Below are 72089 nucleotides of genomic sequence, written 5' to 3'. Positions count from 1 at the left end.
TGGTACTGACCAGTGCTGACATACTATCCTGTAATAACAATGATGGTTGTCAGCACCGGCTGGTACTGACCAGTGCTAACATACTATCCTGTAATAACAATGATTGTTGTCAGCACCGGCTGGTACTGACCAGTGCTGACATACTATCCTGTAATAACAATGATGGTTGTCAGCACCGGCTGGTACTGACCAGTTCTGACATACTATCCTGTAATAACAATGAGGGTTGTCAGCACCGGCTGGTACTGACCAGTGTTGACATATTATCCTGTAATAACAATGATGGTTGTCAGCACCGGCTGGTACTGACCAGTGCTGACATACTATCCTGTAATAACAATGATGGTTGTCAGCACCGGCTGGTACTGACCAGTGCTGACATACTATCCTGTAATAACAATGATGGTTGTCAGCACCGGCTGGTACTGACCAGTGCTGACATACTATCCTGTAATAACAATGATGGTTGTCAGCACCGGCTGGTACTGACCAGTGCTGACATACTATCCTGTAATAACAATGATGGTTGTCAGCACCGGCTGGTACTGACCAGTGCTGATATACTATCCTGTAATAACAATGATGGTTGTCAGCACCGGCTGGTACTGACCAGTTCTGACATACTATCCTGTAATAACAATGATTGTTGTCAGCACCGGCTGGTACTGACCAGTGTTGACATACTATCCTGTAATAACAATGATGGTTGTCAGCACCGGCTGGTACTGACCAGTGCTGACATACTATCCTGTAATAACAATGATGGTTGTCAGCACCGGCTGGTACTGACCAGTGCTGACATACTATCCTGTAATAACAATGATAGTTGTCAGCACCGGCTGGTACTGACCAGTGCTGACATACTATCCTGTAATAACAATGATGGTTGTCAGCACTGGCTGGTACTGACCAGTGCTGACATACTATCCTGTAATAACAATGATGGTTGTCAGCACCGGCTTGTACTGACCAGTGCTGACATACTATCCTGTAATAACAATGATGGTTGTCAGCACCGGCTGGTACTGACCAGTGCTGACATACTATCCTGTAATAACAATGATGGTTGTCAGCACCGGCTGGTACTGACCAGTGCTGACATACTATCCTGTAATAGCAATGATGGTTGTCAGCACCGGCTGGTACTGACCAGTGCTGACATACTATCCTGTAATAACAATGATGGTTGTCAGCACCGGCTGGTACTGACCAGTGCTGACATACTATCCTGTAATAACAATGATGGTTGTCAGCACCGGCTTGTACTGACCAGTGCTGACATACTATCCTGTAATAACAATGATGGTTGTCAGCACCGGCTGGTACTGACCAGTGCTGACATACTATCCTGTAATAACAATGATGGTTGTCTCATCTTTCATAATTTTTGTTTGTGTTGTGTCTATTATATTTTGCACTATTATGTCTCAGTTTGTTGTGTTGTGACGGACGTTATCACACTCCATTTGCAGCGGCAGCGGCAACCTTGTCCTCTATTTTTACTTCTACCTGAGGTTCCCAGCAGCCCAGTGATGACCTAATCAAGATCCACATAACACTAACATGTGTGGATAACCAGAATGATATAAATCAACTGCAGAAATCACCCAAAAAGTTCACAAATTACCAACTAATAGGACTCATACTACCACCTCCTACCCCGCTGCCACTGAAGTGATACTCCACAACATTCACCCATCACCCATCGCCTACTATTCACCCGAAGCCACAGCCAATGGACAAGGGTCAGAGCAATAAAAGAAGATCCAGTAACCAGCTAAGGACTCCTAACATCAAAGGTGAGAGCAGTAATAACACGAGGAAAACTTGTGGTACTGCCAGCCAGGACACAACCCTCATCACCCACCGGCATCACCACAACACACGGCAGACAACAACAAACATGGCTGCCGTCACAGTCCAAGATAACTCCTTCCCAGTATTTGATGTCAAGAAGATCACCGACCCAGAAATAGCTAAACTCTTTATGATTCAGAACCAAACGATCACCAAACTAACTCACGAAATGCAAGAACTAAAAGCTAGCAATGCAGATTACCTCAACAAGATCACTGCTCTTGAACATAAACTAGACACTCTGGAACAACAAAGCAACACCCACACCCAGTCCCTAGACACCATCAACACTCTAAAAGACCAAGTCACCCTACTTACTACCAACATTACAGAGGAAAGATCAAGAGTGGACCAACAACTTGCCAATGTCATAACCAACTTCCAAGACCATAATGACCAACAGCAGCTATCTGATGCTGTTGTAGTTAACAGCAAACATCTCCCACCCACAGTCACCCAAGAGACCTGCATGGAGACCACCCTACAGCTTATCAAGGACCACCTTCGCCTTAACATACGTAGTGATGACCTAAAGGATTGCAAACTGATTGGCTACCAAGCAGGTAAAAAAACAGTGCTGTTAAAATTCCAAACTAGCCTACAAAGAAACAACCTACTAAAAACAACTATTTCTATGAAAACTGATGTTTACGTCAATGAGTGCCTTACCAAAACAAGACAAAACCTTCTTTATCGGCTAAGAAAATTACGCTATGCCCAAAAAATCCACCAGTGCTTTGTGAGGGATGGAAAAATCTCAGTTAGGAAACAGCCCACTGGGAAGAGATACTTCATCTCTACAGAACATGACCTGAAAACATTCCTAAGTGAGGCTGGACTAACAGAATCAGAGTAAAGTGCAGATAATACCCACAGTCCACAGTTAGTGTTATATTTTATATATATATATATATATTTTATTTAAAACCAACAAATAGACAATAGACAAATGGAAAAAACATAAAGATGATAATATATGAACAGTAACTGAAAAAACGTTACATTAGATATTGAAACAGTAACGAATAACATAACAATATAACAAATATGACCACTATAACCTACATATAAAATCAGATACCGAAGCTTAAAACTGTCCTATACTAGCTACATGAGGATAAGTTAACTTTCGTAAAAACATGCAAACCTATATTAACTCTTCCTCAAATTAATTATCCTTGCTCTTAATTTACTCTAGAATAATAAAATACAATTATACTTTCATTATTTCGTTACAGACTAAATTCCTTCTGCTCTGAACACGGAAAGAAATATAGGATAATTAAACCAATGATGTCGAGAACACATCCAAGCGAAACCTACACCGACCATACAGGTCCATGAGAACTGCACCGACCATACAGGTCCATGAGAACTGCACCGACCATACAGGTCCATGAGAACTGCACCGACCATACAGGTCCATGAGAACTGCACCGACCATACAGGTCCATGAGAACTGCACCGACCATACAGGTCCATGAGAACTGCACCGACCATACAGGTCCATGAGAACTGCACCGACCATACAGGTCCATGAGAACTGCACGGTCCGCGCAGCTGCTCGCCCAGGTGTGCACATGTACATTACACATCGTACTTACAATTATATTTAGCTCAACATTTTTCAATAATGCCATACGTAGAAACATTCTACCCAATTTGCATAATAAAGAGCAATTTGAATCAAAGAACATTCCACAATTATCATAAATTTACCCTAACCTAAGCCTAGTATTTCATCTGTATTATAAATGTCTAATCAACACGAAAATTTTACCACATCCCCCTAACCATATTTGTTGGTGTACATGTTACAACCTTGTATTACCATAAAGAAAAAAAGAACAATGAAAAAGGAAAACCCACTCTTCACCTTTAAAAATCAGACTTCAATTTACCATTCAGGTACATACATATAAATAATTATATAAAGTATATTGTCACATTGATCACAATCACTTCCAACGTCAGTTATAATATTACGTCGACTCAACCACGAATAACTTCATCCATTCTTACAACTTCAAGGTTCGTAAAACTCTTAAACTACATACATAGTATTGCCACCATCTAGACAAATTAAAAAGAAAAACAATACTCAAATATATCAAAACACACTATACTTCTATTGGCACCAAATCAATTGTGCTTACAAAAATACATTGTAAATTAAACTGAAACATAAAAAGCCATTTTGACATTTACACATTGTATCAAAATCATAAATGCGCATAGAAAATATGTATTGAATATCATTGAAAATGTTCATGAGAAAAACCATTAATGGTATATACAAGAAAGTAAACATACATACAATACATACATATATATATATGTATATATATACATACACATATATATATATATATATATATATATATATATATATATATATATATATATATATACATATATATATATATATATATTTATATTTATATATATATACATATATATACATACATATACACATAAATACACATGCATATATATACACATATACACACATACATACATATACATACACAGTTATAAGTCGACAATTCCAAATATAACTGTATTGTACTTGAAATACTCAGAACAAATAATGTTAAAATTGCACCCCGGACATACCTCATATAACATTCATCAAACAAACTCACCATGCTACCGCCCATTCTAGGAAACCAGCCCATTTCATCCCCCTTACCTGCCTTTCAACTCCCGTAAATCCTGTAATGTGAAATTCCTATAACCTCTCCCATCTCCCCCCATACACCTCCTTATTCCTACACTTTGTCCTATAAAAAGTTGCTGTTAACGCATTAATTCTTTCACACACGTTCGCTCCTCTCATAGCCCAAGACATATAAATATAATCCGTAATTATATACCCTACCGCATTCTCGACCATTTGATTCACCCCACCTATGTCTAAGCTTAAAACCCTCAACACCTGCAAATCCCCCCTCCCACTAACCTTATTACCTTACCCAACCAAACCCTTATTAGTTCAATACATTCGCAAAAATACACTATATGAAAAACAGTCTCCAATCCACCACAAGCCTTGCATATCCCATCCTCCCGTATTCTCTTATGGAATAAAACCATTCCAGACGGTAAGATCCCATGTAAAAATCTATACATAACTTCTCGTACTTTAGGTTTTAAACGCAATTTGTTCAAACGCCCCCAAATATTACGCCAATCATACATCGGATAAACCCCTTCTACCACTGCTACCACTGCCTTACCTTCCACCCCATCAAGGTTTCCCAATTTGATATGTGAAGGATCGCTCATGTTTATGATGACCCGTAACATTGCCTCACGTATTATGAACTCCCTACCCACCCACCACCGTTGCATATCCTGACGTATCTTATGAAGTCCGCCTTCCCTCGCCCCCCCCTCCCGCTTATAACTACGTTTCAAATACACACTCATAATCCTCTTTTCAACAGCTACAAGACCCAGTCCTCCTCGGCCAACCGGGAGTGTGACAACCGCTCTACCTAACCATTCGCTTCCAGTACCCCAAATGAATCTAAAAACGCGCTTTTGTAACCTTTGTATCTCACTACGAAGTATCGGATATATTGCTGCTACATGCCAAAGTTTACTATATAATAGGACATTCGTTGTAATCACTCTTTGATGCAAAGTTAAGTGTGCAGCTCGTAAACCACTGAGGCGCTTCAGTACACCATCTACAATGAACATCAAAATGGTAAAAAATACCGACAGGTTGTTGGGTAAGACAGATATGCAACAGTTAGGTATCTTTATTTCGAAACGTTTCGCCTACACAGTAGGCTTCTTCAGTCGAGTGCAGAAAAGCTGAAAGAAGCAGAAGAGACTTGAAGACGATGTAATCAGTCCATCACCCTTAAAGTTTTGAGGTGGTCAGTCCCTCAGTCTGGAGAAGAGCATTGTTCCGTAGTCTGAAACAATATGGAGTTAAAGTGACAGGATGGAGCCTTATATAGCGCCAGGAGGTGAGACGTAGGTCACTTTGGGAGGTCAGGTCCCTCTCAAATCCAGCCGTTCTCACTAGTAGAGGTTGTCGAAGGTACCCTTGTGTTGCGGTGATACCTAACTGTTGCATGTGTCTTACCCAGCAACCTGTCGGTATTTTATACCATTTTGATGTTCAATCTGTCAGACACTGCAACACAAGGGTATCATGGTACAAACCTGAAATCAGCTTCGACAACCTCTACTAGTGAGAACGGCTGGATTTGAGAGGGACCTGACCTCCCAAAGTGACCTACGTCTCACCTCCTGGCGCTATATAAGGCTCCATCCTGTCACTTCAACTCCATATTGTTTCAAACTACGGAACAATGCTCTTCTCCAGACTGAGGGACTGACCACCTCAAAACTTTAAGGGTGATGGACTGATTACATCGTCTTCAAGTCTCTTCTGCTTCTATCAACTTTTCTGTACTCGACTGAAGAAGCCTACTGTGTAGGCGAAACGTTTCGGAATAAAGATACCTAACTGTTGCATATGTGTCTTACCCAACAACCTGTCGGTATTTTATACCATTTTGATGTTCAATCTGTCAGACACTGCAACACAAGGGTATCTTGGTACAGACCTGAAATCAACTTCGACAACCTCTACTAGTGAGAACGGCTGGATTTGAGAGGGACCTGACCTCCCAAAGTGACCTACGTCTCACCTCCTGGCGCTATATAAGGCTCCATCCTGTCACTTCAACTCCATATTGTTTCAGACTACGGAACAATGCTCTTCTCCAGACTGAGGGACTGACCACCTCAAAACTTTAAGGGTGATGGACTGATTACATCGTCTTCAAGTCTCTTCTGCTTCTATCAACTTTTCTGTACTCGACTGAAGAAGCCTACTGTGTAGGCGAAACGTTTCGAAATAAAGATACCTAACTGTTGCATATGTGTCTTACCCAACAACCATCTACAATACGCACTGAATTTATTTGTTGTGCTAACTTGATATCACTCACATAAACGATCCCACATATCAGTAATTGGTCCACCTTCTTCCACCTTTCAACTACTTCACATTTCTCACTTAACCCATCCCCAAGATTCATATACTTCGTTTTCTCCTTATTAATTGACATGCCAGAAGCCTTTTCAAAAACGTTTACTAACTTTTCCACCCGATGCAAATCCCTGTTACCACTTACTAAAATCGTTGTTTCATCAACATATCCAACAATGCCAGCCCCCCCCCCCCACCCCTTTCGTCACCAACCCCATTTGCTGCCAATAAGACCCTAATTCCTCTATAAAAGGGATCCTGTAAACACGCAAAAAATATTTGTGAAAGGGGACAACCTTGACGTAGACCCCTTCTCATCTGAATTTATTCTCCTAACCTTCCATTTACCTGCACCCACAAGGATGCATCTTGATACATTAATTTGGCCCATGATATAATTTCCTCTCCAAACCGCTGCCATCTCATAATTTTCCATAATGCTTCCCTTTCTACACTGTCATATGCCGCCTCCCAATCTATAGCCAACACCCCTCCCCCTCCCAATTTTACTCTTTCTTCAATAAAACTTCTAATCAACCCATGCCCGTCATACATAGATCTTCCCGGTACCCCATATTGTCCCTTATCTATCATTTTACCCAGGACCTTTTTTATTCTGTTAGCTAAAATTCTTGCAAAAATCTTATAATCACCACACAATAACGAAATAGCACGATAGTCTTTGACTGTTAATGGCTCACCTTTAGGCACTAGAACGACCACAGCCATCCGTTGCTGTGCCCCTAAAACCCGATCCCGCTTAAGGATATTGAATTATCTTACCAAAAACCCTTTTAAAACGCTCCAATTTTGAAGATAAAAGTCACTGGGCAACCCATCAATTCCTGGTGCCTTACCTAATTGCGCCCCGGATAAAGCTTCCCATGTCTCACACTCCGTTATCGGCCCTTCTAAAACGAATCGATCATGCTCTGTTAACTCACACTGCACAAACCTTCCAATTGACTGTAATGCTATTTCACTTATTCCCACACTTTGCGTTTTCAACTTAACCCAAGCATCAATATACCCACTCATACCCTCAGTCGTCGTCAACACCTGATCCACTTTATACCCTTGCATACCTACCTGAACATTCAACCCCATTAACTCCATTGCCTTGCGACATCTGTGTTGACTCCGCAACACACACGCCGACGGCCGATCTCCCCACAAAACCTCCTCAATCCCGCCCTTAAGCCTTTCCCCATCAAACCTCTCATTTTGTAAATTCCGGATATTTTCCTTCAAACTTTCAATTTCAATAACAGGATAATTAGCATTAATTTGTGCATAACATTCGCGCAACTGCCCCTCTAAATATTTTTGAAAACCATATTGTAACTGATTATATCTCGTCCCTCGATTAATATAATATTCCTTAATACGTTTTTTAGCTATCATTTCCCACCAATTGACCATGGCAACATCCCCTGGTGCTTCTACCACTAAACGATCCCACATATGTCCAAAAGACAAAAGACTATCCTCTTCCTTTAATAACTTTACATTCAATTTCCAAAATGATGGACCCCTCCGAGGCACACCCTCAATATCCACATCTATTACAACTCCTCTATGATCCAAAAAAACCACATCTATCGCATTCACCCTCCGCACAGTAACCGCACAAGGCACGTACATTCGGTCCAACCTCGCCGCATAACCTCGTTTAATGAAGGTATGCTCTACCATCCCTCCCCCCCCACACACATCCTTTAACCCCACCCCAGTCAATATATCCCCCAATATACCCAAACAACACCCCGCACCTCTAGGCTCCACATCTTTACGACGTATCACGCAATTCCAATCTCCGCCTATTATTGCAACATTCGGTAAACCATGTAAAAAATAGACCAGTACGTCCTGAACAAATTTAGTTTTAATACTCACGTCACCCTCAGCCGGGCCATATACACATACTAAACTAATGGGAACCCTACCCCAGGTTCCATCCACTCTAATTACCCTCCCCTCCCCCCCTTCACTATGCCTTACTATAAATGGGCTAGTTTCCTTTACCAAAATGGCAGCCCCACCTTTCAAACGTGTCGCATGTTCCATGTACACATTATAACCACTCATATCCAACTCATAACCAGGCCTAAAATTATGTTCCTGTAAGAATACCACATCCACACCAAGTCGCACCAAATACTCATTAAACCACTTAAGCTTCCTCTCAGCTCTCAACCCGTTAATATTTATAGTAAAACACTTGAATTCAACAAATGGGTTTTCCTTTTGTCCCTGGCATTGATTTTACCCCAGTTCGTTTTGCAACACCTCTGTCCCTCCCCCCTTTATTGGGAATCACCTTTGCAATCCCTTGATCCTTGGGTTCACCATTCCCTCTCTGCTGTGCCTCCACCCAAGACTTTTTCCCAGGGCATTGGGCAGGAGTGAGCACATCATCAGAATCCGATGATGCTGCAGTCCTCTTTCGTGTCCCGCCATCCACCTGCATTTTGACATCTGAAGCACCGTCCTGATGCACCTCCACCTCTACTGCATGCACCTTCAATCCTTTAGACTCTCTCGTCGACAAACCGTCATCTTCTGCCATACCATCATTCACAGCCGTCCCCAGAACTAAGCCTGGGTCTTCCACCTGATCTAGGACCGATTCCTCTAACAAGACATCCAACGCCTTTACCAAAGACGCCGCCACTTCTTCACCCATATTAGGTAGTCTCTCCTCAAAAACCTGATGCATGTCCAAAGACTGAGATTCTCCTTGTAGCGTTACAACTGGCGATTCGAGCTCCCTTTCTTTGTCCACCTCCTCACTCCATGACAACCGTTATTGGGGCGGTGTAGCAAGAGACTGTTCTCGCTCTTCTCCTACCTCACCCACTGGCTGCTGTTGCCGTTGCTGCGCGGCGATGTGGTCATATGACCCACATAGCCGACACGTACGTTGTTGCCCCGCATACGTTACATAGACTTGAGTCCATAATTCCTTCAACACAACATATGAAGGAATAGGGTGTCGAAGAGTCATTTTAACATTATATGTACCTTCCAGCGCACCTGCATATGGTCCAGTTGCCCATCTCCCTGCTGTGGCTACGTGAACCGTCCCATAAGTACGCAGTTCACTGCAAATATCAAAATCAGTCGCCTCAAAAGGCACATTCCTGATTTTCACCCATGTGTAATGTCGAGATACATCATGGAGTCGCACCGACACAGCTGTATTAACCGGTATGATGGTCTCCTGATACTTGTCGACCACCGCCTCGTAGACTTGTACAGACGTCATTTTTACGAAGATTCTTGTCGTTCCATTGAGTGCAACACCACTTATCTCCTCATTTGCTATACCATAGGTATCGCGAATGATCGCTGGTAACAATAAATCCATGTTGGATCCCGTGACACCACCACGGTTCATCTCAATGCAGACAGAGTTGATTCTTCTTCTGCTATTCAGCGCCATGTTGGAGAAAATAAAGTTTCCACCAACCAACGCTAGGGGCAGCTCAATCAGGTAAACTGCGCAAAAACAAACTCAAACAGGAGCGTCTGCGCAGCTCGTCCACACGGCTCGGAGGCGATGAGGACAATCTTTTAGTGTTATATTGTCATAAATTTGTGCCCCCCTAAAATTCTAATACCCCAACTACTTTTGATTGTCATTGTTGTATTCAACGACCATTCTACCTCATAGTCTTAATTGTGTTTAATATCTACAGAATCTATCTCCTTTTTTACAACTTACTGCATCACTGTTCTATCTTATTTTATTATAAACTAGCCATAACTTGTCCTCAATAATTCTACCTCACTTTAAGAAAGACTCAATTGCCCAATTTTATTCTAAAATCCCTATTATTGCCCAATTTTGCTTTAAACTATATTGATCAAACTTATTGTAAACTTCTTTTATTGACCATTTTTATTCTATACTTTTTTAAACTAGTATTTTCAACTACAACTTTTATATTATCCTGTCTACCATCTTACTAGCATATTATAACCTAGTCATTGCCATTTTTATTTTTATCATTTTTTTTTATTATTATTCTTTTGCTACCTTAACTTGTGTATTTTATCCTGTCAATTTAAATCTAGTTATACTCTAATTCTTGTAAACAACTTATATAAGACCTTAGTGCAATTACAATTGAGAGTCTTGTGCCTTTTTTATATTATTAGATTAAACTCAGTTGTACTATAGCTCATTGTAGCTCAATACATAGTCAATACCAAATTCATTATATTAGACCATAGTGCAATTACTAGTGAGAGACTGGTGCTATTTTTAATTTGTATTTTTATATTATTAGATTAAACCTAGTTGTACTATAGCTCATTCTAGCTCAAAACATAGACTCCACAAAAGTCATTATATTAGACCTTAGTGCAATTACAAGTGAGAGTCTTGTTCTATTTTTAATTTGTATTTTTATATTACTAGTTTATACCTAGTTGTACTTTAGTTCATTCCAGCACAACACATTATGTGTAGTAGTGACTATACTCTATATGACCAAAATACTTTAGCTATATACTTTTCCAAACTTCCCACCACTTCAGATATCAGTACTAGAACTCAACACACAACTCATGATATAAATTGCCATAATTTAAACCTAGAAGATGATTGATCACATTCACCCTGATCTAAACCTCCATAATCTGACACCCAATCAAAATCGATTGGAAAGTAACTGCCTTTATTACACAGCATCACGAGCCAGCACTATCCTAAACAATGCTAAAAGTCTATCAGTACTTAACTACAACATCAGGTCCTTAAGCAAACACTATGATGACCTCCTGGCACTCCTTGAATAACTAAAGACACCCTTCTCCTGCATTATTCTTACTGAGACCTGGCTTAAGCAGGACACAATAGATATCTACCCTCTACCAGGATACACAGCAATTCACAACTGCAGACCAAACCAAGTTGGGGGTGGTATTGCAATCTATTACTCTAACCAATTATCTTGTATTAGCACCACTTGCTTTAGTGATGAATATGGGGAATACATTTTTGCTAATTTTACTGTAAAAAGCCTTAAGACACCTATAACAATCGGTGCCATTTACCGGATACCTCACACAAACATCCCAAATTTCAGTGAGAAATTAAAGTCACTAATAACAAACAGACAAATGAATAAGCACCACCTTCTCTTAGCTGGAGACTTCAACATCAACCTTGGCTTACTAGATGATCAGCCTTACTAGATGAACAACACACTTCTCATACCAACAATAACTAAACCAACCAGGCTCACTGAGACAAGTGCAACCATAATAGACCACATATGGACCAATATACTAGCCCCCCTTAAATCAGGGATAATCACAGATAGCACTACAGACCACTACCCTACCTTCCTCCTGACAAACATTAGTGAACCACCACTTGAATACAACAAAGTCTCATTTAGACTCCATGACGAGGCCTCAATAAGGAAGTTCACAGATGACCTAGAGAATGTTGACTGGCCTACAGAATTCTCCAAGGCCAATGGTATTGATGACTGGACAGATATTTTTCTTAACAAATTACTTAGACTATACAACAAACATTGTCCTATAAAAACGAAACAGATCACAAACAAACGGCTTGGTTGCCCATGGCTAACCAGCACCATTCTGAAATCCATTGACAAGAAACACTAATATGAAAAGCAATATAGACAGGGCATAATACACAAAGATATTCTTAAACACTATTCATCAGTTCTCACCAAAGTAATAAAGAAAGCCAAACAACTATACTACTCCAGTAGATTCACAGACACTAGAGGAGATATAAAAAAGACCTGGAAAACACTCAGATTCTAGGGACCCACAAACTGAAAAAAAACAAGAATATTGTCCTAACTAAACCTAATGAAACACCACTACATCCCACTAACACAGCTAACAAGATAAACGACTTCTTCTCAACCATAGGATCTAATCTCGCCAATAAAATCCCACATACCAATGCCCATGCCGGGGACTACCTAGATGGGAATTTCCCAAATTCCTTCTATCTTGCACCAACTGAGCCCACGGAAGTCACCAAGATTATAAAGTCACTTAAAAATAACTCAGGGAATCTGTCTCATGTCCCACCATTACTGTACAAGCGAGCGGCCCATGTCCTTTCGCATGCTATTTCATTACTTTTTAACAAGTCACTAGAAACTAGCACCTTCCCGAAACTACTCAAGATAGCAAGGGTTACACCAATACATAAAGGTGGTGACCCTACAGACTTAAACAACTATAGGCCAATATCAAACTTACCATTGCTATCCAAAATCTATGAGAAACTTGTGCACAGGAGACTATATTCATTTATAACGGCACAAAACATAATCAACCCCTGCCAATTTGGATTCAGGAAAAATAAAAGCACTAACGATGCAATCATAAAAATGCTAGATCTGCTTTACACAGTATTGGAAAATAAGGAATATCCACTAGGAATTTTTATTGACCTAAGAAAACCTTTTGACACAGTAGACCACGACATCCTACTCCACAAACTTGACCATTACGGTATAAGAGGCCATGCGCTTGCTTATTTCAAATCTTACCTTACTAATAGGTATCAATATGTCACCATTAAAGACACAGCATCAACAACACGGCCACTTGATACTGGAGTTCTGCAGGGAAGTGTCCTTGGTCCCCTGCTCTTCCTCATATACATCAATGATCTTCCAAACGTATCCCAACACCTGAAACCCATTCTCTTTGCTGACGACACGACTTATGTCATCTCTCACCCTAATCTTGCCACCCTCAACACCATTGTTAACGAGGAGCTGATCAAAATATCGACTTGGATGACAGCCAATAAACTTACGCTTAACACTGACAAAACCTACTATATTATGTTTGGTAGCAGAGCAGAAGATGCACAAATTAACATTAAGATCGACAACACTCTAATTACCAGACATAATGAGGGCAAATTCCTAGGCCTATACCTTGACAACAACCTGAATTTCAGCACCCATATCCAACACATAACCAAAAAAGTATCCAAAACGGTTGGGATCCTCTCCAAGATACGATACTACGTGCCGCAAAATGCCCTTCTCACACTATACCACTCACTTATTTATCCATACCTCACCTATGCTATTTGTGCTTGGGGATCAACTGCAGCAACACACCTAAAGCCAATAATAACCCAACAAAAAGCTGCAGTAAGAATAATCACTAAATCCCATCCCTGGCAACACACCCCCCCACTCTTCATAGATCTAAACTTACTCCCTGTTCAGTACATCCACACTTACTACTGTGCAATCTACATCTACAGAACCTTAAACTCTAATATCAACCTTGACCTAAAACGGTTTCTTGATAGTTGTGACAGAACCCACAGGCATAACACCAGACACAAACATCTCTACGACATTCCCCGTGTCCGACTAAACCTTTACAAAAACTCAATGTATGTCAAAGGCCCTAAAATCTGGAACACCCTACCTGAGAACTCTAGAACTGCAGACACATTCATCACCTTCAAAACTACCATTAGAAAACATCTTATCTCCCTGATACACCCCGTCAACTAACTACACGAATACCACCTGGTGGTTCACACTTTCACTCGTTCACCCATTTGACCATAAACAGAAATGTTAATTTCAATCTTAAAATAATGAATCCTGTGATACTCCAATACTGAAACTATGTACTGTGCCAAAACAAAAGCATTCACATTGCTAAACTCTCAAACTAGTATTTAGTCACTTAGCCATAATACCAACTTACCTCATAATTTGTAATATTTTAAAATAAAGAATTAAACTAAGTCTGCCCGAAATGCCTAGCCATGCTAGGCGTTCTAGTGGTACACTCAATAATCATTATTTAACTACATGTAAACCCCACAATAACCAAATTCTGTAAATTCAACATTGTAATCCTTATAGAGAATAAACTTTGAATTTGAATTTGAACTGTGTTGCAGGAGAGTGTGACGGACGTTATCACACTCAATTATGTTGCAGGAGTGTGACGGACGTTATCACACTCAACTGTGTTGCATGAGAGTGTGACTGACGTTATCACACTCAACTGTGTTGCAGGAGAGTGTGACGGTCGTTATCACACTCAACTGTGTTGCAGGAGAGTGTGACGGACGTTATCACACTCAACTGTGTTGCAGGAGAGTGTGACTGACGTTATCACACTCAACTGTGTTGTAGGAGAGCGTGACGAACGTTATCACACTCAACTGTGTTGCAGGAGAGTGTGACGGACGTTATCACACTCAACTGTGTTGTAGGAGAGTGTGACTGACGTTATCACACTCAACCGTGTTGCAGGAGAGTGTGACGGAAGTTATCACACTCAACTGTGTTGTAGGAGAGTGTGACGGACGTTATCACACTCAACTGTGTTGCAGGAGAGTGTGACGGACGTTATCACACTCAACTGTGCTGCAGGAGAGTGTGACGGACGTTATCACACTCAACTGTGTTGCAGGAGAGTGTGACTGACGTTATCACACTCAACTGTGTTGCTGTCTTCACTTATAATCTTTTTATGGAAAGCTGCAGTGGCCAGGAATAGATGATCAGGAAAAGCAGACCACTGAGCGCAGGGGCATCAGGCAGGGAAGAGTTTGAAGGAAGGAATGCTTCCATGGTAGGAACCAAATCGCCTCAGAGGATGCAAAGGGAGACACAGTGGGAGGATGAAAAGGAGAAGTCAGTTTTTGTCTACGGGTTCCAGGAGGTTGAAAGGGAAACCTATGATGTAAGAAAACAGGAAGTGAAAAAAGCGATTGAAAGTATCATGAAAGCAATAGGGAAAGAAGACGTGACCTAACTGACAAATTTTCCGAGAGTTGGGTGGTTTGCAAGAGGAAAAAAACGGCCAGTCAGAGTGATTTTCAAGGCAGAATCAGCCCAAAACAGGATCCTGCAGGAGAAGGCACAACTAAGGGACAAACTGGAGTACCAGAGATTGTACCTCAATTGAGACAGAACACAAGAAGAAAGGATGATACTGAAAGAGAGGGTACAAAGATGAAAGGAGGAACGGGAGGCAATGAGCAGGAGAACCCAAACTCAGATGGAAGAGCAAACACACCCTCCTCTAGAAACACTCATGGAGGGAATCCAAAAATGACAACCCCAATGCAACTCAGCAATCTAAACCAAAATTCACACATTGTTCCCTCTGTCCCCATCCCCCACATCACAAACCCCACCCCTACAGCAACCCTTCATAGGCACTCTGCCCCCACCCCCTCATCACAAACCCTGCCCCCACTGCAACCCCCCCTAGGCCCCTGCCAGGGCTCCCACTCCCCCATCTCAATCATTCTCCCTGGACCACAGTTTTAGAAAAGAAGTTGAAGGTTTGGTATATGAACGTAGATGGAATAACAAATAAATGTGAGGAGTGGCATGAAAGAATCAATGAGACGTCCCCAGACATCATAGCAATCACAGAAACAAAACTCACTGAGACAATAACAGACACAATTTTCCCATCCAGATATCAGATCCTGAGGGAAGACAGAAAGAGTAGAGGGGGAGGAGGAGTTGCACTGCTCATTAAAAACCAATGAGGATTTGAGGAAATGGAAGGAATGGACGAGATTGGAGAAAGGGATTACATAGGTACAGTTGAGTCTGGGGAGCATAAGGTAGTCATTGCAGTGATGTATAACCCACCACAAGAGAGGAATATGAAAAGAGCAACAGAGCAATGGTGGACACACCAGCTGAGGTGGCCAGAAGAGCTCACTAGAGTAGAGCAGTTACTGGTTATGGGTGATTTCAACCACACGAACATTGATTGGGAAAGCCTGGAGCCAAATGGGGGTCCCAAAACATGGAGAGCCAAGATATGGATGTGGTGCTGGAAAACCTCATGCACCAACATGTTAGGGACACTACCAGAGAGAGAGAGGAGGGCGAACCAGTGAGATTGGACCTCGTGCTCACCTTGAGCAGCTTGGACATTGAGGACATCACATATGAGAGCTAGTAATCATGTAGTTCTAAGCTTTGATTACACAGTAGAGTTACAAGTAGAGAGGGTGATAGGAGCTGAATGGGAAAAGCCAAACTATAAAAAGGGGGGACTACACGGGTATGAGAACTTCCTGCAGGAGGTTCAGTGGAGCAGAGAACTGGTAGGAAAGTCGATAACTGAAAAGATGGACTATGTAAGAACAAAATGCAAGGTGGCAGAGGAAAGGTTTGTTCCCAAGGGCAACAGAAATAATGGGAAAACCAGAACGAGCTCTTGGTTTATCCAAAGGTTTAGGGAGGCAATAACTAAGTGCACTGGAGAATGGAAAAAGTACAGAAGGCAAAGGACCCAGGGAAACAAAGAGATTAGTCAAAGAGCCAGAAACGAGTATGCACAGATAAGGAGGGAGGCCCAGCGACAGTACACAAACAACATAGCATCGAAAGTCAAGTCTGACCTGAAACTGCTGTATAGCCACATTAGGAGGAAGACAACAATCAAAGAGCAAGTAATCTGGCTGACAAAAGAAGGTGGGGAGCTCACAAGAAACGATCAAGAGGCATGTGAGGAGCTCAACAGGAGATTTAAAGAAGTATTTACAGTAGAGATAGGGAGGACTCTGGAAAGACAGAACAGAGGGGGACACCAACAAGGGTTATACCAACAAGTGTTGGATGAAATACACATAACTGAGAAGGAGGTGAAGAAGCTTCTAACTAGCCTTGATACCTCAAAGGTGATGGGACTGGACATCTCACCATGGGTCCTTAGAGAAAGAGCAGAGATGCTGTGTGCACCAGTAACCACAATTTTCAACACATCCCTTGAAACTGGGCAACTACCTGAGGTATAGAAGATGGCAAATGTAGTCCCCATTTTTAAGAAAGGAGACAGAAAGAAGGCACTAAACTACAGACCAGTGTCACTGACGTGTATAGTATGCAAAGTCATGGAGAAGATTATCAGGAGGAGAGTGGTGGAGCACCTGAAATGGAACAAAATTATGAATGACAACCAGCACTGATTCATGGAAGGCAAATCCTGTGTCACAAACCTCCTGGAGTTTTATGACAAGGTAACAGAAGTGAGACATGAGAAAGGGGGTGGGTTGATTGCATCTTCTTGGACTGCAAGAAGGCCTTCAACACAGTTCTTCACAAGACATTAGTGCAGAAGCTAGAGGATCAGGTGCATATAACAGGAAGGGAACTGCAGTGGATCAGAGAATACCTAACGGGGAGGCAACAATGAGTCATGGTAAGTGATGAGGTATCACAGTGGGCGCCTGTGATGAGCGGGGTCCCACAGGGGTCAGTCCTAGGACCAGTGCTATTTTTGGTACATGTTTACCTGGAGTTTACCTGGAGAGAGTTCCGGGGGTCAACGCCCCAGCGGCCCGGTCTGTGACCAGGCCTCCTGGTGGATCAGAGCCTGATCAACCAGGCTGTTGCTGCTGGCTGCATGCAAACCAACGTACGAGCCACAGCCCGGCTGGTCAGGAACCGACTTTAGGTGCTTGTCCAGTGCCAGCTTGAAGACTGCCAGGGGTCTGTTGGTAATCCCCCTTATGTATGCTGGGAGGCAGTTGAACAGTCTCGGGCCCCTGACACTTATTGTATGGTCTCTTAACGTGCTAGTGACACCCCTGCTTTTCATTGGGGGGATGTTGCATCGTCTGCCAAGTCTTTTGCTTTCGTAGTGAGTGATTTTCGTGTGCAAGTTCGGTACTAGTCCCTCTAGGATTTTCCAGGTGTATATAATCATGTATCTCTCCCGCCTGCATTCCAAGGAATACAGGTTTAGGAACCTCAAGCGCTCCCAATAATTGAGGTGTTTTATCTCCGTTATGCGCGCCGTGAAGGTTCTCTGTACATTTTCTAGGTCAGCAATTTCACCTGCCTTGAAAGGTGCTGTTAGTGTGCAGCAATATTCCAGCCTAGATAGAACAAGTGACCTGAAGAGTGTCATCATGGGCTTGGCCTCCCTAGTTTTGAAGGTTCTCATTATCCATCCTGTCATTTTTCTAGCAGGTGCGATTGATACAATGTTATGGTCCTTGAAGGTGAGATCCTCCGACATGATCACTCCCAGGTCTTTGACGTTGATGTTTCGCTCTATTTTGTGGCCAGAATTTGTTTTGTAGTCTAATGAAGATTTAATTTCCTCGTGTTTACCATATCTGAGTAATTGAAATTTCTCATCGTTGAAGTTCATATTGTTTTCTGCAGCCCACTGAAAGATTTGGTTGATGTCCGCCTGGAGCCTTGCAGTGTCTGCAATGGAAGACACTGTCATGCAGATTCGGGTGTCATCTGCAAAGGAAGACACGGTGCTGTGGCTGACATCCTTGTCTATGTCGGATAAGAGGATGAGGAACAAGATGGGAGCGAGTACTGTGCCTTGTGGAACAGAGCTTTTCAACGTAGCTGCCTCGGACTTTACTCTGTTGACGACTACTCTCTGTGTTCTGTTAGTGAGGAAATTATAGATCCATCGACCGACTTTTCCTGTTATTCCTTTAGCACACATTTTGTGCGCTATTACGCCATGGTCACACTTGTCGAAGGCTTTTGCAAAGTCTGTATATATTACATCTGCATTCTTTTTAACTTCTAGTGCATTTAGGACCTTGTCGTAGTGATCCAATAGTTGAGACAGACAGGAGCGACTTGTTCTAAACCCATGTTGCCCTGGGTTGTGTAACTGATGGGTTTCTAGATGGGTGGTGATCTTGCTTCTTAGGACCCTTTCAAAGATTTTTATGATATGGGATGTTAGTGCTATCGGTCTGTAGTTCTTTGCTGCTGCTTTACTGCCCCCTTTGTAGAGTGGGGCTATGTCTGTTGTTTTTAGTAACTGTGGGACGACCCCCGTGTCCATGCTCCCTCTCCATAGGATGGAAAAGGCTCGTGATAGGGGCTTCTTGCAGTTCTTGATGAACACGGAGTTCCATGAGTCTGGCCCTGGGGCAGAGTGCATGGGCATGTCATTTATCGCCTGTTCGAAGTCATTTGGCGTCAGGATAACATCGGATAGGCTTGTGTTAACCAAATTTTGTGGCTCTCTCGTAAAAAATTCATTTTGATCTTCGACTCTCAGTCTGGTTAGCGGCTTGCTAAAAACTGAGTCATATTGGGACTTGAGTAGCTCACTCATTTCCTTGCTGTCATCTGTGTAGGACCCATCTTGTTTAAGTAGGAGCCCAATACTGGACGTTGTTCTCGACTTTGATTTGGCATAGGAGAAGAAATACTTTGGGTTTCTTTCGATTTCATTTATGGCTTTTAGTTCTTCCCGCGATTCCTGACTCCTATAAGATTCCTTTAGCTTAAGTTCGATGCTTGCTATTTCTCTGACCAGTGTCTCCCTATGCATTTCAGATATATTGACCTCTTTTAGCCGCCCTGTTATTCTTTTCCGTCGCCTGTAAAGGGAGCGCCTGTCTCTTTCTATTTTACATCTACTCCTTCTTTTTCTTAGAGGAATAAGCCTTGTGCATACATCGAGTGCCACCAAGTTAATCTGTTCTAGGCATAAGTTGGGGTCTGTGTTGCTTAGTATATCTTCCCAGCTTATATAGGTTAGGACTTGGTTTACTTGGTCCCACTTTATGTTTTTGTTATTGAAGTTGAATTTGGTGAATGCTTCCTCGTGACTAGTCTCATTATGTCGGTCTGGGGCTCCACGCATACATGTCTGAACCTCAATTATGTTGTGATCTGAGTATATTGTTTTTGATTTGGTGACATTTCTTATCAGATCAACATTGATAGTGAAGATGAGGCCTAGTGTATTCTCCATTCTAGTAGGCTCTATTATTTGCTGGTTTAAATTGAATTTTGTGCAGAGATTTAAAAGCTCGTGTGAGTGTGAGTTTTCATCAGAGCTGCCTCCTGGTGTTATTACTGCAACAACATTATTTGTTATATTCCTCCATTTTAGGTGCCTTAAGTTGAAATCCCCCAGGAGCAAGATGTTGGGTGCAGGAGCTGGAAGATTTTTCAGACAGTGGTCAATTTTTAACAGCTGTTCCTGGAATTGCTGGGATGTTGCATCCGGAGGCTTTTAGAGATTTAGATTTTGCCACCGAAGTGGCTAGTTTATTGTGCACCCCATATCCATCCCGTGGACGGTAGCGCGAGAGCATATGGATACACAAAAGGCCTAGGAACTAGGCCCCAAAGGGTTAACAGGAATACATATGGATTTATATCTACATATCTATAGTTTACTTATCTGTTACAAGCAAATTTAGGAAATTTGCTTAGTATATCTGGTATCTTATTTTCATTAATAAGATATCTTGACATGTCACATAGGTTATTATACTGTCTGTCTCTGTATTCCTCAATGAGTAAACAATTAAGCACATAGTGTTCAAGAGAGTGACCATATGCCTGATCACATAATTTACATTTAGTTTGATCATCATCTGTGTGTCTCCCAAACTGCCAGAAGTACTTGTAACCAAGCCTAAGCCTGGCCGCTACAACATCAGTCAGTCTGTTCACATTGCAAGTTGCTCCATAAACATACTTATCTACGTTCATGTTATCATAGTGGGTTATAGATCTACTCAGGCTTCTAACTGCATTCCTATAACAATCATCTTCATTATTTACTTCTCTCCTAATATTATTCCTAATGCTAGACACAGTTATACCAAAGTTATATTCTACGTTCTCCTTCTGGATACTCTTCTTGGCTAACATATCAACTTTATCATGAAGGAGTAATCCAATGTGTGATGGGATCCATAGCAATTGTACATTAATTCCTTTGTTCCTAATTTTGAGTATCTATACCTGGCTTCCCCAATGAGCATGTTGTTGGAGTCATTATATGGGCCAAGAGCCTTCAATGATGACATAGAATCAGTAATGATGATAGAGTCAAGCTCAGTGTCATAGGTTAGCTTTAGCGCCATTAGGATTGCAAACAATTCAGTTTGCAGTGTAGACGCCCAGTTGTTAATTCTTATGCCTAACTCAACAAATTTATTATCGTTCTTAACTAGGGAGGTGGCAACAAGAGCAGATGCAGCCCTGCCAGAAGACTCCTGTTTAGATCCATCAGTGTATATAACTTGTGATAACTTATTACTACCAGCTAGGCGAAAAATTTCTTCTTGAGCAGTTGCTCTAACAAGAGATTTAAGGAAGGGATTACTAGCAATGAGCTTCTTGGGAGGGACTTGTAGGTATGTGATATTAAATGAATACATCTTCCATGGAGGGGTGAAATGCTCTTGTTGCCTACAGTGATACAGTTCATGCAGGTTATAAGATTTTTTTTTAGATTTTGCCACCGAAGTGGCTAGTTTATTGTGCACCCCATATCCATCCTGTGGACGGTAGCGCGAGAGCATGTGGATACACAAAAGGTCTAGGAACTAGGCCCCAAAGGGTTAACAGCAATACATATGGATTTATATCTACATATCTATAGTTCACTTATCTGTTACAAGCAAATTTAGGAAATTTGCTTAGTATATCTGGTATCTTATTTTCATTAATAAGATATCTTGACATGTCACATAGGTTATTATACTGTCTCTCTCTGTATTCCTCAATAAGTGGACAATTAAGCACATAGTGTTCAAGAGAGTGACCATATGCCTGATTACATAATTTACATTTAGTTTGATCATCATCTGTGTGTCTCCCAAACTGCCAGAAGTACTTGTAACCAAGCCTAAGCCTGGCCACTACAACATCAGTCAGTCTGTTCACATTGCAAGTTGCTCCATAAACATACTTATCTACGTTCATGTTATCATAGTGGGTTATAGATCTACTCAGGCTTCTAACTGCATTCCTATAACAATCATCTTCATTATTTACTTCTCTCCTAATATTATTCCTAATGCTAGACACAGTTATACCAAAGTTATATTCTACGTTCTCCTTCTGGATACTCTTCTTGGCTAACATATCAACTTTATCATGAAGGAGTAATCCAATGTGTGATGGGATCCATAGCAATTGTACATTAATTCCTTTGTCCCTAATTTTTGAGTATCTATACCTGGCTTCCCCAATGAGCATGTTGTTGGAGTCATTATATGAGCCAAGAGCCTTCAATGATGACATAGAATCAGTAATGATGATAGAGTCAAGCTCAGTGTCATAGGTTAGCTTTAGCGCCATTAGGATTGCAAACAATTCAGTTTGCAGTGTAGACGCCCAGTTGTTAATTCTTATGCCTAACTCAACAAATTTATTATCGTTCTTAACTAGGGAGGTGGCAACAAGAGCAGATGCAGCCCTGCCAGAAGACTCCTGTTTAGATCCATCAGTGTATATAACTTGTGATAACTTATTACTACCAGCTAGGCGAAAAAATTCTTCTTGAGCAGTTGCTCTAACAAGAGATTTAAGGAAGGGATTACTAGCAATGAGCTTCTTGGGAGGGACTTGTAGGTATGTGATATTAAATGAACACATCTTCCATGGAGGGGTGAAATGCTCTTGTTGCCTACAGTGATACAGTTCATGCAGGTTATAAAACTTAATGCAATTGCACGTTTTCACAATCCATTTAGATCTGTGTGTATTTACCTCTAGACACTTGGTAAGATTCACTGTGACAGTGTCTGGTTCGTTTCTCAACATTCTAATACCGAGTACAGTGTTAATTTTAACAATCCTATCACTGATACTAGAAATACCAAGCTCCTTCCTCATGTTAAGAACTTTTGTAGATCTGGGACAGCCAAGAATAGTCCTGAGAGCTTCATTTTGCATTAACTCCAAGGGTCGGAGTGAACTTTCTCTAGCTAATATCAACATGGGAGCAGCATAATCAATTAAGGACCTAACATAGGCTATGTACATCATTCTCACGATTCTCACATTAGCACCATAGTTGGGATTGTAGCCAGCAACAGCTTTGAGAGCATTTAGCCTAGCTTTACATTTCTTGTTTAGTTGTGGTATAGTGGATTTGTTAAAGGGTACATCTACACCAAGATATCTGTAAGTTTTAACGTAGCTAATGATTTCACCCTGCAAATAGATGGGTGGGGGATGTCGTTTGCTTGTTAATATCTTTGTTTTAGAGGAAGATATTATGAGGCCTAGTCGATTACAAATTGCTTGAACTTCATTAAGAATGGTATTCATCTTCTTATGCCCTGTTGTATGGATCATGATATCATCAGCATAGCTTATAGCTATATGTTTAGGTGAGGCAGGTAGAGCATTTAGGAGAGCATTAATCAGAATATTAAATAGCATGGGACTAAGAACTCCTCCCTGCGGTGTACCTAAAGACATTTCTTTAGAATCACTTCTGAAGCCTTGGTAAAGGACAGAGGATACTCTATTTGACAGGTATCCTATTATCCAGCAGAGTAAGCTACCACCAATATTCATTTTGGCTAGTTCATGTAGTATAACGGTTCTGTTTGCAATATCAAATGCAGATTTTAGATCAAGAAAAGTGGTAAAACTAGTAGAGGTGTGTGCAGTGAGAAAGGTGGAAATACAGTTCTGCACACTTTTACCTTTCGTGAACCCATAGAGGTAGGGGGAAAGTTGATGTCTGATTCTGTAGTACAATCTGTTAAGCATCATTCTTTCAAAAGTTTTGCAAAGACAACTAGTTAAGGAGATCGACCTAAATGTATCAGGCTGTTGGGGCTTACGGATAGGCACAATGAGACTATTGGTCCAGGAAGTAGGAAGAACGCCCTCAATGTAACTGAGATTATACAGTGCCAACAAAGGGTTATCAGGCACGTGCCTTAGAGTTCTGAGAATATCATAGGTTATACCATCCTCTCCAGGAGCAGTTGATCGACCTTTGGTTAATGCATTATCTAATTCATACTCGGTAAAGAGGCAATCACTCTCATCAATATTTTGGCTCATAAAATTAATCAGTTTCAACATTTCTTCAGAAGTACTCTCTAATTTTTTTCTAATATGAGATGGAAGACTTTCATGCCTGGATGTTTTGGACCAGTCATTTATGAGGTCATTTGCTTTTTCAAGAGGAAAGGGATGAGCAACATTGCCAGTCTTTTTCCTGGTTATTTTATTTATACCTTTCCAAGCCAAACTCAAAGGGGTGGACCTATTTAATCCACTAACAAACTGTTCCCATTCCTGTTGCCTAAGTTCTTCCTTTCTATTCCTTGCATTTGTTAGTGCAGCTTGGAACGTTCTGAGCAGGTCTGGGGTTCTACATTCACGGTATGCTTTACCAATCCTCCTAGCTGCATGTGTTAGATTGCACAGCTGTGGATCATTATAGTATTTACATTGGTTTTTATTGTTATTTATAGTGGAGGGTCTTTGTTTCCTATTCCTGCCCACTTGATCTGTGAGAACACTCTCAATAGTGGTAATTAAATCATCATTAAATTTTTGTGTGCCAGTGGGCTCGTAATTCTTATACCATTGATCCAAGTGGTTAATAAAGTTGTCTCTGTGTTCTGGTTTGAGAATAAGTTTCCTCCTTCTGTATTTAGCTCCTTGATTGCTGGAGATGTGATCAAGATTGACAGTTGTTAGTCTTGGGAAGTGATCAGATAGAAGATCATCAACTATGACAGAGTCATGCATCGTATATGATGTATTAAATCCAAGACACAGATCTAGTATGCCACCATATATGTGAGTAGGCTCAGTAGTGCCCACAATTCGAACATTATCATGCTCATTTAGCAATCTCACTAGTTTAGTTCCATTGGTGTTTGTTATAGACCCACCAATATTCTTATGTCTGGCATTAAAATCTCCAAGAATGATGGTAGGTTCACTATTGATGCGATCTGGTAAAGCATCAGGTCGAAGCTGGTTCGCTGGGGCATAGAGATTAAAAATGTTTATGGAAAAATCGCCTGCATATACTTGTAGTGATACTGGTCCTGTGGGGAGCAGCAGCAGGATAATACTGCACCACCTCTAGGGGCCCTTAACAACAACAACAGTTTGGTGTGTGTCATGGGCACCAACACATGGTGTGTGATTCTCTCCTACTTTATCCATTTATCAGCGATGCAGATTACATGGTGAGTTTAAATATGTGGCCTGTAGTTATAACTTTTCTCTTGACATATGCAAGACATCACCATCCCTGTAGAAGCCATTATTAGATGTACTAGTCATTATATTTTGTTGTTGCAGAAGTACTATGAAGATTCTATGTTCAATAAAGCCTAGAGATAAGGCCTGTGTTTCTATCACAACAATTTATTGAACATAGAATCCTGGGCTACCTGGTGGTGATCCTGCGCTAGACTACATCACAACATGGAGCGTTTACTGAAACCTGAGAGGCTAGACTGTGACCCCAGCTTATCAACGGCTGCTCAGGAATGGAAGCACTGGTTTAAGACTTTCGAAAACTTCTTGGGAGCCCTTCCTAAAGAAGATCTAGATAAACTAAGTCTGCTCATCAATTTTGTGTCACCTAAGATATATGAGGCTATTTCTGAGTGTAATACCTACGAGGATGCTATCAAAACCCTCAAGTCTCAGTATATTAAACCTACAAATGAAATCTTTGCACGCTATCGCCTTGCAACTCGCCGCCAGCAGATTGATGAGTCCTTAGAGGAATACTTTCAAGCACTGAAAATTTTAGGTAAGGACTGTCACTTCCAAGCAGTGACAGCTGCTCAGTATTGTGAAGAGTCCATCAGGGATGCTTTTATCAGTGGCCTGCAATCACCAATAATAAGGCAGCGTTTATTGGAGAATAAAACTCTCGACTTAGCCGCTGCCTTTGACCAGGCAAGAGCTCTAGATTCAGCCCAGAAGAATTCTGAAGTATACAGTACCACTCAGCCTTCTCGAGTGGTAAGTGCTGCAATTCCTGACCAAGACTCTTGCAATGAAGTTACTGTGGAACCTGCCTCAGTGACAGCAGCAGCAGGTACGGTGTGTTTCTTTTGTGGTTTTTCAAGACATCCACGTCCAAAGTGTCCTGCTCGTGAAGCAATGTGCCATAAATGCCACAAGAAAGGTCACTTTGCTAAAGTATGTCGTGCTAATGCATCAACAAGAGCTAGTGCCTCCACACATTCCAGTGATCATGCGACTCTAGCAACAGTGACTTCTGCGGCTACTCCAAATTCACTGTCAAAGGCAGTTGTGAAAGTATTCATCAAAGGAACAGAAGTAGATGGTCTTATTGATAGTGGCAGCTCAGAGAGTTTCATCAACCTTGACTTAGTTAAACGGCTCTCCTTGACTCTACATCACTCATCAGGTACCGTTTCCATGGCATCAACATCTCTCTCTATTCAGACCTTAGGGTTTTGTAAGGTAAATCTCAGAGTTAATGGAAAGGATTATCAAGATGTACATTTAGCTATTCTGCCACAACTGTGCTCTGATGTTATCCTTGGTCAGGACTTTCAGAAGCTGCATGGTAGTGTCACCTTAACATATGGAGGTGAACTGCCTCCTCTTGTTGTCTGTGGACTTAGCACTTTAAGGGTAGACCCACCAAAGCTGTTTGCAAATCTTACCGCGGATTGCCATCCTATATCAGCTAAGTCACGCCGCTATTCTTATGAGGATCGGATGTTCATTGAGAAAGAAACTCAGAGGCTGCTGAAGGAGGGTATTATAGAACCGAGTGATTCCCCTTGGCGTGCACAGGTTGTTGTTGTTAAAGATGGTTATAGGAAACGGAGACTGGCTATCGATTACTCTGAGACAATCAACAAATTTACACTTCTTGATGGGTACCCTCTACCTCGAATTGACGATACAGTGAACAAAATTGCTCAGTACTACGTGTTTAGCACAATTGATCTGCAGAGTGCCTATCATCAAGTCCCTATAAGGAATGAAGATAAACCATACACAGCGTTTCAGGCTAGTGATGGCCTGTATCAGTTTACCAGAGTCCCTTTTGGAGTCACCAATGGGGTAGCCTGCTTCCAACGAATTATGGATTCACTCATTCAGGAAGAGCAACTCATGGGAACCTACGCGTATTTAGATAATGTTACCATTTGTGGCAAGACCCAGGAGGAACATGATGCAAACCTTGATAAGTTTTTGGAAGCCGCCAAGAAGAAAAATATCAGTTACAATGAGGAAAAGTGCACTTTTTCAACTAAAAGGCTTAGCATCCTTGGTTATGTAGTGGAAGGAGGTTCAATATTCCCAGACCCTGAACGACTACGACCTCTACGGGAACTTCCAATGCCTCAAGACAAAAAGTCACTCCGAAGAACTCTTGGTCTCTTTGCTTATTACTCACAATGGATCTACAACTATTCAAGTAAAGTCCGCCCATTGAGTGCTACCACATTCCCTGTGACAAAGGAAGCCGAAGCCGCTTTCCATACTCTCAAACAGGACATTGAAAACTCAGTAGTTCAAGCCATTGATGAGTCCCTACCATTCGAAGTGGAAACGGATGCATCTGACATTGCCATTGCTGCAGTCTTATCTCAGGCAGGACGACCAGTAGCCTTCTTTTCGAGAACTTTTCAAGGATCAGAGAAATGTTATGCTGCTGTAGAAAAGGAAGCCCAGGCCATCATAGAAGCAGTTCGCCACTGGAGGCATTATTTAACTGGTAGACATTTCACCATAAGGACTGACCAACGGTCCGTGATGTATATGTTCGACAAGAGGCACAAAAGTAGGATAAAGAATGACAAGATATTACGCTGGAGGATGGAACTATCGTGTTATGACTTTGATATTCTGTACCGACCGGGTCAAGAGAACATCTCACCTGATGCATTCTCTAGGTCCCACTGTGGAGCAGCATGTCATGATTTGCAATCACTCTCAGCTCTCCACAAGGCTTTGTGTCACCCAGGAGTTACACGCCTGTACCATTTTGTCAAATCAAAGAACATGCCCTACTCAGTGGAAGATGTGCGACAAGTGATCAGAGCATGCAGAGTATGTGCAGAGTGCAAGCCAAACTTTCATCAGCCAGAGAAGACTCATCTCATAAAATCCACCCAGCCTTTCGAAAGATTGAATATAGATTTCAAAGGACCTCTACCAAGCACAAATCAGAATAGGTATTTCCTTAACATAGTAGATGAATATTCAAGGTTTCCCTTTGTATTCCCCTGTGCAAATATGGCTGCTTCAACTGTTATTAGTTGTCTTTCACAGTTGTTCTCTATTTTTGGTATGCCAGCTTATATCCATTCAGACAGGGGATCCTCGTTCATGAGTAACGAACTTCAGGAGTTTTTGGCTAGCAAAGGTATTGCCTGCAGCAGAACAACAAGCTACAACCCTCAAGGCAATGGTCAAGTGGAGCGGTTCAATGGTACTATATGGAAGGCAGTTACAATGACATTAAAGTCGCGCAATCTACCTGTTCAACACTGGCAAACTGTCCTACCTGATGCTCTTCACTCTATTAGATCACTGCTGTGCACAGCTACTAATGCAACCCCTCATGAAAGACTCCTCAACTATTCACGTCGTTCCTCTACGGGAGCCTCCGTGCCCACTTGGTTATGTCATCCTGGACCCGTTCTCCTGAAGAGTCACCGTAGGATGAACAAGACGGATCCTTTAGTGGAAGAGGTAGAGCTCCTGCAAGCTAATCCACATTACGCCCACATTCGCTACCAAAATGGTGAAGAGACTACAGTATCTACAAGACATTTAGCCCCAGTTGAAATCCCTATTAGTGTGGAATCTCAAGATACACCAATAGATGTGAAAGATGCTTCGTTTTCTCCTGGAAAGCCCCTTGAGACTACCCCTATGGAAATAGAGGATTCTGCTCCAGCAGTTAATCAAACCCCGCTGGAAAATATCGAACCTGGTGAAGAGGCTCAAGGGCTACGAAGGTCGGGACGTGTACGTCGCCCACCTAACAGTTTGGGAGATTACTGTCTCTGATATTTTAGAAGGGGGAGATTGTAGTGATACTGGTCCTGTGGGGAGCAGCAGCAGGATAATACTGCACCACCTCTAGGGGCCCTTAACAACAACAACAGTTTGGTGTGTGTCATGGGCACCAACACATGGTGTGTGATTCTCTCCTACTTTATCCATTTATCAGCGATGCAGATTACATGGTGAGTTTAAATATGTGGCCTGTAGTTATAACTTTTCTCTTGACATATGCAAGACATCACCATCCCTGTAGAAGCCATTATTAGATGTACTAGTCATTATATTTTGTTGTTGCAGAAGTACTATGAAGATTCTATGTTCAATAAAGCCTAGAGATAAGGCCTGTGTTTCTATCACAACAGGAAGGTCAGGCGAATCCAATGCCTCTCCGGAGGATGGCACTTCTGGGTTAGTGCTTTCTTTAACACCTATCACCTTAACAGGTACCATGGTTACATTAGTGTTCTCTGTTTCATCATTCATTGCAGGTAGGTCCTGTGCATCTGACTCATCTCCAATTTCCATGGGGGTTACCTGTGTGGTGTCCGTCTGACTGTTGTAGTTGTGTGTATTGGGAGAAATGACAAACTCATCCCCATATTCAGGTGTAGCCATAGGTATCTGTAGTGGCAGACCAGTAGTTCCATATGTGCTAGCAGGGATGGCTAGCTCCTCCACAGCTGGTGTGTGTGATGGCATTCTGGTATCACCAGAATTGTTTGCAGTGAGGTGGGGTTCTTGCACACTTTGCAGAGGTTCAGTCTCAGATCTGGCTGTGGTAGACTGGATGGCCCCATCCTCAGTTACCATTAAAGGACTGTTATCAGGTTTACATCGAAGGTTGTTTGGGTTCTGACTGCAGTCCTTGTGGGAAACTGTAACCCCAACTTCTTTACAGTTAATACACTTAAATTTTTGGCTGTCAGGGCCTACTGTGCATTCTCTAGTGGAATGTTTCCCAGCACACTTACCACACCAAGAATGTAGTATTCCACAGTCTACTGCAACATGGCCATAGTGCTGGCATTTGTAACACCTACGTTTAGGGGGTAGGTACACTTCGATGTTTAGGAAACGTAAACCATGCACCCAGATATTCCGGGGGAGGGGCACAGGACCCACCCAACTGGCAATAATTTGGGATTTTCCTTTAAGTCTTTTAGGCTTGATGATATGCTCACTTAGAGTCAGATGGGATGGGTCCATGCAGAGAGGGTATCCAAAGATTATGATACTGACCCATTTTTTAAAGTGGTGAGTGTCTGATTGAGGTCGGAGCAGCTTAATATCCCCATAAGGTGTACTAAGTAGATCATTGATCAGCTCTTTATTCTGTTCCACAAACACAAAGTTGTGTGTGTTTTTCCTAAATTGGATCCTTGAGTTAGGATGCTTGTTTACAGCTTCCATTAGCCATGCACACTTAGCAGGCAGCGGGGTGTTGTCAGGGAAGTTCAGCTTAACACATTCTTCCTTTGAAGAAAGACTTCTTGCAGCCTCTGTGCACCAAGGACGTTTAGTATCACATTGTGTACGAGTCAAGTGAGTCTGACTACGTCGACGCTCTAGCCCTTTCTCACTTTTTCTCTTTTGTTTACTTTTAAAGGTCTGGAAGCTATCATCATTTCCATCACCTGCAGAAATAGGTTCCTCTATGACAGTTGCCATGTTTGCCAGTGATGATATCTGGTGTAAGACTCACAACACAAGAATTCCTCGCTTATCTTTCCCTTATAGCTTATGCAAGAGCAAATATTCACTACAAAGTCAGAAGTCCAAAATAGATCACAAGACACAAGTGCTCAAGTTCAATGAACACCTCCAACCATACTCAACCCAGACCACCACCACTCAATACGACACACACCCCACCAAAAACACACTCAGAGACCTCTTGTATGTGTGTTAATAATATGGTACATATAATATAATGGATGGTACAGGCGAGGTCTTACACCATATCACAGATTACAAAGATGAACAGAGAGAGAGAGAGAAAGTAGGTAATATTGAGCATAAAATTAGAATTCTGACATACATCACATTAAACATGAGGTTCAAATGATAACTTCCACTTGAGATAGTTCAGGCTACTGCCACCTAATGTACCTCACTGAAATAATAATATAGCAGACATCACAATGAACGCTGAAGACAACCTCTTATCCCAACCATAGATTGTAAACAGAATTACTAAAAAAGAAAAAAAAAAAAAAAAAAAAAAGGTAATGTTACAATGACAATGAGATAAATCACTCTGGTTGACTTCCTTGGTCCATCCTGGGTAACTCACACATTACTATGTTGGAAGCTTGTAGACTACCACAATGACTAGGTTTTGGTTCTCGACCTTTACTGCTAAAACTTCCACTACATCATTTGAGGCATTTAGCAGTTCTGTGCAAACAAGTGACTCTGCAATGTACAGGCCAACCCCCCCCCCCTTTTGCCTGTTCACTCTGTCACATCTGTATAGGTTGTAACCTGGGATCCATATTTCGTTGTCTAAGTGATCCTTTATGTGGGTCTCAGTGAAAGCCGCGAATATTGCCTTTGCCTCTGCAAGCAGTCCACAGATGAAAGGTATTTTGTTGTTTGTTGCTGGCTTTAGACCCTGTATATTTGCAAAGAAGAATGTCATCGGACTGGTGGTATTGTTGGTACTGGGGGGGGGGAATTTTTTTCTGGCATTAGTATCTGTATCTGTTGGTTTGGAGTGGAGGCCATCGACTGTGGTTCCACTCCAGGAATGACTGGATTTGGTGTACGATTTCTGCCATTTCCTGCCAGTTTTTTTTCCTTCCTGGCACTAAAAAACCTCTCCCTCTTGAGTGGCTGTGGCTACCCAGGTTTTCCCATGGCCTGGATGTTTGTATCTTTTTGTACCCTTTAGATGGTGTGCCTGGCAATGTGAATGACATGATGGAAGGGATGGACTCAGAAGTGTTCCTGTTTGCAGATGATGTGAAGTTAATGAGGAGACTTAAATCAGATGAGGATCAGGCAGGTCTACAAAGAGACCTGGACAGGCTGGACGCCTGGTCCAGCAGCTGGCTCCTCGAACTTAACCCAGCCTAATGCAAAGTCATGAAGATTCAGGAAAGGCAAAGAAGACCGTAGACAGAGTATAGGCTAGGTGGCCAAAGACTGCAAACCTTGCTCAAGGAGAAAGATCTTGGAGTGAGTATACCACCGAGCACGTCTCTGGAAGCAAGCACACATCAACCAGATAACTGCTGCAGCATATGGGCGCCTCGCAAACCTGAGAATAGCGTTCCGATACCTTAGTAAAGAATCGTTCAGGACACTGTACACCGTGTACGTCAGGCTCCACCAGTTTGAAACCCACATCTGCTCATCCAAGTCAAGAAATTAGTGAAAGTGCAAAGGTATGCAACAAAGCTAGTTCCAGAGCTCAGGGGAATGTCCTACGAAGAAAGGCTAAGGGAAATCGGCCTGACAACACTGGAGGACAGGAGGGTTAGGGAAGACATGATAACGACATCCAAAATACTGCGTGGAATAGATAAGGTGGACAGACACAGGATGTTCCAGAGAGGCGTCACAGAAACATGGGATCACAATTGGAAGTTAAAGACTCAGATGAGTCAAAAGAATGTTAGGAAATATTTCTTCAGTCATAGAGTTGTCAGGAAGTGGAATAGTCTAGCAAGTGGTGTAGTGGAGGCAGGAACCATACATAGTTTTAAGACGAGGTATAATAAAGATCATGGAGCAGGGAGAGAGAGGACCTAGCAGCGTTCAGTGAAGAGGCGGGCCAGGAGCTGAGTCTCGACTCCTGCAACCACAATTAGGTAAGTAACTAGGTGAGTACATACATACATACGTATATACATACATCATGCATACATACATACATACATACATACATACATACATACATACATACATACATACATACATACATCTAGCCATTCACGTAAAGAAACTAGAAAAAGGGCAAAGGTTTGCAACAAGACTATTCCCAGAGCTAAGGGGTATGTCCTACGAGGAAAGGTTAAGGGAAATCGACCTGACGGCACTGGAGGACAGGAGAGATAGGGGAGGACATGATAACGACATATAAAATGCTGAGAGGAATTGACAAGGTGGACAGAGACAGAATGTTCAAGAAATGGGACACAGTTGGAAAAGTTGAAGACACAGATGAATCACAGGGATGTCAGGAAGTATTTCTTCAGTCACAGAGTAGTCAGGAAGTGGAACAGTTTGGGAAGCGATGTAATGGAGGCAGGATCTATTCATAGTTTCAAGCAGAGGTATGATAAAACTCATGGTGCAGGGAGAGTGACCCAGTAGCGGCCAGTGAAGAGACGGAGCCAGGAGCTATGACTCTGCCCCTGAAACCACAACTAGGTGAGTACAACTAGGTGAGTACATATATATATATATATATATATATATATATATATATATATATATATATATATATATATATATATATATATATATATATATATATATATACTACATAGATACATACATACACATTTGATCAAGCACGTCAAGAAATTAGAAAAAGTGCAAAGGTTTGCGACAAGGTTAGTTCCAGAGCTAAGGGGAATGTCCTACGAAGAAAGGCTAAGGGAAATCGGCCTGACGACACTGGAGGACAGGAGGGTTAGGGGAGACATGATAACAACATACAAAATACTGCGTGGAATAGACAAGGTGGACAGAGACAGGATGTTCCAGAGAGGGGACACAGAAACAAGGGGCCGCAATTGGAAGTTGAAGACCCAGATGAGTCAAAGGGATGTTAGGAAGTATTTCCTCAGTCATAGAGTAGTCAGGAAGTGGAAGAGCCTAGCAAGTGAGGTTGTGGAGGCAGGAACCATACATAGCTCTAAGATGAGGTAAGATAAAGCTCATGGAGCAGGGAGAGAGTGGACCTAGTAGCACTCGGTGAAGAGGCGGAGCCAGGGGCTGAGTATCGACCCCTGCAAGCACAATTAGGTGAGTACATACATATATACATACATACATACATACATACATACATACATACATACATACATACATACATACATACATACATACATACATACATACATACATACATATATACATACATACATACATATATACATACATACATACATATATACATACATACATACATACATACATACCTATCGTGTAATACACGTGAATAATGCGATTATATATATATTTAACTAAGCAGTTACACCTTGTCCATTAACATGTGTTGTCTCTAAATTCCCGGGAAACGTTTGGGTGATCTGGCGTCTGACACGTCGTCGTCTGCAGGGGTGGCCGTGCACCTTCTCAAACCTCTCCTGTGATTCATTCACATTTCTTGAGCTTTAACTCAATTATTTACAGTTATTACATATACGATAATATCTAAAATATATTATTGAAAATAGTTGTACGTTTTATCGCTGAAAAGGAGAATCATAGTAAGTGGATTATTGTGAAGGATTTCCCCGTGAGGCTGGCACCGAGAGTGATAGTGGAGCAGCGATGGCGGACGTGGGAGTTGATCAGGTTCCAGTGACACAAATTTTAGAAAATGTGACCGAAGCGGCCACCAATGGCACTGGAAAGGTGCCCTCGACGCCCGAGGGCATGGCTTTGGCCTACGGCAGCCTGGTAGTTATGGCTCTCATCCCCATATTCTGTGGATCCTTCAGGTCTGTCAAGCATCAACAGCAGCAGAAGGTAAGGTGTTAAACAGCTGGTCCACAATGCTGCACCTTTACAGCCTATTGAGAGGTGATTCGTACGTTTTTAAATGAAGTTGTACCTATAGACGAGAGATTAGTGGTAATTAGGCATATTACACTTGAGAAATTGTATAAAATCATAAGAACATAAGAACGGAGAAGCAGTTCAGGTCTACTGAATCATACAAGTCAGGTTCTCAAATCCTTCCCTTCTCGCCCATATTACCTCATCCTAATGAATGTGACAAGAACATAAAACACCAGGTTGTAACTACGGCAGCAGAACTACACTTGTGATGTTTTGTTGTCGGGAATTAATGTTATCACATAATTGTGTAATAATATTCAGTGGTTATGTATGTTTGTGAGGGCTGGCCTATTGGTTTTGTTTGTGAGGGGCTGGCCTATTGGTTTTGTTTGTGAGGGCTGGCCTATTGGTTTTGTTTGTGAGGGGCTGGCCTATTGGTTTTGTTTGTGAGGGGCTGGCCTATTGGTTTTGTTTGTGAGGGGCTGGCCTCTTGGTTTTGTTTGTGAGGGCTGGCCTATTGGTTTTGTTTGTGAGGGGCTGGCCTATTGGTTTTGTTTGTGAGGGGCTGGCCTATTGGTTTTGTTTGTGAGGGGCTGGCCTATTGGTTTTGTTTGTGAGGGCTGGCCTACTAGTTTTGTTTGTGAGGGCTGGCCTAGTTTTGTTTGTGAGGGCTGGCCTATTGGTTTTGTTTGCGAGGGCTGGCCTACTGGTTTTGTTTGTGAGGGCTGGCCTATTGGTTTTGCTTGAGGGCTGGCCTACTGGTTTTGTTTGTGAGGGCTGGCCTATTGGTTTTGTTTGTGAGGGCTGGCCTATTGGTTTTGTTTGTGAGGGCTGGCCTATTGGTTTTGTTTGTGAGGGCTGGCCTATTGGTTTTGTTTGTGAGGGCTGGCCTATTGGTTTTGTTTGTGAGAGCTGGCCTATTGGTTTTGTTTGTGAGGGCTGGCCTATTGGTTTTGCTTGAGGGCTGGCCTACTGGTTTTGTTTGTGAGGGCTGGCCTTCTGGTTTTGTTTGTGAGGGGCTGGCTTACTGGTTTTGTTTGTGAGGTGCTGGCCTACTAGTTTTGTTTGTGAGGGCTGCCCTATTGGTTTTGTTTGTGAGGGCTGGCCTACTAGTTTTGTTTGTGAGGGCTGGCCTATTGGTTTTGTTTGTGAGGGCTGGCCTACTAGTTTTGTTTGTGAGGGCTGGCCTATTGGTTTTGTTTGTGAGGGCTGGCCTATTGGTTTTGTTTGTGAGGGCTGGCCTACTAGTTTTGTTTGTGAGGGCTGGCCTATTGGTTTTGTTTGTGAGGGCTGACCTACTAGTTTTGTTTGTGAGGGCTGGCCTATTGGTTTTGTTTGTGAGGGCTGGCCTATTGGTTTTGTTTGAGAGAGCTGGCCTACTAGTTTTGTTTGTGAGGGCTGGCCTATTGGTTTTGTTTGTGAGGGCTGGCCTCTTGGTTTTGTTTGTGAGGGCTGGCCTATTGGTTTTGTTTGTGAGGGCTGGCCTATTGGTTTTGTTTGTGAGGGCTGGCCTATTGGTTTTGTTTGTGAGGGCTGGCCTATTGGTTTTGTTTGCTAGGGCTGGCCTACTGGTTTTGTTTGTGAGGGCTGGCCAACTGGTTTTGTTTGTGAGGGCTGGCCTGTTGGTTTTGTTTGTGAGGGCTGGCCTATTGGTTTTGTTTGTGAGGGCTGGCCTATTGGTTTTGTTTGTGAGGGCTGGCCTATTGGTTTTGCTTGAGGGCTGGCCTACTGGTTTTGTTTGTGAGGGCTGACCTTCTGGTTTTGTTTGTGAGGGGCTGGCTTACTGGTTTTGTTTGTGAGGGGCTGGCCTACTGGTTTTGTTTGTGAGGGCTGGCCTACTGGTTTTGTTTGTGAGGGCTGGCCTATTGGTTTTGTTTGTGAGGGCTGGCCTGTTGGTTTTGTTTGTGAGGGCTGGACTACTGGTTTTGTTTGTGAGGGCTAGCCTACTGGTTTTGTTTGTGAGGGGCTGGCTTACTGGTTTTGTTTGTGAGGGGCTGGCCTACTGGTTTTGTTTGTGAGGGCTGGCCTACTTGTTTTGTCTGTGAGAGGCTGGCCTACTGGTTTTGTTTGTGAGGGGCTGGCTTATTGGTTTTGTTTGTGAGGGGCTGGCCTACTGGTTTTGTTTGTGAGGGCTGGCCTACTGGTTTTGTTTGTGAGGGCTGGCCTATTGGTTTTGTTTGTGAGGGCTGGCCTGTTGGTTTTGTTTGTGAGGGCTGGACTACTGGTTTTGTTTGTGAGGGCTAGCCTACTGGTTTTGTTTGTGAGGGGCTGGCTTATTGGTTTTGTTTGTGAGGGGCTGGCCTACTGGTTTTGTTTGTGAGAGGCTGGCCTACTGGTTTTGTTTGAGGGGCTGGCCTAATAGTTTTATTTGTGAGGGGCTGGCCTAATAGTTTTGTTTGTGAGGGGCTGGCCTACTGGTTTTGTTTGTGAGGGGCTGGCCTACTGGTTTTGTTTGTGAGGGGCTGGCCTACTGGTTTTGTTTGTGAGGGGGCTGGCCTACTGGTTTTGTTTGTGAGGGGCTAGCCTACTGGTTTTGTTTGTGAGGGGCTGGCGTACTGGTTTTGTTTGTGAGGGGCTGGCCTACTGGTTTTGTTTGTGAGGGGCTGGCCTACTGGTTTTGTTTGTGAGGGGCTGGCCTATTGGCTTTGTTTGTGAGGGGCTGGCCTACTGGTTTTGTTTGTGAGGGGCTGTCCTACTGGTTTTGTTTGTGATGGACTGGCCTACTGGTTTTGTTTGTGATGGACTGGCCTACTGGTTTTGTTTGTGAGGGGCTGGCCTACTGGTTTTGTTTGTGAGGGGATGGCCTACTGGTTTTGTTTGTGAGGGACTGGCCTACTGGTTTTGTTTGTGAGAGGCTGGCCTATTGGCTTTGTTTGTGAGAGGCTGGCCTATTGGCTTTGTTTGTGAGAGGCTAGCCTATTGGTTTTGTTTGTGAGAGGCTGACCTATTGGGTTTAATTGTGAGAGGCTGGCCTATTGGTTTTGTTTTTGACAGGCTGGCCTATTGGTTTTGTTTGTGACAGACTGGCCTGTTGGTTTGGTTTGTGACAGGCTGGCCTATTAGTTTCGATTGTGAGAGGCTGGCCTGTTGGTTTTGTTTGTGAGAGGCTGGCCTATTGGTTTTGTTTGTGACAGGCTGGCCTGTTGGTTTTGTTTGTGAGAGGCTGGCCTATTGGTTTTGTTTGTGAGAGGCTGGCCTATTGGTTTTGTTTGTGAGAGGCTGGCCTATTGGTTTTGTTTGTGAGAGGCTGGCCTATTGGTTTTGTTTATGAAGGGCTGGCTTACTGGTTTTGTTTGTGAGGGGCTGGCTTACTGGTTTTGTTTGTGAGAGGCTGGACTGTTGGTTTTGTTTGGGAGAGGCAGGCCTATTAGTTTTGTTTGTGAAGGGCTCTCATATTGGTTTTGCTTGTGAGGGGCTGGCCTGTTGGTTTTGTATGTGAGGGGGCTGGCCTGTTTGTTTTGTTTGTGAGATGCTAGCCTGTTGGTTTTGTTTGTGACAGGCTGGCCTATTGGTTTTGTTTGTGACAGGCTGGCCTATTGGTTTTGTTTGTGACAGGCTGGCCTCTTGGTTTTGTTTGTGACAGACTGGCCTATTAGTTTTGATTGTGACAGGCTGGCCTATTAGTTTTGTTTGTGACAGGCTGGCCTATTGGTTTTGTTTGAGAGTGACTGGCCTATTGGTTTTGTTTATGAGAGGCTGGCCTATTGGTTTTGTTTGTGAGAGGCTGGCTTATTGGTTTTGTTTGTGAGAGGCTGGCCTATTGGTTTTGTTTGTGAGAGGCTGGCCTATTGGTTTTATTTGTGAGGGGCTAGCCTACTGGTTTTGTTTGTGAGAGGCTGGACTGTTGGTTTTGTTTGGGAGAGGCGGGCCTATTTTTTTTTTTTTTTTTTTTGAAGGGCTGGCCTATTGGTTTTGTTCGCCACCATATTTACTATCAATCCATTTTACTTTAGTACAATTTTTAACTTGCCATTACTTGCCCACTGTTTTTTTTTTTTTTTTTTTTTCAACAAGTCGGCCGTCTCCCACCGAGGCAGGGTGACCCAAAAAAGAAAGAAAATCCCCAAAAAGAAAATACTTTCATCATCATTCAACACTTTCACCACACTCGCACATTATCACTGTTTTTGCAGAGGTGCTCAGAATACAACAGTCTAGAAGCATAAACATATAAAGATACACAACATATCCCTCCAAACTGCCAATATCCCAAACCCCCCCAAACCACTGTTATAATCTATTATTATAGAACTGATGACCAGTGCAAATATTATATTGTCAACCTTGTGTCATAATAAGAGTTAGCATAATTGCTGTATTTTATAATTACTTATTTTAATATATTATAAACTATTGTTTTCTCCTATTTCTTAAACTACCATTACCTGCAGACTTTTAATTTAATTATCACTTCCAGTACAAAGCAATTTTATTGTATTCACCAAATTTCTATATTAAATCTGCAACTTTTGTCAAACTCTAAAACTGTAACCGTTCTATATTAAATCATCAAATCAGTACCATATTACGGGTAAACAGTATCTCTGTATTTTTTTAAAACCTACTTGTAATAATCCATTAGCTAGTAAGATAAAATTAGTTTAATATCATAATTATTAAGTTTAACATAAGTTTATTCAAAAGTCTAGTTGTAGAGTCACTCACAATCTTATGATTACAAGCATTAATCCTGATCTCCATCTTTTATTAAATGATTTACACGAACCGAACAGCAACTGTAATTATTTTACAGCAGACCAAGCAAAGATATTACTCAGAGCAAAGAATAATATAACTATTTTTAATTACAATGTCAGATCTTTGAGCAAACATTACGATGACCTCACAGCATTACTCCATTCCCTTCATACCAGTATGTCAATCATCACACTCACAGAAACCTGGCTAAAGCTTGGTACTACAGATGCCTATGCCATTTCTGGTTACACAGTCATACACAACTGTCGGACAGAACAGCAAGGGGTTGGAACATCTATATACAGGTCTCTCTCAACATTCACGTTTTCAGCTTTCGCGGGCTTCACACATTCGCGAATTTCCAACCGCCAAATTCCCAGCCACCAAATTCCCAGCCGCCAAATTATATTCAAGTTTCCCGCCACCTGCGAGTCCCTACTACCCTTCCACCGACCCCCGCAACTGGCAGCCAGCTCTCCCACCACTCAGTGTGGTGAGTGTTTTGTTTGTTCATTATTTGCTATTAAACTACAGTATAAATAATGTAAACCCATTCATGACTGCATATTGGAATGGCTATTCGGACAGGTATTAGACGGTGACATCATGTGTTTACTCTTGAACACAGCAAAGAATCAAACATTTCTGCTACTGCTAATAATAACAATAGTAATAATAATAATAATAAATACGATATAATTGAAGAAGGAAGTTGTACAAAAATACAAGGGAGTGGTTGACACATCGTCAGTATGGCTTTGTTTATGCTGGAGTGAACATTAGTCTCCCTGCTCTTCCAAACATTTCACAATAATTCATTGTGTTTGGTGCTTGTAGATTGAGTGCGACTGGTGTGGTTGAGGCAGCTGTTGAGGCAGCTGTTGAGGCAGTGATTGAGGCAGTGGTTGAGGCAGCGATTGAGGCAGCTGTTGAGGCTGCTGTTGAGGCAGCGATTGAGGCAGTGGGTGAGGCAGCTGTTGAGGCAGCTGTTGAGGCAGCCATTGAGGCAGTGGGTGAGGCAGCTGTTGAGGCAGCGATTGAGGCAGTGGGTGAGGCAGCTGTTGAGGCAGTGGGTGAGGCAGCTGTTGAGGCAGTGGTTGAGGCAGCTGTTGAGGAAGCGATTGAGGCAGTGGTTGAGGCAGCTGTTGAGGAAGCGATTGAGGCAGTGGGTGAGGCAGCTGTTGAGGCAGCGATTGAGGCAGCTGTTGAGGCAGTGGGTGAGGCAGCTGTTGAGGAAGCGATTGAGGCAGTGGTTGAGGCAGTGGTTGAGGCACCGATTGAGGCAGTGGGTGAGGCAGCGATTGAGGCAGTGGGTGAGGCAGCTGTTGAGGAAGTGATTGAGGCAGTGGTATTTAATAACATACATGTTATTAATAATAATAATACATGTTGTTAATAATATGTACTATTATTATTTATAACATATATGTTATTAAATACCACTGCCTCAACCGTTGAATTATTGTGAAATGTTTGGAAGAGCAGGGAGACTAACACTCACTCCAGCATAAACAAAGCCACACTGACGATGTGTCAACCACTCCCTCGTATTTTTGTACAATTTCCTTCTTCAATTATATCGTATTATTATTATTATTATTATTATTAGTATTATTATTATTATTTATTATTATTAGTATTATTATTAGTATTATTATTATTATTATTATTACTATTGTTATTAGCAGTAGCAGAAATGTTTGATTCTTTGCTGTGTTCAAGAGTAAACGCATGATGTCACCGTCTAATACCTGTCCGAATAGCCATTGCAATATACAGTCATGAATGGGTTTACATTATTTATACAGTAGTTTAATAGCAAATAATGAACAAACAACACTGAGTGGTGGGAGGGCTGGCTGCCAGTTGCGGGGGTCGGAGGGAGGGTAGTAGGGACTCGCAGTGGTTGGGGAAGTGGTGGAGGCAGTGGTGGAGTCTGTGGTATTTAATAACATACATGTTATTAAAGCATAACATGTATATATTTAGTACAATTTACGACGTTTTCATGTATTTTATGATTGTTCATGGTTCAACAAGTTAAGGAAGCAGTATTGTATTATATTTCCCTACAATATATTGGGGGCACCAAACATTCACGGTTTTTCAACATTCGCGAGGCTCTTGATCCCCTAACCCTCGCGAATGTTGAGGGAGACCTGTACTACTCGGATCAACTTGAATGTATCAATAATTCTTGCACAAGGGATGAACATGGAGAATATATTATAGCTAAATTTAAATCAAAAGACCTGCAAAAACCCCTCACAATGATAAACATCTACAGAGTACCACAGTCAAACATTTATCATTTTAGTGAAAACTTAGGAAACATGATAACTGATACACATATGAATAAAGACCACTTGCTGCTTTCAGGAGATTTCAACATAAATCTACTACATGACCAAGACCCACAAGTAACTGAATTCACAAACACTACGAGCAACTACTTGTTGCTACCAACAATAACAAAACCTTCAAGAATCTCCGAGGCTAGTATCTCCTTATTAGACCACATCTGGACTAACACCATATCCTCTTTAAAATTAGGCATAATCACAGACAACACCATAGACCACTACCCTACCTTTCTCATAACCAACCTAGGTAAATTGCCCCAAGACACTACTAAAGTTACCTTCAGACTACATAACAAGACAACTGTTAATAACTTTATAACAGCTATGAATAATGTTGACTGGCATAATGAGCTTGACACACATACAGATACGAATGAATGTATTAATAATTTTCTAAAAAAAAAAACTGCCTCTATAACAAGCATTGCCCAAAATAAAACTAAACAGATCACAGCTAAGAGACTGAACAGTCCCTGGCTAACACCCAGCATCCTTAAATCCATTAACACAAAGCACATATATGAAAAACAATACAGAATGGGTCGGATAACTAGAGACTGTTCTAGACGTTACTCGTCAGTCCTTGCCAGCCTGATAAGAAGGTCAAAAAAACTGTGTTGTGAAAACAGATTACATAACATAAAAAGTGATATGAAAAAGACCTGGAAAACCCTATCCAAAATTATAGGAACTTAATTTGCGTGAAATTGGCCAAATTGCCAATTTCTGACCACTATATTGGGTAGTTCAAATTGGTAAATGGGCGGTTTCTTGTACTCAGCTGATAGATAAAATGGAGTTCTAAAGAAATAGCTATGAATTTGGTCAACTGGAACAACGGAATTGGCTGGAAACAGGGCTCAAAGTCGGCGAAATCGCCGATACGCATATGTTGCCGAGGCTGCTAATTTCGCGGGAGCGTAATTCCCCGAGTTTTCGACCAAATTTCGAACTTTTGGTGTCATTACCATCGGGAAAAGATTCTTTATCATTTCGTAAGAAAAAATAATTATTTTTTTTTTTTTCCAACATTTATCGACATAGAATGACAGTTTCAGAAAGGGGCCTGCGACAGTCAAAGGGTTAAAAGAAGAAGGGAAGTAACCCCGAAAAAGGACTTGCCACCTCAAGTCCTAATGGAAGGGGATTCCCCTTCTAAACACTAACACCATCAACACTCTCCCCTCCTCCCATCCCATCAATCATCACCAGATCTTCAATAAAGGTAAGTGTCATGTAACTGTGCATGTCTTCTTCAGTTTGTGTGTATTAAAATTAATATTTCATGTGGTAAAAAAAATTTTTTTTCAATACTTTTGGGTGTCTTGCACGGATTAATTTGATTTCCATTATTTCTTATGGGGAAAATTAACTCGACTAACGATAATTTTGATTAACGATGTGCTCTCAGGAACGGATTAATATCGCTGGTCGAGGGTCCACTGTACGTCCTGGCTAGTTCGGCCACGTACGCCATTTTCATATTGTTCAATGATGTTTTTCTTAAATTCAATCGTATTTCTCACCTTCTTTACCAAAGGCTTGGCACTAGAATCTTTCTTTGAAGCTATGGTAGCTTATTTAGCACTTGCAAGCACTAAAATGAATGGAATATTATGAAATATTTCGTATGAGCAAGTGAGGGGAAGTCGCTCACTGGTAAACAATGGCACACTGGCTGGGAAGGGAGGCCGAGGCGGCTCAGAGCTGTGAGTACGCGTCCAGGACGAACGACGATTAGCGAGTCAACCAACCATTTGTGAGCCAATGCTTGGACAAAAATAACGCGATGATTTCCGAAAAGGACAACTATCGAGCTGGACAATTATCAAGGGACCACTGTATTTTGAACTTTGCATTAAATTGGCCAAATTACCAGTTTCTGATCACTTTATTTTGTAGTTGAAACAGTTGACTTGGCTATTTCTTGTGCTTAGTCAATAGAATAGAAATAATACTAGTGAAATGGCTAAGAATTTGGTCGACTGGTATAATATAATTGGCCTAAAATGGGAGTCAAAGTCGGCAAAATCACCAATGCATAAACATCACTGACACATCAAAATTCACGAGAGCATAATTTCGTCAATTTTCCATCAAATTTCTTACTTTTTGTGTTATTACCTTCAGAAAAAGATTCTCTACCATTTCATAAAAATAAAATTATTTTTTGAAAATTCTTGGACACTGGTGTGCACTTTGAAATTTGGCCTTTGGACCCTGAAAGGGTTAATGTAGGGCGAGAGGTGAGTAGTATTTATTTGTATGAAGTCAATGTAGGCAGCGGTAGATGTAGGTACAGTACATGTGTGTAGCCCCCCCCTGGACTACACTACACAGCCAGATTATTACCATGTTCACTGAGTTGAATTGTTTCTAATAACTACCTTTAGATACCATCATAAACAAAGGGAGTAGTAATGAATAATTCATGCCGAGAATTGTAAACAAACGCATATGATGGACGGTTACTTGGCACAATGCTAGATTCACAGTTTTCTCTAACACTGAATCAGAGAAAATGTAATGTTTACTCTCCACCCGACTCTCCACTCGATATGCTATGGAACATGATTCTTATATAATTTGGAAGAAAATATGATACATGTATATGGATTAATGAAAATGTCAATATTAACCTAAAATAAGACATTTAATGTGCCCAAGAGTGACTATTATTAACCCTTTCAGGGTTTTGGCCATACTAGTATGGCTTACGCACCAGGGTTTTTGACGTACTAGTACGCCTAAATTCTAGTGCCCTCAAATCTAGTGAGAGAAAGCTGGTAGGCCTACATATGAAAGAATGGGTCTATGTGGTCAGTGTGCACAGTATAAAAAAAATCCTGCAGCACACAGTGCGTAATGAGAAAAAAAAACTTTGTGTTTTTGGATTAAAACAGCAACTTTGCACTGTATTTTCATATGGTATTTATTGTTGTATTCTAGGTTTCCTGGTCTCATTTTATAGAATGGAAGACATTACAGAAATTGAGATGATTTTGACTGGTTTTACAAAGAAAACTACCTTGAAATTGCGCTCAAAGTAGCAGAAATGTTCGATTTTTACCAAAGTTCGAAAGTAAACAAATCATGCTATGCATCCAATACACGTCAACTGGTGAGTCTAATATTCTTTCACAAGTGCGCTGATAATATTTATACCATTTCTACACCAATTCAGTAGTCTGCATAGCAGTAAATCTTCTATTTTTTGTGAGAATAAAAATTCAAAGTGGAAAGCAAAAGAATGTAAGAGGGGCATGGGGACATGACTAATGAACAGAGGAAATGTTATTTTAGTGCCAGGAATGTCTTTCTTGTTTATTCTGGACCCTATTCGGAAATTGGCATCTTTTGAAATTTGTGTGAAATTGGCAAAATTGCTAAATTCTGACCACTGTATTGGATAGTTGAAATCGGTAAATAGGTGGTTTCTTGTACTCATTCGATAGAAAAACTAGAGTTCTAGTGAAATTGTTATGAATTTTGTCGATAAGTACACTGGAATTGGCCGAAAATAGGGCTCAAAGTGGGCAAAATTGCCGATGCGTAAACATCGTTGAGACCGCTAACTTCGTGAGAGCATAATTCCGTAAGTTTTCCATCAAATTTCATGCTTTTGTTGCCATTATGATCGGGAAAAGATTCTCTATCTTTTCATAAGATATTTTTTTTTTTTTTTTTTTTTTTTTTTTTTTTTTTTGAAATTTGGCCGACCCTGAGAACAAGTCTGAGAGGGCCTGTCAACCCTGAAAAGGTTAACCATACATCGCATATAAATGTTGCTACACTCCCTGCATGTTTGCTACACTCTGTCTTCCTGCTACACTCACTGCATGCCTGTTACACTCACTGCATGCCTGCTACACTCCCTGTCTTCCTGATACACTCACTGCCTTCCTGCTACACCCCTTGCCTCTATGCCTGCCTGCTACACTCCCTGCCTCCCTGCTACTCTCCCTCCCTGCCTGCTACACTCCCTGCATGCTTGCTACAATCCTTGCCTCTATACTTCCTTGCTACACTCACTGCCTCCCTGCTACACTCCCTGCCTCCCTGCTACACTCCCTGCCTCCCTGCTATGCTCCCTGCCTCCCTGCTACACTCCCTGCCTCCCTGCTACACTCCCTGCCTCCCTGCTACACTCCCTCCCTCCCTACTACACTCACTGCCTCCCTGCTACACTCACTGCCTCTCTGCTACACTCCCTCCCTGTCTGCTACACTCTCTCCCTGTCTGCTACACTCCCTGCCATGAATTATATCGTGTTTCTCACTTTCTTTACCAAAGAAACTTTACTAGGCACTTTCTTTGGGGCCATGGTTACATATTTTGCAGTTGCACTTAATAACCACCAAAAACAATGGATTATAGCGAAATGTTTGGATGAATGAGCAGAAGCTTCCTCACTCACCCAGAGATGCAGCCACACTGACTCAGGAACGTGAAAGCGGCTAGTGGTGGATGCATCCAATACGGCCAGTAAGCGAAATAACACCGATAACCGGAGGCTAAAAAAACAGCCGATAACCAAGTTGGCCGATAAACGGAACGGCTGTTAACTGAGGGTCCACTGTATTTCATTTAGTGTTTGTAATTTTTTCTCCTGAGTAAATTTAACAAGAAAATTATTAGAAAATTAATGGAGTTATTCCACTGCACAGTTATTACAGTACTTTACCTTAATTATCTGTATCTTAATTATTTCAGGCATCTGGAGAGAAAGTTGACACAATGACTTCAAAAGATGCAGCAATGTTCCCTGTTATAGCATCGTGTGCTCTCTTTGGCCTCTATATAATATTCACGGTATGTCTCAGTGAAACTGTCATTGAGGACTTAATGGGTAGGTACAGTATTGTTTGGTAATTATTGGTACTTCTAATGCTGCTAATATCAGTCGAGTACCATTAAAAATTCCTCTGTTGACTATCTGTATAAATCATTGTATAATACATTCCAAGTAGTATTGCCTTGTTTGGCTTCAGTTTCTGTTCCTGCATAAAATGTAGTTCTCTATTTTTAATCCCTTTGATCTACAGTTTATACTTTCTTCTCTAATTATGAAGTCATACTTTCATTTTATGCCATGATTTATTTTCAAATATTTGCTGTTCTGAATACTTGCATCTCATTTCTTTGTATTACATATTCAGCTTGCTGACCTGCTTCATATTATTTTTTCTTTGTATTCAGCAGAATTATCTCTTGTGGTTTTATATTTGTGAAAACTTGTAAATTGGCTAAATACAATACATTACTGTACATCCTTTCAAAAGTAGGACTTTCTCTTTAAAATGCACTTTTTTTTTTAATTGTTCATCTAAATTAATTCCATCCAACAAAAGATTATAATCATATGCATATAGTTTGGATAGTTCGTTTAGCACTTTCAAACGTTATTTTTTTCTATTATCTATTATTGCTGTACCTGTTATTTATTTTACCTTTCATTTTTCAACACGTTAGTCATCTCCGACCAAGATTGGGGGATCCAAAAAAAGAAGAAACAGTCAGCATCATTGATTCAGCCAGTCTTTGTAGAAGCATAGTGACATCATGATTCATTATGGCAGACTTCTAAGCAAAGCTCAACATTAATTAGCAATTATTAAAACCTAAATAGTTGGTAAGGTAAATTATGTAATAAAGCCATTATGTACCTTTGCCTTATTTCTTTCAGGTTTTCTCCAAGGAATATATCAACCTCTTACTTTCTTCATACTTTTTTGTTTTGGGAGTGCTGGCCTTGTCTCATGTTTTTGGGTAAGTAATTCTAGTGTGTGTACTCACCTATATGTGGTTGCAGGGGTCGAGTCATAGCTCCTAGCCCCGCCTCTTCACTGGTCAATACTAATTCACTCTCCCTGCTCCATGATATTTGTCATACCTCTTCTTGAAGTTATTTATGGAACTTGCTTCCACTACTACACTCTCCTGATTATTCCAGTTCCTGACAACCAGACTAAAGAAATACATTCTAACATCCCTATGACTCGTCTGGGTTTTCAGTTTCCAATTGTGTCCCCGTGTTTCTGTATCCCATCTCTGAAACATTCAATCCTTGTCCACGTTGTCAATGCCTCTTAGTATTTTATACGTTATCATGTCCCCTCTATCCCTCCTATCCTCTAGTGTCATCAGGTTGAGTTCCCTTAACCTCTCCTCATAAGACATACCCCTCAGTTCCGGGACTAATTGTGTTGCAAATTTTTGCACTTTCTCCAATTTCTTGATGTGTTTGACTAAGTGAGGGTTCCATACTGGTGCTGCATATTCCAGTATAGGCCTTACGTACACTGTGTACAATGTCGTGAATGACTCCTTACTCAGATGTCTAAACACCAATCTCAGGTTTGCCAGTCTCCCATATGCTGCAGCAGTTATTTGATTGATGTGTGCCTCAGGGGACATGTTCGTTATGATGCTTACCCCAAGATCCTTTTCTTTAGCTGACGTTTGCAGTTGTTGGTTTCCTAACCTGTACTCCATCTGCGGTCTTCTGTGTCCTTCCCCAATCTTCATGACCTTACACTTACTGGGGTTAAACTCCAGGAGCCATTTGTCAGACCATACTTGTAGTTTGTCCAGATCCCCTTGTAATCTTAACTGATCCTCTCCCACTTGTATTCTCCTCATCAGTTTCACATCATCAGCGAACAGTGACACTTCTGAATCTATTCCTTCCACCATGTCATTCACGTATACAAGAAACAGCACCGGGCCTAGGACTGAACCTTGTGGAACCCCACTCGACACATTCACCCACTCCGACACATAAGCACATACCAACACACGTTTCCTTCCTGTCAGGTATTCCCTGATCCATTGCAGTACTTTCCCCTTTATTCCTGCCTGCTCCTCAAATTTTTGCACCAGTCTCTTGTGTGGTACTGTGTCAAAAGCCTTCTTGCAATCTAAAAAGATGCAATCTACCCATCCCTCTCTCCTGTCTTACTTCTGTTACCTTATCGTAGAACTCAAGTAAATTTGTGACACAGGATTTCCCATCTCTGAAGCCATGCTGACTGTCATGTATGAGCCCAATCTTTTCAATGTGTTCCACTACTTTTTTCCTGATAATCTTTTCCATGACTTTACATACTATACAAGTCAGTGACACTGGTCTGTAGTTTAATGCTACCTGTCTGCCCCCTTTCTTAAAAATTGGAACTACATGTGCTGTCTTCCACGCCTCAGGCAACTGCTCTGTTTCGATAGATTTACTGAAGATTGCTGCTAATGGCACACACAGTTCCTCTGCTCCCTCTCTCAGTATCCATGGAGATATGTTATCTGGGCCCACTACCTTTGAGGTATCGAGTTCTTCTAGCAGTTTCTTCACCTCTTCCTTGGTTATGTGTATTGTGTCCAGCGCCTGCTGGTGCACCCTACCTCCACAGTTTGCTGGAAGCATTCCTGATTCTTATTGTAAATACTTCTCTAAATCTTTTGTTTAGTTCATCACATACTTCTTGGTCACTCTTCGTGAGCTCCCCTCCTTCTTTCCTCAGCCTGATTATCTGGTCCTTGACTGTTGTTTTTCTCCTAATGTGACTGTATAACAACTTTGGTTCAGATTTGGCTTTTGATGCTATGTTCTCGTATTGCCTCTGGGCCTCTCTCCTTATCCTTGCATATTCGTTTCTGGTTCTTCTGCTCATCTTCTTGTTTTCTTGAGTCCTTTGCCTTCTATACCTTTTCCATGCTCTCACACACTTGGCTTTGGCCTCTTTACACCTCCAATTAAACCATGGGCTCACTCTGGTCTTACCATTTTTTCTGTTGCCCTTTGGTATGAACCTTTCCTCTGCCTCCCTGCACTTAGTGGTTACTATTTCCATCATTTCATTTACTGTGTTTCCATCTAGTTCTCTTTCCCACTGCACTTCATGCAGGAAACTTCTCATTCCTATGTAGTCCCCTTTTTTGAAGTTTGGTTTCTCTTTGTTCTCATGGTACAGCATTCTCCACTGTTAACTCAAGATATTCAAACCTCAGGACGTCATGATCACTAGTGCCAAGGGGTCTTTCGTGGGTGATATCCCTTATGTCTGAACTATTCAAGGTGAATGAGATCCAGCCTTGCTGCAACATCCTCTCTCTCTCTGGTTGTATCCCTAACATGTTGATGCATAAAGTTCTCCAATACAGTCTCCAACATCTTAGCCCTCCATGTTTCTGGTCCCCCATGTGGCTCTAGGTTTTCCCAGTCAATCTCTTTATGATTGAAATCCCCCATTATAAGCAATTTTGTCCTACCCATATGAGCCCTCCTGGCCACTTCAGCTAGTGTATCCACCATTGCCCTATTGCACACATCATACTCTTCTCTTGCTCTCCTGCTGTTAAGTGGTGAGTTATACATCACTGCTATCATCACCTTTGGACCACCAGTCTGAAGTGTTCCTACAATGAAGTCGTCTGTTTCCCTTCTTTCCATTCCTACCATCTCCTCAAAACTCCACTGGTTTTTTATGAGCAGTGCTACTCCTCCCCCTCCTCTGTTCTCTGTCTTTCCTCATAATCTGATATCCAGGTGGAAAAATTGCATCTGTTATCATCCCTGTAAGTTTTGTCTGTTAGTGCTATAATGTCAGGTGATGCATCAGTGATGCGTTCTTGTCACTCTTCACTCTTATTTGTTATTCCATCTGCATTGGTGTACCATACCTTTAGCTTCCTTTCCATTACTGTATTTTGGGAGATGGAAGAGGAAGGTGCAGGCTGGGAGGGTGGGAGTCAGGGCACAATTTTATGGGAGGCTGCTGTGACTGTGGAATTAGTGCTTAGGGGGATGGTGGCTATGGAGTGAGGTTCGTTTCTGTTTACTGTGTTTGGTTGATATGTGGTGATGGGTTGAGAGGTTTCTGTAAGAATTTGTGTTTGATGTTCCCCCAAAGGCTGAGTTTTCCTGTCTGTCATTGCCTGTCCTGTCTCTCTTTCCTTCCACTGGTTCTGTCTTGCTCTCACTTTCAGTTGTTCCCTTTCCTTTCGTGTTCTGTCTCGATTGAAGAACACTTTTTGATAATCTGGAGAGTCCTTTAACAGTGGTTTCTGTTGTAGTATCCTGTTCCGTACCATATCTGTCTTGAATGTCAATCTGATTGGTCAATTTTTTCCCTCGAATACCCCCCAAGTCTGTGAAAATTTTCTACCTGAGACGTGTCCCTCTCTCCTGTTATTGCAATGATGTTCTTAATCTCTGTTTTCTCCCAATGCTTTCTTTCATCATAGGTCTGCCCTTCAGCCTCCTGAAGCCCGTGAATAATTGTTGATCTCTCCCTCTCCTCTTCCCATTTCTTTTCCCTCTGTATCTCTGGATCTGATTTAAGCATCTCCTTTGATGTTTCCCTAATCATCTCCCAGACACCATGATGGCCTGATATTACTGCTGCAAAAGACTGCTTAGATCCCCTCCTTCAGTCCCCTCGCTGCCTGCTGATGTTCCCATTTCAGTCATCTTGCTCCTTTTGGACCTCATATTTAGATCCTGCTTCAGCACATCCATTTCTTTCTCCAATCTCTGTATCTTTGCCTCAGCTACTACAGCTCGTGATTCCCACTTCTTGCTCTGCAGATATTTGCTCTAACATGCTATTGCAAAGCTCATTTAACCTTTTCTCCCATTGTTGTTCCATTTTGTTCTTGAGCCGTTCTACCCATTCTTCCTTTTCCGACCAGCCATCATCGGTTCCCTTGCCTTTACATCCTCCCTTTTGAGATCCCATTTTGTTTTTATCCTGTTGGGATGTTCTAGCTGCTTCAGCTTGTCGTAAAAATGTGTGTGTGTGTGGTGGGGGGATTTATGAGCTCATGTGTTTGGTTAGGTTTGTGTGTGTGTGTGTGTGTGTGTGTGTGTGTGTCAGTGTCATGTTACTTTACAGTAAAAAATAGGTCTTAAAATACCTAACATAGTATTTTTTTTAATTACTTGGAATGAATATTACTATAAATAGGGAATATATTTTCTAAACCACCAATTTGCAGTAGTTGTCAAATGAATAAAAATTTGCACTAATGTTTTTCAGTACACTTTGGTTAGATTGTGTTTAATAATTATTAAAAATTCATATACAGAAGTAATAAAATATATGTCTATTTCAGCCCATTAATCTCTGGCCTAGTACCTGCATCAGTACCTTTCGAAACCTATCATCTTCACTTAATGAAAGGAGATAAAGACAAAAAAGATTACATCATAAATTACGGGTTTACATCCTATGACCTCGTATGCATGGGAGTGTGTGCCCTGCTGGGAGTGTGGTACCTCCTGAAAAAGGTTAGGGCTCAAAAGGTATTTCTTGTTGTATAGTTGCAAACACAGTATGTAGTAAGTAGCAATATGAAAATTAGAATTTTAAGTTTTTCTTAGTTTCATTGTCATTTTTCAGTAGTGATCACTGACCATACTTTATATTTACAGTGGAACCTTGGTTTTCGTGATTAATTCATTCCAGAAAGTCTGACAGAAACCAAATTGTACAAAAACTGAAGCAATATTTCCCATAAGAAATAATGTAAATCCAATTCATCCGTTCCAGACACCCAAAAATATTAACAAAAAATACATTTTATGGAGAATAACTATAGTTTTACATATAGAAAACAATGAGAAATAAATATAAGTGACTAATGAAACAGATAAATGAATATTTGACATCACTTTTACCTTTATTGAAGACTCTTGTTGGCTTACGGAAGATGGCGAGGAGGGGGGAGGTTATTGATTGGAAGGGGAATCCTCTTCCATAAGGACTTCAGGTATCAAGGCCCTATCTGGGGTTACTTTCCCTCTGTCTTTTACTGGCACTAGGACCAGCTTGAGAGTCACTGTACCCCTGTCACACAAAAAATCTGTCCAGTTAGGTATGTTTCTGGCATCTCTTGAAGATTTGCCTAAAGTGGGACAAGGCATTGTCACTGAAGATGTTGCAGACATGGCTTACAACAGCTTTAAGGTGATATTTCTCCACAAAACTTTGCAGTGCACTCCACTTTGCACACATGTCCTTAAACTGTCCAAAAGTAGATCTACATTCACGTGCGTAGCACTCCGTATGTAGATCTATGTTTTTTTTACATTCTTTCAAATGGAGAAAATAAAGGGCAGAGCTCTACGCACGTGAACATAGATCTACGTTTGGACAGTTTAACCCGTAAATGGTCCAAACGTATACAGTATATACGTTTTTACCGCTAGTGCCCCAAATGTATATATACGTTTTATTTGTCATGCATTCAACATTGCCACGATAAACCTGAGTTGCCTAGACATGAGAGAATGGGTGTGCGCACTCACTGTGTGCCATATTAAAATAATTGGGGATGCCTGGGTACCATATGCTCTTTTTTCCTATTAAAAAAAAAGCTATTTTTTTTCCTCAAAAAATTTGGGGCACTACGCGAGAGAACGTATATATACGTTTGGACCGTTTACAGGTTAAGGGTTAATCTTTTCTTTATGAGATCCGCATGCAACTACCTTGTCTTTTCGCATATTATCGACTCCAAAACACTATCTCCCACTAACTGTTTTTCATTGATCCACACCAACAACAGCAACTCAACATCTTCGATTGTTTGCGATCTCGGTTTCGTTAGCACATTTTATCCCCTTAGCAACATCAGTTTCCTTGATTTCTTTTTTCTTCGCCAGGATGGAACTGATCGTTGGTGCGGATTTCCCGTACATCCTAGTGAGATCGGCCACCTGTACACCACTTTCATACTTGCCTATGACTTTTTTTCTTCTTTTTTTTTAAATTTTAATTTTATGTTTCTCGCCATTTTCTTCAAAGGGCTGGCACTCGGAACTTTCTTTGGCCTCATGTTGGCTTATTTAGCAGTAGCACTCAAACAAGCACAAAAAACAGTGGATTATTACGAAATGTTTCAGCTGAATGAGCGGGGTGATGCTCACTCAACAATAAACAAAGCCAGACTGAGTCACTCAGTGCTTGAGTGGCCAAGTGACGTGGGCAGGCAGGTGGATGCGTTGGGTACGGACCATTGACACCTCTACGAAAACCGAGGTGATGTACGAAAACTGGGACAAAATTTTGACGGAAAAAGTTGTCGAAAACCAAATCCTACGAAAACCAAGGTTTCACTGTATATGCCAATAGCATTTTATCAAATTTTATTACTTGGTGAATTTCATTTGCATTGCAGCATTGGATTGCAAACAACCTTCTTGGTTTGGCATTTGCCATTAATGGTGTGGAGCTTCTGCACTTAAACAACATCCAAACTGGAGCTCTCCTCTTAATTGGGCTTTTTGTATATGATGTCTTCTGGGTCTTTGGGACCAATGTTATGGTCACTGTAGCCAGATCCTTTGAGGCACCTATAAAATGTAAGTTGTTTCTGAACATCTTTTTTTATTCAAAATTACTTTGGCTTTTGTTTTAAAGCTGTTGTATGATACCACTTAATATGTATATATGTATAACCAACACTTAACTGGGTACCTTATGTCTGGATCTGTTTTTTGTATTTTTCTTGAGCCAAATAAAACTGATTTTGTCTTTGACCTTAAGAAACTGCTTTGTTTACCTAACAGTGGTGTTTCCTCAAGACCTGCTGGAGAAGGGCCTTGAGGCTGACAATTTTGCTATGCTGGGCTTAGGAGACATTGTTATTCCTGGCATATTCATTGCACTCTTACTACGCTTTGATCATAGGTAAGTCTCTAATGATGGTGATTGTTAGGACAGTGGTAGTTTTCAAAAATTGATGTGAAAAGGTCCTGAAAATATTAGCTCAGTAAATCATAAATTATTTGAAAATCATCTGTTGTATTAAGATATTTTACACAAGGAGTATTTAAGGCAAATTTAGATTTTTTTATTATCATTATTAACCCTTTCAGGGTTTCGGCTGTACTAGTACGGCTTACGCACCAGGGTTTTTGACGTACTAGTACACCTAAATTCTAGCGCCCTCAAATTTAGTGAGAGAAAGCTGGTAGGCCTACATATGAAAGAATGGGTCTGTGTGGTCAGTGTGCACAGTATAAAAAAATCCTGCAGCACACAGTGCAAAATGAAAAAAAAAAACTTTGACCGTGTTTTTGGATTAAAACAGCAACTTTGCACTGTATTTTCATATGGTATTTGTTGTTGTATTCTAGTTTTCCTGGTCTCATTTTATAGAATGGAAGACATATTACAGAAATTGAGATGATTTTGACTGGTTTTACAAAGAAAAGTACCTTGAAATTGAGCTCAAAGTAGCAGAAATGTTCGATTTTTACCAGAGTTCAAAAGTAAACAAATCATGCTATGCATCCAATACACGTCAACTGGTGTGTCTAATATTCTTTCACAAATGCGCTGATATTATTTATACCATTTCCACACTAATGCAGTAGTCTGCATAACAGTAAATCTTCTATTTTTTTGTGAGAATAAAAATTCAAAGTGGAAAGCAAAAGAATGTAAGAGGGGCATGGGGACATGACTAATGAACAGAGAAAATGTTATTTTAGTGCCAGGTATGTCTTTCTTGTTTATTCTGGACTCTTCGGAAATTGGCATCTTTTGAAGTTTGTGTCAAATTGGCAAAATTGCTAAATTCTGACCACTGTATTGGATAGTTGAAATCGGTAAATGGGTGGTTTCTTGTACTCATTCGATAGAAAAAATGGAGTTCTAGCGAAATAGTTATGATTTTTGTCGACAAGTACACTGGAATTGGCTGAAAATAGGGCTCAAAGTGGGCAAAATCACCGACGTATCAACATCGTTGAGACTGCTAACTTTGCGAGAGCATAATTCCGTAAGTTTTTCATCAAATTTCATGTTGTTAGTTAAGACACATATGCAAAAGTTAGGTATCTTTATTTCGAAACGTTTCGCCTACACAGTAGGCTTCTTCAGTCGAGTACAGAAAAGTTGATAGAAGCAGAAGAGACTTGAAGACGATGTAATCAGTCCATCACCCTTGAAGTTTTGAGGTGGTCGGTCCCTCAGTCTGGAGAAGGGTATTGTTCCATAGTCTGAAACAATATGGAGTGGAAGTGATAGGATGGAGCCTTATGTAGCGCCAGGAGGTGAGACGTAGGTCACTAGTAGAGGTAAGAACGTAGACGTTGGGAGGTCAGGTCCCTCTCAAATCCAGCCATTCTCACTAGTAGAGGTTGTCGAAGTTGATTTCAGGTCTGTACCAAGTTACCCTTGTGTTGCAGTGTCTGACGAACATTAAAATGGTATAAAATACCGACAGGTTGTTAGGTAAGACACATTTGCAACAGTTAGGTATCTTTATTTCGAAATGTTTCGCCTACACAGTAGGCTTCTTCAGTCGATGGACTGATTACATCGTCTTCAAGTCTCCTCTGCTTCTATCAACTTTTCTGTACTCAACTGAAGAAGCCTACTGTGTAGGCGAAACGTTTCAAAATAAAGATACCTAACTGTTGCATGTGTGTCTTACCTAACAACCTGTCAGTATTTTATACCATTTTAATGTTCAATCAAATTTCATACTTTTGGTGTCATTATGATCGGGAAAAGATTCTCTATCTTTTCATGAGATTTTTTTTTTTTTTAAATTTGGCCGACCCTGAGAACAAGTCTCTGAGAGGCCCTGTCGACCCTGAAAGGGTTAACACAGAGCCTGTTTTCCACCAAGGTAGGAGGCCTGAAAAAGGAAAACTTTCACCATCATTCACTCCATCACTGTTTTGCCAGAGGCATGCTTACACTACAGTTATAAAACTGCAACATTAACACCCCTCTTTCAGAGTGCAGGCACTGTACTTTCCATCTCCAGTCTGGCCTGCCGGTTTCCCTGAATCCCTTCATAAATGTTACCTTGCTCACACTCCAACAGTACATCAAGTCCTAAAAACTATTTGTCTCCATTTGCTCCTATCTGACATGCTCACATATGCTTGCTGGAAGTCCAAGCCCCTTGCACACAAACCCACTTTACCCCCTTCCTTGCAGCCTTTCCTAGGTCGATCCCTGCCCCGCCTTCCCTCCCCTACAGATTTATACATTCTTGAAATCGTTCTATTTTGCTTCATACTTGCTAAATTTAGAAATATTTCCTGTAATTACATGTATTTATTTTTTCAGTTATGATTAAGCCTTAATATACAGTTTTTTGGAACTACTCATCTACTTACTGAAAATAGAAAATTGCTTAATGCTGATGAATAAAAAAGTTTAGTTTGAATAAATGTACTTCTATTCCTATGCTTGAATTCCGAGACACTTTTGGTTATTGTACATTGTATCATGTAAAATTGGCAGATTAGTGTAACAAAATAAAAAAGTTTAGGATTTTGTTTCAATTTAAATATTCTTTTTCAGTTTAAATCGAGGATCCAATACATATTTCAAGGTTACATTTGCAGCCTACTTTGCTGGCCTTATGATGACAATCTTTGTCATGCATGTTTTCAAACATGCCCAGCCAGCTCTGTTGTACCTTGTGCCAGCCTGCCTTTCTGCACCAGTACTTTTGGCTTTCCTCAAAGGGGATTTCAAGGCTCTGTTACAGTAAGTTGTGCCGCTTTCAAGATTTTTTTATTGTCTCTTCCTTATTTTTCCCCTCCTTATTATCTTCCTACATCCTTTTGTTGTTGTTTAGGATTGTGATTATCAAAAATTAACTATACTATGATACTACTTCAATTTCTGAAACTAGGTGGTACAGGTCAGCCATCACTAATTCGGCAATCAGTTCTCTGGTTCCATCAGTAATCCAGCACTAATTTCGGCTAGCATAATTTCAGATTTCATCATTATACTGACTCAGAAATTGTACAGATGGTTGTAAATCCACAGCAGCAAGCTAGTGGAGGAGAAAGCAGTGATGAAAATGAGGAAGACCTAGCAGAAAGTCTCTCTATTGATAGGTTAATTAAGTGTATTCTAACCTAACCACTCTGTAATCCAGCAAACTTGCTAATCCAGCACACTGCAGGTCCCAATGATGCCGATTAGTGATGGCCGACCTGTATAATAGTTTTTCTTAGTAACTCAATTTTGCTTTGTGCTAATGTATTTCATCTTGCAGAAATAGTTGTATTTAGTTAGACACAAGTAAAATTAACCTTTTAGATCTATTTGTTGAAAATTTGCTCTAGAAAATTTATTTATTCACAGGTATGAAGATCATCCCAGTTTAGAGGAAAAGGAAGGCACTGAGACAACAGAGGATAAGAAGTCAGGGAAGAAAGATAAGTGAGAAGATGAAACAGGAATAAATGCAGCTAACAGCATGTGTATTCTTGTGACCCGTCCTTGTCACTGTAGGCAGTCAACGGGATGAGTATTATGACTGGCACAAAATAAGACTATGGGCTTTTGCTGCCAAATTTTTATTTTTTATAAGTAGATTTGTGCCCAATGAATGACCTATAAGTTGACCTCTTTATTGTTGATCTTAAAGCATTGCTAAAATTTAAAGGTGACAATTCAGTTAAAGCATTTTTTTACTATTTGTATTTTTCATGGCACCACTGCTCTAAACTCTCACTGACAGCTTTTGTTACAAATTGCTGGGCAATAGCTACCATTTTCTCCATTTTTAAATATTCTGTTAATAATAATAGGATCTGACTTCTTAAAGGGCTGGCAATACTAAAACCTTTTGTTTTTAATGAATGTCACCATTGAAATATTTGTTTGATATATTTTTGTATATTAAATTTGTGTGTCCAGGGCATACATTGTTTAATATATTTTTGTATTTTGTTTGTGTACCCAGGGCATACATACACAAATTATTCTAGTTTTCCTGCATAAGTTTCGTAAGGTGTACTTATTTATTTTTAACCATTTTGATACTTCTCAATGTAAATCATTATCAGATATTTTTCCCATGAAGGTTTGACATTGTTGTTGCATCTTGTTCAGAGATTTCATTGCACTTAAGGACTGAATGCTGGAAGCATTAGTATTGAATTGTAAAAACAGCAGTTATCTTTTACACTAGAATAACCAGTCAAGTTGTCATTGACAGTAAGAACACTCAATGTAGATCATTTTTTCATTATATAGTAAATCAAGAAATTGGCCAGGATTGTTAATAAAATATTGGATAAATAAAATTTTGATAATAAACCATTAGGCATATACAGGTAGATACATAAATACTGATTTATTCTTTGCATCTGGGATTTTCAAGGGTAGTTTATCTAAGGACTATTAAGGTGATCATAATTTCATGCTGTATATGTTTGCAGTTTTTCAAGGGCTGAACTTCATTTTTTATCTAAAGCCATATCAAAAAGTAACACTTTACCATTACTGAATAATAATAATTTAAATTGTGTGCTGCCCTTGGGCAAGTAAAATTGAGATTTTGTGAAAAATGTGATACAGTTGAGATAATAATTTTTAAGCATTTGCTTTATATTGGACACAAGATGTACATTATTATTATTAAAAGTTTAATTCAGTACATTGGTAAATCTATGAATTGCAGTAGTTTGAATTAGAGAAATTTTTATCTTTTATTAGCATTTAAAGGGCATAATGTGGAAGACCATGGAAAGAATCTAAAAGTTAAGTGTTGTATGTATTAATTTGTTCCTTTAATAGTAAATTAAAATATTGTTTTTATATATTCTGTTCTTGTCATGTTTATTAGTTACAAAGTTATATTTATTAATACTTGAGCACTTCAGTGCTGTGAAGTTCATCAGAGTCAGGGCCTTGTTGGAATTCAGTTAACAATAAATCATAGCCATTCTCATCGTGAGAGGAAGTAGTACTGACAAATTATTTTGTTGAACACGTCAGTTTCTTTGTGATTGAGTGTTGATTAAGGTGAAGGTTGGCAATTGTATGAATGTGATGAGTGATTAGCAGAAAGCTGTGAGAATTCAGATCTAAGAGCATATAATAAAAGGTCCAAGACAAGCATAATGTGTTTGAATTTTAGCCACTTATCTCTTAATCAGCTCATAATTTTCCCTACTCCCTCCTTCCCTTCACAGGAAGTGCCTTGATGCTGGTGAAGGGTTTTAGTCCAAGGAATTTGATTTACCCTCCCTTTTCCTGGATCAAAACTGACTGTCCACCATTTCCTAGGGACTTTATGTGACTCTTATGGGTTTAGTGCTTCCCTATGAACATGATCTTTCCTGTTCCTCTTTCTCCAAGCATCCACCTTATTCTCAGGGATTGCAAACTCCACAGATACTTTGGGGTCACATTGGTTAGTTTTTTCCATGCTAGGGCATCCACCCTAGTTAGTGCTTAACTACAATGACGATTGGGATTGTCTTGAGATTATGGCTTCCACACGTTCGCTGTACACATTTTTTCTTCTCTTGTGTGTCCCTTGCTGCAGTGAAGGGGTTCATCTGAGGAACTGGACTTTTTATCTTTTTGGAATGAATATCTAGACTTGGCCTTATTAGCAAGGAAATTTCTCACTTTGTGAAAACTAGGGTAAGAGGTAGGTTTTTGGTTATATAGATAAGAGGTGGTTTCTTGGTTATAACAGCAACACCTATCACACTGGAGGTGACCATGATTTAGAATGGGTGTGTGGATCTATTTTTTTTTTGTTTTTTTGTTTTTTTTTTATACTCTTGTATCCAGTGTAACTGAGGCACTCTTGATCAACCTCAGTATTGCCATGGACCTCCCATCCTCAAAATCCAGAACTGCTTTCTGGTAATTGCTTGTTGCCCAAACAAGGTACCAGCAATCTACCTGCTCCTGGTACCTTTAGACCTCACCATGATCTTGACTCTGGAAATAGCTTCACCCCTAATTCAATGAAGATAACTAGATTGTCCACACACCAAGGGCAGAGTAGTTTAAAGCCATTTACCCAGAGACAACAGACAAGTGATGACGCTGGCACAGCACAATCACACTAAAACAATTTTCGAACTTTACCCACTAACAAATCTTCTAACCAAAAGAATCGACATTATTTTTTTCCTTGCAAACATAATATCCTGATGTATAAGTGAATGGTCACATAACACAAAGAGTTTGTTACTTATATTGGCCAAGTCAGTGACTTCACCCACTTAAAAAGGGATACAAAGTGCCAGTCAGTTACGCTGACCAAGCCTATAACCTAATGCATTTCCATACCAGTGACAGGACCCAAGTGATGGACCACTGACACTATCTTCAATTCATGCCATGAAACTGTTATCCCTCACCCAGTTGTACAAGTCTTCACAGATTACTTTGGATATGCAAAAGCATTTAGAATTTAAACACCTCCCAATCACTAGTCAAAGCTTCCATCTGCCCTACTCATAAACAGACAAATTGACATGCAGCAGCCATAAACCTTTTTCCCTTTGGTTTTTTTTTTTTTTTTTTCAACAAGTCGGCCGTCTCCCACCGAGGCAGGGTGACCCAAAAAAAAGAAAGAAAATCCCCAAAAAGAAAATACTTTCATCATCATTCAACACTTTCACCACACTCGCACATTATCACTGTTTTTGCAGAGGTGCTCAGAATACAACAGTCTAGAAGCATACACACATAAAGATACACAACATATCCCTCCAAACTGCCAATATCCCAAACCCCTCCTTTAAAGTGCAGGCATTGTACTTCCCATTTCCAGGACTCAAGTCCGACTATATGAAAATAACCGGTTTCCCTGAATCCCTTCACTAAATATTACCCTGCTCACACTCCAACAGATCGTCAGGTCCCAAGTACCATTCGTCTCCATTCACTCCTATCTAACACGCTCACGCACGCTTGCTGGAAGTCCAAGCCCCTTACCCACAAAACCTCCTTTACCCCCTCTCTCCAACCCTTTCGAGGACGACCCCTACCCCGCCTTCCTTCCCCTATAGATTTATATGCTTTCCATGTCATTCTACTTTGATCCATTCTCTCTAAATGACCAAACCACCTCAACAACCCCTCTTCTGCCCTCTGACTATACTTTTATTAACTCCACACCTTCTCCTAATTTCCACACTCCGAATTTTCTGCATAATATTTACACCACACATTGCCCTTAAACAGGACATCTCCACTGCCTCCAACCGTCTCCTCGCTGCTGCATGTACCACCCAAGCTTCACACCCATATAAGAGTGTTGGTACTACTATACTTTCATACATTCCCCTCTTTGCCTCCATAGATAACGTTTTTTGACTCCACATATACCTCAACGCACCACTCACCTTTTTTCCCTCATCAATTCTATGATTAACCTCATCCTTCATAAATCCATCCGCCGACACGTCAACTCCCAAGTATCTGAAAACATTCACTTCTTCCATACTCCTCCTCCCCAATTTGATATCCAATTTTTCTTTATCTAAATCATTTGACACCCTCATCACCTTACTCTTTTCTATGTTCACTTTCAACTTTCTACCTTTACACACATTCCCAAACTCATCCACTAACCTTTGCAATTTTTCTTTAGAATCTCCCATAAGCACAGTATCATCAGCAAAAAGTAACTGTGTCAATTCCCATTTTGAATTTGATTCCCCATAATTTAATCCCACCCCTCTCCCAAACACCCTAGCATTTACTTCCTTTACAACCCCATCTATAAATATATTAAACAACCATGGTGACATTACACATCCCTGTCTAAGACCTACTTTTACCGGGAAGTAGTCTCCCTCTCTTCTACACACCCTAACCTGAGCCTCACTATCCTCATAAAAACTCTTTACAGCATTTAATAACTTACCACCTATTCCATATACTTGCAACATCTGCCACATTGCTCCTCTATCCACTCTATCATATGCCTTTTCTAAATCGATAAATGCAATAAAAACTTCCCTATCTTTATCTAAATACTGTTCACATATATGCTTCAATTTAAACACCTGATCTACACATCCCCTACCCACTCTAAAACCTCCTTGCTCATCCGCAATCCTACATTCTGTCTTACCTCTAATTCTTTCAATTATAACCCTACCGTACACTTTTCCTGGTATACTCAGTAAGCTTATTCCTCTATAATTTTTACAGTCTCTTTTGTCCCCTTTCCCTTTATATAAAGGGACTATACATGCTCTCTGCAAATCCCTAGGTACCTTCCCCTCTTTCATACATTTATTAAACAAAAGTACCAACCACTCCAACACTATATCCCCCCCTGCTTTTAACATTTCTGTCATGATCCCATCAGTTCCAGCTGCTTTACCCCCTTTCATTTTACGTAATGCCTCAAGTACCTCCCCCACACGTACATTCTGCTCTTCTTCACTCCTAAAAGATGGTATACCTCCCTGACCAGTGCATGAAATTACTGCCTCTGTTTCTTCCTTAACATTTAAAAGTTCCTCAAAATATTCTCGCCATCTACCCAATACCTCCATCTCCCCATCTACTAACTCCCCTACTCTGTTTTTAACTGACAAATCCATATTTTCCCTAGGCTTTCTTAACTTGTTTAACTCACTCCAAATTTTTTTCTTATTTTCATTAAAATTTCTTGACAGTGCCTCTCCCACTCTATCATCTGCTCTCCTTTTGCACTCTCTCACCACTCTCTTTACCTTTCTTTTACTCTCCATATACTCTGTTCTTCTTATAACACTTCTGCTTTGTAAAAACCTCTCATAAGCTACCTTTTTCTCTTTTATCACACCCTTTACTTCATCATTCCACCAATCACTCCTCTTTCCTCCTGCCCCCACCCTCCTATAACCACAAACTTCTGCCCCACATTCTAATACTGCATTTTTAAAACTATTCCAACCCTCTTCAACCCCCCCACTACTCATCTTTGCACTAGCCCACCTTTCTGCCAATAGTCGCTTATATCTCACCCGAACTTCCTCCTCCCTTAGTTTATACACTTTCACCTCCCTCTTACTTGTTGTTGCCACCTTCCTCTTTTCCCATCTACCTCTTACTCTAACTGTAGCTACAACTAAATAATGATCCGATATATCAGTTGCCCCTCTATAAACATGTACATCCTGGAGCCTACCCATCAACCTTTTATCCACCAATACATAATCTAATAAACTACTTTCATTACGTGCTACATCATACCTTGTATATTTATTTATCCTCTTTTTCATAAAATATGTATTACTTATTACCAAATTTCTTTCTACACATAGCTCAATTAAAGGCTCCCCATTTACATTTACCCCTGGCACCCCAAATTTACCTACTACTCCTTCCATAACATTTTTACCCACTTTAGCATTGAAATCCCCAACCACCATTACTCTCACACTTGATTCAAAACTCCCCACGCATTCACTCAACATTTCCCAAAATCTCTCTCTCTCCTCTACACTTCTCTCTTCTCCAGGTGCATACACGCTTATTATAACCCACTTTTCACATCCAATCTTTATTATACTCCACATAATCCTTGAATTAATACATTTATAGCCCCTCTTTTCCTGCCATAGCTTATCCTTCAACATTATTGCTACTCCTTCTTTAGCTCTAACTCTATTTGAAACCCCTGACCTAATCCCATTTATTCCTCTCCACTGAAACTCTCCCACCCCCTTCAGCTTTGTTTCACTTAAAGCCAGGACATCCAGCTTCTTCTCATTCATAACATCCACAATCATCTCTTTCTTATCATCTGCACAACATCCACGCACATTCAGACTTCCCACTTTGACAATTTTCTTCTTATTCTTTTTAGTAATCTTTACAGGAAAAGGGGTTACTAACCCATTGTTCCCGGCATTTTAGTTGACTTTTACAACACGCATGGCTTACGGAGGAAAGATTCTTATTCCACTTCCCCATAGATATAAAAGGAAAATTAATAAGACCAAGAACTATTAAGATAAAATCAAAGAAAACTCAGATGAGTGTGTATAAATAAATGTGTACATGTATGTGTAGTGTGACCTAAGTGTAAGTAGAAGTAGCAAGACATGCCTGTAATCTTGCATATTTATGAGACAGACAAAAGACATCAGCAATCCTACCATCATGTAAAACAATCACAGGCTTCGTTTTACACTCACTTGGCAGGACGGTAGTACCTCCCTGGGTGGTTGCTGTCTACCAACCTACATATATACATGCCAATAGGTCAGTGCTTGGCAGTTAAGGTCACAAACAGAATGTCCAAGCTGGAAGAATAGACCATAATCCAAATTGGCATTTCCCTACCTGCCTTAACTACAAAGAAGCACATCCATCAGATCATCACAGGTGTCTACTTTTCCTTCAGAAAAGCAAAATTAAGTGTTTGAAAGAGAAAGGGTTTGTGTATAACCAGATTGTTACCCAGGTCCATCAACAAGAAAATACCTTGCTTCACTTAGTGGTTTCCTGTACCCTTGCTCCTGTCCCCTCAAAGGAGGTTCCTTGATGCTGGTGAGGGGCTTTTGATGTAGGGAATTGGATTTGTGCTTCAGTTCCCTGAATTGAACCTGAATACCTTCTGCCCCCCCCTCCCCCATAGGTACTGTATATTCCCTGTGGGTTTAGTGCTCCTCATGATTATAATCTCGCTCCTGTGTCCAGTTCTTAGGGACTTTTGAAAGGAATCTTCCTGCCTCATCCCCCCTCGCTGGTCTCTGGTCTTCATGAACTTCATCTTTAGCACATCCTGCCCTGCAGCACTGTATGACTTGTGGGTTTGGTGCTTAGTTTTTTACTGTAATAATAATCTTTATACGTATATGCTTCTATGCAAAAACAGTGATTGTGTGAGTGAGGTGAAAGTGTTGAATGATGAAAGTATTTTCTTTCTGGGGATTTTCTTTCTTTTTAGGGTCACCCTGCCTCGGTGGGAGACGGCCGACTTGTTGAAAAAAAAAAAATTAATCCTACCCTATCAACATCTGTAGGGTGACCCAAAAAAGACACACTTTCACCATCATTCACTCCATCACTCTTGCCAGAGGTGTGCCAATACTACAGTTTCAATGCCCCTCCAAACCGCAACATCCCCACCCCTCCTTCAGAGTGCAGGCACTGTACTTCCCACCTCCAGGACTCAAGTTAGGCTAACTGGTTTCCCTGAATCCATAAATGTTAGCCGCTCGCACTCCAACAGCATGTCAAGTCAAAAAACCACTTGCCTCCACTAATTCCCATCTAACATACTCGCACACTCCTGTTGGATGTCCAAACCCCTCGCATGCAAAACCACTTTCACCCCTTACTTCGAACTTTCCTAGGGCAACCGCTACCCTGCCTTTCCTCCAGAAATAGCTTGATATACCATCAAAGTCATTTTGCTCCAACTTCTCCAAATGTCCGAATCGCATCAACAACCCCTTCTCAGCCCTCTGGATAATACTTTTAGTAACCCCACATCTCGTATCTCCAAACTACGAATTCTCTGCAGAACATTTGGACCACACATTGCCCTCAGACATATCTCCACTGCCTCCAACCTCTTCCTTGTTGCAGTAGTCACAATTCATGCTCATACATTAAAGTCCGGGAGTCTATCCCTGGTACGGTTGAAAACATTAGGACGTGTTTCCTTAAGACACCTGCTGTTCCTGTTTACCTATCAGTAAAATAGGTACCTGTGTGTTAGTCAACTAGTGTGGGTCGCATCCTGGGACAAAACTGACCTAATTTTCCCGAAATACTCTGCATAATATGGGGATCTCTATACAGTATACTGCCACTGATGTCAGCTAGGCCTGTATACCTTGTACATGAACTTGTATAAATAAAGATTATTATTATTATTATTATTATTATTATAAGTGTTGGTACAGCTATATCTCCAACATTCCCCTTGCCTCCATGGATAATGTTCTTTATCTTAAATGCATTGATGCACCACCCACCTTTTTCCCCTCCTCAATTCAGTAGTTATCTCGTCTTTTATAGACCCGCCCACTGACAGGTTCACTCTCAAATATCTCGACACATTCACTTCCTTCATACTCCTTCCTTACAATCTGATACACTTGTCAACAACCAAAATGCTTCTGAGACCAGAGCAGCAATTTCCAACAATTTTAGGTCACTGATAATGAATATCATGGTTAAAATTGTTTGTTAGCTCTACTTTTGAGTATGCACCTACGTGTCACAACAGGTTCCAACAGGCTTGCGGCAGTATGATTCTTACCACACAGTCTCGCTGCCCTTCATTATTGTTCCAGCAGTCACAGAAGGTGGTTATGGTGTGCAGGTTTATATTTTGAGGTGAAAGGTGGGTGATTTTCTTAGCCAAACTTATAATAAATATTCACTGAGCAAGCTATTGATATGCATGTGAGGCATATTACATTAATTTTATTTTCCTACTGAATGTTATAAATACTTCTACTTAGCTGCCATGCTCTGTGTTAAAATGATAAATTAATGAATAAATTTTCTGTTTATCTTCTAATTGTTTGTTGTTTTCTTCTTTCAGATGCCTTGTACTTGGGTGAATAGGGCAGACAACTTTTGCTACATTTGTAGTGAGGTGACCTTTGCATCACAGAAGTGCTGTATAACTGCTTAGAAAGGTATATCACCTATATTATGGATGCAAGATTGGTGACCAGGATAAGAACTGGGCTCCACTCATATGCTGCAACAATTGTGCTGCTAACCTTTGCCAATGGTTGAACAGGAAGAGGAAAGGAATGCCTTTTGCAGTGCCAGTGACATGGCGGGAGCCAACAGATCATACCAACAATTATTTCTGCATGGTAAATTCAGTACAAAAGAGCTTGTCAAATAAACAAAAAAGGAGGGGTCCATTGAATATCCAAACATTCTATGAGCTATTCACCCAGTTCCACATGGAGAAGGTCTACCTATTCCTGATGCACTAACTTCGGTATCCTTCGAGTCAGATGAAGAAAATGGTGAAGAGGAAGAAGAGAAGGGTAATAGTGCTGGATTAGAGCGACTGAAACTCTGATGAAGCACACTCCTTTAGGCCACATCTCATAACAAAAGGGGAACTCCATGACCTTGATTACCTTATCAGGGATCTGCAACTACCCAAAAATAAGGCAGAGCTGCAAGGCTCTCGTCTTCAACAGTGTTATCTCCTAGCAGCTGATGTGCAGATTTGAAAATTTCAGCAGTTCAACGAATTCTTTGTAATGGAAGGCGATTTAGTGGCCTGCACCAATATTAAAGGTCTGATGGAAGCACTTGGCATAGACTATGAACCTAGTCACTGGTGGCTGTTCATATGTAGATTCATCAAAAATGAGTCTGAAAGGTGTCTTGCTGTATAGCGGCAAAAGTAAACCAATTCCTGTGGGCTATGCACCACATGTGAAAGAAACTTATGAGAATGTAAAGCATATGTTGCAATGCATGAAATATGATGAACATCAATGGCAGCTCTGTGGTGACTTTGAGGTTGATGCTCTTGTGATGGGCTTGCAGGGCGGATATGCCAAGTACTGCTGCTTTCTATGTGAATGGGAGAGCCATGCAAGAGGTTCCCACTACATCAGGAGAGACTGGCCACCCAGTCAATCATTGGAGCCTGGGATGAAAAATGTTCAACATTCACCTCATTAAACCAAACAAAATTTTGCTACCACAACTACATAAAACTGGGGCTCATGAAAAATGTTGTAAAAGCTATGGACAAATCCAGTCAAGGATTCAAACATTTAACATCAAAATTCCCCTCACTGAGTGATGCTAAAATAAGAGAGGGAGTCTTCAATGGTCCTCAGATTCAAGAGCTTCTTAAAGATGGTGCTTTGAATCAGACCTTCATGGGGAGGAGAAAGCTGCTTGGGAAGCATTCAAGTTAGTGATGAAGGGATTTTTCAGAAACAGAAGGGAGGGCAACTATGAAGAATTGGTGGAAAACCTCATCAAGGCTCACAAGAACATAGGATGTAACATGTCACTTAAAATCCACTTCTTGGACTCGCATTTAGACTTTTTTCCACCGAACTGTGGAGCAGTTAGTGACGAACATGATGAAAGATTTCACCAAGATATTTCAACCATGGAAAAATGGTACCATGGCAAATGGGGCACAAGAATGCTTGCAGACTATTGCTGGACATTGGCAAGAGATGATTCTTCATCTGACTGTAAGTGTCGAGCAAAGAGGCAGAGAGTAGGTACAAATTAGAGTTTAAAACATACTGACACATATTGTACGTTATAATAAAATAATCAAATATTACATGTCTTGTATCTTTCAACTTATAGCCAATAAGCATTTTTCAAGGTGATATTTGGATTCAGGACATGAGAATACATAAGAATTAACTAATCTTATTTAAGAAGCATACAACTTTTCAAAAAATTGTTGACCAGTGATATTAAATCTTTTATTACCTAAATTTTGTTACCCTTATCACCTTGCTCATTCCTATAGTACTTGCTTTTAATTTCCTTCTTTTACATACCCTCCCAAGTTTGTCCACCAACCTTTGCAACTTCTCTTCGGACTCTCCCAAAAGTACGGTATCCACAGCAAAAAGCAACCATGACAACTCCCACTTTGTATTTTCTTATACTTTTTTTTTTTTTTTTTTTTTTTTTTTTTTTAACTTCGGCCATCTCCCACTGAGGCAGGGTGACCCCAAAAGAAAGAAAATCCCCAAAAAGAAAATACTTTCATCATCATTCAACACTTTCACCTCACAGATAATCACTCTTTTTGCAGAGATGCTCAGAATACAACAGTTTAGAAGCATATACCTATAAAGATATACAACATATCCCTCCAAACTGCTAATATCCCAAACCCCTCCTTTAAAGTGCAGGCATTGTACTTCTCATTTCCAGGACTCGAGTCCGGCTATATAAAAATAACTGGTTTCCCTGAATCCCTTCACTAAATATTACCCTGCTCACACTCCAACAGCTTGTCAGGTCCCAAATACCATTCGTCTCCATTCACTACTATTTAACACGCTCATGCACATTTGCTGGAAGTCCAAGCCCCTCGCCCACAAAATCTTTACCCCCTCCCTCCAACCTTTTTGAGGACAACCCCTACCCCACCTTCCTTCCCCTACAGATTTATACGCTCTCCATGTCATTCTACTTTGATCCATTCTCTCTTGTTATTATGCCATTATTGAACTAATCCCTGTACTATCGCCTCCTGGATAGCATTTACTACCTCATTATCCCATGTGTCCCACACAGTTCCTTGTGTGACCCAATTTGTGTTATCTTCCCAGAGTTCCCTTTCACAATTTATTACTTGTTAATAAGATACTTACACTTTACTAATATTAGTATTGCCATTGATTCCTACTTAAGCACTGTTATAATTCTTTTATAATCTTACCTAATTTCCCCTTTGCTCCCAAACTACAAATAACAAACTAGTGTATGTTCCTACTACACTACTGTGCAATTCCTTGTATGTACCATCTTCCACTGGCTAGTATCAACTACCTCAAATAATATTTCCTTAGTGATATTAATTGCTCAAACTTTATGCTATAAGGCAAATCCTATTCTCAGATTAATTTCATATCATAGTGTCAATCTATTTAAAGGTTGGAAACATAAACACATATGCAGTTTAATGTGAACCTTTATTGACAACGTTGTCAATAAAGGATCACATTAAACTGCATATGTGTTTGTTTCCATTGTGTCGGTATTTTATACCATTTATTTTCATCTATTTAAAGGTTGTTTTACCACTACTTAATTTAGTCCCTTTTTACATTTCTCCCGAAATAATTCTCTATATACCAATACATTGTACTGCCCTTTATTCAGTAATTGCTATACTCCTAGTTCTAACAACAATTAAAGGACTACTTTCAGGAGATTTAATATTTTTTTCCCTCTTGTCCATATAGTCATATTTATTAAAATACTCCAGGTGCTACTGATTTTGTTTTTAATACATTCTTTTATTATTATATTCACTAGCTCCTTTATTTTAGCTGTAAATATCTACCGTAGTTCATAAACTCACATTCGTTAAAATAATTAAGGTGCTATTAGATGTTTAAGTGTATAACTGAATTATCTATTCTGTAATAATCCCTTTTTCTTTTAAATTTTTGTAAGTTTTAGAATAATTAGAGTCTTATTCATAAGTCTAGTTGTAGATTAAATATAACTCTTATATTATTTTACTCAGAAAATCTAGTTTGTAAAATTACTCTCATCCTATGATTACAGGCAGGGCCGGATTACTGCATAGGCAAACTAGGCATTTGCCTAGGGCTCCGCGCATTTGGGGGCCCCGCGGTCCAAGGGGTTCAGGGGCTCATCCAAGACTGCGCACATGGTGCAAGTGCAAAGGGGTCCCTACCTAAAAAGTTCAAGTGTTTGGAGAGTAAAATTTATTTTTAAAAATTAATCAAAACAAAAATAAATAATGAAATAAAATAAAATAAAAATAATTAAACCTAACCATAGATGGCAACACTCAACACGCCTTTGTTTACATCAGAACAGCTGTGTTTTCCCGCTAATGGGTGAGTATGGGAGATTCCTCTCCAATTTTCTGTAGTAATTACACGTTATCTAGACTTGTACTGTGACAAATTAACTGAAGTGTTGTTGATAGACATTGATGTGTATGGATAAATGTTTGTTTTTGCCTCTAAATGTTAAGGGAGGTACCTGATAGGGTTACTTGACCAGTAAAGATGCATGGACCAGTAAAGACGCATTTTTGGTAAAAATACTATAAAGAAAAACCTAAAAACGCAAACTGACTTCCGTTTGTAGGTTTTAAAAGCACTTTGTCCTGTCTTTAAGTCTTTAT

The 72089-nt window shown here is 40.7% G+C and overlaps 1 protein-coding gene across 1 annotated transcript; it reads left to right on the top strand.

The window, feature by feature from the left end:
* The first annotated feature begins 35157 nt into the window (after positions 1–35157).
* On the top strand, positions 35158–60376 carry LOC128692087 (minor histocompatibility antigen H13). The gene is made up of 8 exons (XM_053781077.2): positions 35158–35391; positions 47199–47297; positions 48172–48254; positions 52596–52770; positions 54663–54846; positions 55054–55174; positions 57812–58000; positions 58610–60376. The coding sequence occupies exons 1-8, from the start codon at positions 35194–35196 to the stop codon at positions 58689–58691; spliced, it is 1131 nt and encodes a 376-aa protein (XP_053637052.1). The 5' UTR covers positions 35158–35193; the 3' UTR covers positions 58692–60376.
* The last annotated feature ends 11713 nt before the right edge of the window (positions 60377–72089 follow it).

Source organism: Cherax quadricarinatus, chromosome 15 (assembly GCF_038502225.1).
Source record: "Cherax quadricarinatus isolate ZL_2023a chromosome 15, ASM3850222v1, whole genome shotgun sequence".
Classification (NCBI taxonomy): Eukaryota; Metazoa; Arthropoda; class Malacostraca; order Decapoda; family Parastacidae; genus Cherax; species Cherax quadricarinatus.
The sequence above is the reverse complement of the archived record's forward strand: the minus strand, read 5'-3'. Positions and strand labels throughout refer to the sequence as shown.

What these genes read in the sequence shown, in the direction of transcription:
- LOC128692087 (XM_053781077.2), top strand. Translation starts at nt 35,194, where the DNA reads ATGGCGGACGTGGGAGTTGATCAGGTTCCAGTGACACAAATTTTAGAA. An exon ending in GCCTTGTCTCATGTTTTTGG is followed by an intron (nt 48,255 to 52,595) that starts GTAAGTAATTCT and finishes TGTCTATTTCAG; the next exon opens with CCCATTAATCTCTGGCCTAG. An exon ending in TTACTACGCTTTGATCATAG is followed by an intron (nt 55,175 to 57,811) that starts GTAAGTCTCTAA and finishes ATTCTTTTTCAG; the next exon opens with TTTAAATCGAGGATCCAATA.